This window comes from Sarcophilus harrisii, chromosome 1, assembly GCF_902635505.1.
Source record: "Sarcophilus harrisii chromosome 1, mSarHar1.11, whole genome shotgun sequence".
Lineage (NCBI taxonomy): Eukaryota > Metazoa > Chordata > Mammalia > Dasyuromorphia > Dasyuridae > Sarcophilus > Sarcophilus harrisii.
Window position 1 is genome coordinate 542317057 of NC_045426.1, and position 72089 is coordinate 542389145.

Sequence of the window (72089 nt, forward strand, 5' to 3'; positions counted from 1 at the left end):
CATTTCCTGGTTAGGAGGATAATGGTTTATCAAAGAAAACTGAAAAGGAATGGGTGGGAGGACAACTGAGAGGCATTTAAAGATAAGAGGGTTTACACATTCCCCTTAACACATTCTCTTGGAATGGTTTTTCCTTTTGTGAGTTAGGTGATTGGTGGTCTTAGATTTTTTACTGAAGTTAGATTCTAGGCTGCAACCAAGGGATATGGAATAATTACTGAAAAACTGGGGAAGTACAGGACTCCATGACCTTTGCTATTTTTATGATCTCTTTGTGAGATCCACAGGTGAATATTGTCGAAACATTGGGAGCTAGGTATTCTGAGGAAAATTCTAAAGACAATATAGATTTAAAAAGCCTGGAAATTTTTCAAATAAACAAAAATCTTTTTATTTTACATTAGTTTTAGAGCAAGAAAATGTTTCAGATAAGATACTTATATACTATCAGGCATTTACTCTCCCAAAAATTTTTTGAAAATATTTTGCAATAGGCGATTATGTAAAATTATCCAGTATATCAGTTCATTATAATTTCCATATACTGAGGACAAATAGAAATATCAAGTTTCAGATGAAAAAATGTTTCTTTTTTTATAAAGCTTTTTATTTTCAAAACATATGCACGGATAATTTGACAACATAGATCCTTGCATAGCCTTGTGTTTCAGTTTTTCTCCTCCTTCCCTCCACCTCCTCCCTAGATTGCAGGCAATCTAGTATGTGTTAAATATGTTAAAATATATGTTAAATCCAATATGTATAAACATTTATACAATTCTCTTGCTGCACAAGAAAAATCAGATAAAGAAAAGTAAACGAGTAAGAAAACAAAATGCAAGCGAACAAAAACAAAAAGGGTGAGAATGTTATATTGTGATCCACATTCAGTTCCCACAGTCCTCTCTCTGGATGTAGATGGCTCTCTTCATCATAAGATCACTGGAACTGACATCAATCATCTCATTGTTGGAAAGTCACATTCATCAGAATTGATCATTGCACAATATTGATGTAAGCATTTCTTTTTTTTTTTAAGCTTTAATGAAGCAAGTTTTTTTAACCACATTTTAAAAACTTAATTTCCCCCCTCTCTTCATTAGTGAACCCTCTCATAACAAAGACAAAAAAATAAGCTTATCAACTGTCAGGATAACAGAATCTGAAAATAACTGCAAGTTTCTGCTCCCATAGTGACTCACTTCTCTATGAAGAGGAGAGGGGTACATTTTTTCATCTTTTCCCACAGACTAAAATTGATGACAGCTATTAAGCTCAATTGCTTTTTAGTGTTGTTTATGTTTATGTCATTATTATGTTGTTTTTCTGGTTCTGCTTATTTTGACCTACCTGTTGACCTTCATAGAGCATCACAGAGTTAGAACTTAGAGGACTTTTAAAAAAACAACTGATACATTTATAGATGACGAAAATAAAATCAAGAGGAATTACTTGCTTAAAGTTTCATGTGTCATAAGTGGCTGAGATAGCACCTGAAGCCAGGTTCTCTGACTCCCAAATCTAGCTTTTTATAACCAAATAAAAAAGTAATTATAGTCATTCTATATTTTGAATTTCTTTTAGTCATTACTTATGATAGCAAAAGAGAATTTTATTACATTTATATTTAGTGAAACTAGAATATTTTGAGTCCCTTCCCCTGATCAAAGAGTAAAAACCACTTTGCTTTCAATTTTTTGCAAGCAACTTTTGCCAGACATTCTTTATATAATTCTCCCAAATCAACTGTTTTTGAGAACACATGAACTTCCATTTTTATAAAAACAAAAGAAAGAAAAGAAAAAGTATTTTAAATGAGATATTTATTGTTGGATTTGATAGAATTATGTTTTAAAAAAGCAGTGTGTTTAGGACTAGTGTTGTAGAACATCTTCAAGAATCTTGTCCAGAGATATAGTCTGGGATCCTGCCAAATATCTTTCCTGCAGCATAGTGGCAGTTTTATTATGTTGCCTTGCCTGTGCCTCATCTGACTTTTATTTTCCTTTTCGAGATTTCTTAATTTTATGTAAACTGAAAGAAATTAGTTTATGAAGTCAATGAAATAGTCTAATTGCGAAAGGGCATTTTCATAATCAGATATCTGATGACAGAAGAAGGCAGACTCAAAAATTCATCAGAAATTCAGATAGACTTTTTTTCCCTTAGGGCAGGGTAGGGGGTGGAAAGTTTATATGCTGAAGATGGGAATTCAATCAGAAATATTTTATTCCAGGAAAAGAAACACTTAGGTTATTAATGAATAAAACATATATTTTTTAAAAGGCTATCCAAGGGGGAACTGAAGTAGTTTGGATATATTTGTGACTAGCCAAGGTTCTACAAAGTACAAGAAAGATTCAGAGTAAATTATAAGAATAGGAAGACTACTGATGAAAGTCTACATGGCAAGCAATCAATGGAGATCCAAAAGAATAGACTAATGGTGTCAGGGATGACTCACAGCTAAGTTCCAAAGACTTAGGGTTGGAAATTGTGAAGCATATCCAGTGAGTATTGGTGTACAATTCAGGGAGTCTAACAAGCATAGACCTGGAAAAAAAGAAAGAACCCAAGCAAAAACAAAATACTTTGCCTAGGGAAGGAATGATTTCTAGTAGAATAATTTAAACAATATTTATTTATTTATTATTATTAATATTATAGCTTTTTATTGACAAAACATACGCATGGGTAATTTTTCGACATTGACCCTTGAAAAACGTTCTGTTCCAACTTTTCCCCTTCTTCCCCTCATCCCGTCCCCTAGATGGCAGGGAGTCTAATACATGTTAAATATGTTGAAGTATATGTTAAATACAATATGTGTATACATATTTATTTATACAGTTATCTTGCTGCACAAGAAAAATCAGATCTAGAAAGAAAGAAAAAAACCTGAGAAGGAAAACAAAAAATGCAAGCAAACAATAACAGAAAGAGTGAAAATGCTATGTTATGTTCCACACTCAGTTCCCTCAGTCCTTTCTCTGGGTGCAGATGGCTCTCTTCATCACTGAATAAGTGGAACTGGTTTGAATCATCTCATTGTTGAAGAGAGCCACGTCCATTTAAATAATATTAACAATAAACATAAGAATGACAACAACAATAAAAGGCATCTCTCTCTTTCTCTCTCTCTCTCTGTGTGAGTCTGTGTGTGTGTGTGTGTGTGTGTACTTTAAGGTTTATAATGGACTTTGAAGAAAGATCAGCATGAATACTAAATGTTGAAATCCCCTTGTATAAAACCTGTCATTGGAAAGAAGAGGAAAACTGTGTTCTAGGTCCTGAGATAATTGACTAATATGTAGAATAAACGTGTGGGGGATCAATCAAGCCATTATTGGTCATCAAGCTAAATCTTCAATTATCAGAATTCCTGCAAAATAATAATAAATAAAGCACAAGAAGCAAAAATTGTTTATAGTGAAAGCTCAGAAAGTGAAACTTAAACAAGATTCCATGTAACAAAATTGTTTTCAATGTTGAATTTTTTTCTCATCAATTCCTTTCTGATAATTGTGCTTTCTATATTTTTTTGACAACAGGAAAGAAGAAGTTCAAATCCAGAAAAGATAATATAAAAAATGTGTTATTTTGTTATTGATATTCTAATCTGAATATTCCCCAAATTATTTTCATTTTATTCTTTGTAATCTCCATTTTATTATTACATGTCAGTTTCAATTGTTGACTCACCAAATTTTCTAGGAATTGGTTTTCCCATGTCCTATATAATTTGACAGATTATTTATTACCTTCCTAATATAGGTTCACCACCTAGTGGTGAAAATAGACCACTATGAGCTACACAGCTGCTAAAAATAGCTAGATTGTATTTTTTTCTCCACTGGTATGGGGAATGTATAGTGCTAAAAAAGGGGATTGTCTTTACACATTCTTTATTCTGACAAAATATTACTTAATTTGTTCATTCATTTACTCAGCAAACATATATTTATATCCTTACCACCTAGAACAAGATCCACTACATTATAGATGCTGAATAAATGATTATTGATTGATTTTTGCTTTTTGTTATATGTTACTTACAAACTGTCAAAAATTAAAATGCTAGTTTTCTTAAAATTAAGCATTTCATAGATCAATTTGTAGCAAAATAAAATTTTAAAAATAAAATTCAATTTGAAAATTTAAAACTTTCTGAATAAACAATAATTTTACATTTAATGGTCAAAATATTATAATTTCAGTATCTAATTACATTATACAACAACAAAATGCAATAGCCTGTATCCATTATGTATGGTAAGGATCCTGAGTATGGTATTACTTTCACTTGTGCTGTACTTTGCTTTTCTATGCTAATCAAATATTTTGCTATTTGACTTGAGACTCTTTATTGGTCCTTTAGCAGACAACTCACTAGACTGTGATTCAGATGTATTTGCAAAATTATTATTACCTGAAATGCACCATTCCAAATGTGGGCTAGCAAGTTGTTCCCAATGAGTGTAGAGTTTTTTTGTTACATTTGTGCTTCTGCCCTATATATAAGGGCTGAGATCTGAACCTACATTTTCTGACTCTTAAGTTCTCTCCTCTTTCTACTATACTGTATAACTTTATTGTGCATGATCATCCCTGTACATAGCTGAAGTCAAATTGCATTAAATGCATTGTATTAAAAAAAAAAACTCGGGAATTGGAAATTAGTTAATTATCAACATGAAAACTCAGTGTTGAATTCCCCTTACATAAGACCTGGCATTAAAAAGGAGAGAAAAATTGTATTCTCAGCTCTGAAATGATTTACTAATGCATAGAGCAAAAATCACACATTTGGATAGGGTCGATTAAAAAAATTATGCTTATATGATGAAAGAATTTCGTTATCCCCAAAAATGAAAAAGAAGAGATAGGGAGATAAAAATAAAAATATTTGATAATTGAAAACTATTTATAATCATTTACAAAAGTGAAAAATTTTTTTAAAAAGAGGCAAAATGACCTGGGAGTCAGTATACAACAACATCAGGATTTGGATAGGGTGGAAAATTTTGATACTGTGTACTTCAAAGGAGAAAACTTAAGGCAGGGAAGTCAACTGCAATCTTAGTCTGAATTTTGAGTCCGTTAACTTTCTTTCAGGAGATACAAAGAATTACAAAACCACTAAAAAAAATGGTTAGTCATTATGTTGATCAGAATTCTTAAATCTTTCAAGGTGTTTGTTTTTGTAATCTTGCCATTATTGTATAAATTATTTCCTAATTCTTCTTACTTCAAGCAAAACTTTGCTTGTTTTTTAAAAATTTCTTTGAAATCATCATTTTAATCATTTTCATGGCACAATGATGTTCTCTTACACGTATGCCATAATTTGTGCATCTAGTCTTTAATGACCATCCCTTTAAAACACTGCAGTTTTTAGATCCCTCCCAAAACATATTGAGTGATTGTACAGGAGCCCTCACCCCCTGAACTCTCTTGGAATATCTGTAGACATATGTAGGTTTTTCAGTTGATTAGAGCTTTCCTGTTATAGTGCTGAGTATCTCTGTTTATGAGTATTCCTGTGAAGAATTATGGCAAACTTTTGGCCTGTTGACCTGCATTCAAGCTGGCTTTCCTGATAGAATTTCTGTCCTAATACTCACAGGATTTTGACTCTTTTCTCTCCCTAGTTCTGAGCTTACTGTTTCTTTTTGGATTTCTTGCTCACTATCTGATCTGGTGTCCTTTTTATATATTTGCTAGAGCATATGTGGATAATCTGAGTTCCTCCATGATCTTTTTTTTTCACCATCTTAACAAGAAGACACTGTGTATGGGACATTTCTCATGAAGAAAATATTACTGATATAAAACCATGTAACTTTTGAGTAATCTATATTATTTAAGTCTCAAGCCCTGGTTTTGTTTTTCAATACACATGTCATTGTCTTTTTATGTTCCCATCTCTATAATAAAATAACTAAGGATAAAGCATTTGATATGAGTTAGTTTATAGCAGTGGTATCAAACATAAATAGAAATGGAACTCTGCAGGGCACATATCAACTTAGAAAACCACAAATTAACTATCTCTATTGTATTATATTTTTATTTATTTTCTTAAACATTTATTACCCAATCTAATCTACTTTCAGTCATATTAGGTAGTTTTGCAGGCTTCAAGTTTAACACCTTTGAGGATCAAGTTCTGCAAAAAATTTCTCTAACCCATTATTCTGTAAAATAAGTATTGATGCAAAAGATTCCCTTATCTTTATAGAGAACTTTTTCCTATATCATGAGTACTGCAAAATGAGATACCCAAGTGCTCCATGAAATAAAGTTTCTTATTACTTTTGTTCCCACAGCAGAAAAAAAATCTGTAGTCTTCTTTGCTTTTCAAGGAATTCTCTTATCCTGCTTTTTATTAAACTGCAACTTCTCTTTCTCTTCTTTTTATTATTATGATCCCATTTATACTAATGTGACTCACTGCTTTTCATGTCCTTTCCCCCAAAAGTGGTAGAATTGGTTTTATTAAGTTTTTTTTTTTACTAAAATGTGGGTGAGTAGCAGAAATAGAAAGGATTTGGGGAGGTTAGAGAAGCAGCTGGCAGATGGTGAGATTGATGCTTATCTTGGATACTTTTTGGCCTTTTTATGGAAGGGTTGGAAGGAATGAAATTCAGTCTAAGACAGATTGGTTAACAGAGAGTTGAGGTAAGTTTTCCTTTACTTTTGAAAGGCAAATAACCTAGCTCTGCTCTTACTAGAAAATCACTTAAACTTAAACTTTCTCATTCTTAGTTTCTTATCAATAAAATAAAGAGGAAGGGTTGGACTACATGACTTCTAAGAACTTCACCTCTAAAGTTATGACCCCATCATCTTCTGATATAAAGTTTTGATCCCATCATCTTCTGATCTTAAAAATACATCAATTTGCTGGTCTTATGTGAAGTACCCATATACAATTAGAGTACCCACAGATATAGCTAGAAGTTTTAGGAATTGGGACTAGATCTATGATTTCATTGCTAATGAATTAGGAAACTTCTTCAGTACCTCTGAAACTTATGATTTTAGGGAATTGCCAGAACACTGAGAATTTAAGTGACTTGCCCAGAGTCATACAGTTAATTTGTCAGAAGTGGGACTTGAAGCCCAGGGTTCCTGTCTCTTCCTTCTTTGTCCACCACTCCCCTACTATCATTACAGAAAGGAATATGCAAAGTATAAAACACTCTAGAGGAAAAAGGTGATAGGAAATAAGCTATATCTTCTCAGAATGTAGTGAAAAGCAGAAGAGGAAGAAATAACCTGGCCAACAATCAAAAATTTCTGCAGATTTCTTTAATTGCTGGTGCTTATAAAAGATAAAACTTTGATGTTTCAGTCTGATATATAAGGCTCTTTTGACAAAGTTCATGAGGTCCATTTTGAGTTGAATGTCATACTCAATGCTAAAATTCTGGTGTCTTTTCAATAATAGGAATTCAAATAAAGGAATTTCCTTTTTTTCCCCTCCCTATTAAAAAAAATAATAGTAGATACCAAGGATACCATCTTCCCTTGTTGAATCATTCTTCTGGTCCTGAATTGGGATTTTGTATTAGAGCTAAACTTTGAGCAGTAGGGCTTTTTGTTTTGATCCAGATACTACTTTCTCTGGTTGTTAAATGCTTTGTTGTGCAAGAATCTCAAGGACAGCTCAGGCCATAGACTTAAAAATTTTTTTGGCATTAACAGTCTGATCTAAGGTAAAGTCTGATTTCTGTCTTTCTGACATAAGAGTTGCAAGTTTTTGATCCCTGTTTTTGGCCTGGCAGACGTAACTATAGATAAGCTTCTGGTTAGAGGTCCAGTAGAATGTTACTGACTTCAGCCCTATCAACTATCTGGAAAGCTCTTCAGATTCAGTGAGAACTACAGGTTCACAATTGATCTGAGTTCCTTACCTTGTTTGCTCAAGCACAGGTGCCTGCTGGGATCTGTGGGCAGAATCCAGATGTGGGTCATTGCCACATCAAAGCTTAGACTCCTTGACTTGATACAGAGTTACAAGCTCCTCCAGGACATGGATAATGTTGTAATTACAAAATTTCAAATATGATGATATCCAAAAAAAGAAAATCAAAGTTACTAAGGTCAGAGGAGTAAAGGAGAAATACAGATATAAGTTTCTAGAGGAAAAAGTTTCCAGAATGATGGAAGATAACTAGATAGCATGATGAGGAGATAGCAGGAGAATGGCAAGAAGCCCTGCCTCCTGACAAGATGAGAGAAAGGGCTACATAGCAGATTGTAAATACAAAATCCTTTAAACAATGCCTTCAGAACTTTGGATGGCTCTTTCATGAAGAATCTACAGTATAATTTGGTCAAAAACCAATGCATGCTCAGAAAGCTTGGATGGGGCTGTTTATCTGATCTGGCAAGAAAAAAATGCCTAAAGTGATGATATCCCTGATTCATTCAAATATTAAACTCTATATGTTATGATGCACCATAATTTAATGCCAACTAGGTACCAACATGGGCAGCTCCTGGATAGAGCTCTGGGGGAGTCAGTAAGACCTGAGTTCAAATCCTGCCTCAGATATTTTCTAACTGGATGACCCTGGGCAAGTCTTGTAACCTTGTTTGGCTCAGTTTCTTCCAGCAAAAATGAGCTGGAGAAGGAAATCACAAGCAAACCACACTTGTGTCTTTGCCAAGCAAACCCCAAATATGGTTATGAAAAGTTAGACACAACTGAAAGTAATTGAATTACAACAATATGTACCAACATAGAAAGTATGCATTCTTGGAATATTCAGGGCAGATGGCCTTTTTATCAAAAAAGTCATTTTCATTTTTCTACTCCACCATTTAGACATATTGGTCTACTTGCTGTCCCTCACACAGAATCCTTCAAGTCCCTTTGTGTGTGTGTGTGTGTGTGTGTGTGTGTGTGTGTGTGTATGAACTATTATTTGTTTTGTTTTGTTTATCTATGATGCCCTCCTTTCTAATTTAGGTTAGAATATCTAGCATATCAAAAATTTCAAGTGCCTCTTTATGCTGAAAGACTTTCCTGTTTCTCTCTCCTGCTACTGCCTTCTGCTCTGAAATTAGCTTTTATCTGTGTAATGCATATCTTGTATAAACCCATTTCATTTCTGTATTGTCTGTTCTAGTGAAATGCAAACTCTGTGAAAGCAGAAACTGTTGTTGTTTGTTTGTATGTCCAGTGCTTAACACAGTGCAAACCAGATTTAGCATTTTATAAGTATTCACTAAATGCTTCAGTAATTGATAAGGTCACCAGCGTTTTTTAATTGACCTGTTTGAGGTTTTATAGCTTCTAGCTCTTTAGCCAGGTATTGCTTTTTAAGGTCAGAGAACATTGCCTACTTCCACAGTAGCCTAAGACAGCTCTCAGTTGAGTTCAGACCTCAGTAAATACTTTTAGAATTGAATTGAATAGAATAAGCAGTCACCGGACTGCTATTTTTTGAACTTTACTCAATCCTTTTGCCCTTTTAAAAAATGTCAGACAATCAAAAGTCTCAGGATTATAGGCTGTGTCCTAGTTATAGAACTTAGCCATTTAGTTGGAAGACATGAGGCATTTCTAGTGTGCCACCAGAATGCAGAGTAGAAGCATCTAAAGAAGAATAAATGAGAGAAACCAACTGCAAACTGAAGAAATCCCCTGATAAAAAGAGTAATTTCATATTCATGTAAAGACTGAGGTAAATGTTTAAGAAAGTCAAGCTGGTTCACCCATTCCCAGATCCCATGCTATGACTGCAAAGGTCAGAACTGGTATCATTGTCTGACATAGGAAGTTCATTATATTTCCTCCAAACTCCATGAAACACCAATTGTATTTTATATCTTAGAACCTGACTTATACAGAAATGCTCTCTTTCTTATAATAGCACAAGGTCACATGCTACAAAAGCCTTTACAATTCACAGGGGAGATTCCTGTGAGGAGCGATGCCATCCCAGATTAAAAGCAGTGTTCCCAATGAAATTTTACTTTGCTTTTCTCCCTTCCCCCATCACCCCTGTGTTCATTGTGAAGATTGTTTTTACTGTGATAATTCAGAATAAGTTCAAACCTTTAACCCTTTTTTTTCTTGCCATCCATTTCTCTGCCTATTAACTCCCCGAGAGTCATATACATAAACTTGCTTGAAATCAGATGTCATTTAACTGAATTTCTACTATATAATCTTACAAGGGACTTTAACTCTAGATTTCAATATTTTTATAAAGGAAATGTACTAGATAACAGTCTGTCAATAATAACAATAATTTCCATTAATGACATGCTTTTCTGTGCTACCTAAATACAATGCCCCATGGCTAATGTTAAAAGTAGAGTTTGTGAGGGTAATTGTCCCACCAAGTAAAGACATATTTTGCCTTAACATTATCCTCACTTTGATGGATACCTGGATGTCATCTGCCAAGGTATAAAGTATGCTTCTCAAGCCAAATAATGAGATTGTGGTGCTAAGGTTTTGTCATTAATGAACATGAAATAGCATAGTATACTGATGTTAAGCCTTAGAGTATTACCATGGAGAAAAGAGTACAGACCATCTGTGATAAAACAAAATGATTTAGAAAGGAAGATTATGTGTTTTTCAGTGTTTATACCAGGCACATGAGTTCTAGCTGGAAATGAGACTCTTAGGATTATTTTATTACAGTAGAATCAGAATGTTTAAATGAGTCTTTAGCACCTCTGGTCTAAGGATTTATTAGGAAAGCTAATGAAATGTTAGCTCCTAATAGATTAGAGGGAAAGGAACTTTGTCTTGAGTAATTGGAGCAGCACTTTCTAGATGCCTGCTTTAGGTTCCCTAGATACTAGATCTTTTCTGTGCTCCATGGCCAGAACCATAGTGAAATTCTATGCTATAATTATGCAGTTATTTCATCAAACAAACCATTTGCACTTCAATTTTATTTTTAATTGTATTTTTATTTTTCTCTTTTAAAAGTCTTATTTTAAAATATTTCAAAATCATTTCTGACAGAAAATGAATGTCCCAATCTATAACATAGACTTTGTACTGTAGAAAAGGAAAAAAAAACAACGTAAGTAGAAACATGTGATATTTTTAATGTTTTGGGTAATATATATAGCTTCCTACTTGCTCCTTGCTTTTCTTCTGGGATGAGGGAAATTTCTCTCATTATTTGTTCTATGGTTTCATCATGGATTTTTTTGTTTTTGTTTTTATCCCTAAGATTTAAATGTCAATTTTTGTTTATTGGTTATGTGTGTATTGGCTATTTGTATACACAAATAGTATTTCTAGTATTGTATTTCTGTCCTGTTCATTCTGTTAATTTCACTTTGTTTTGATTTTAAATATTTGACCAATGTTAAATCATCCTTGCATGATTTGTCAAGATGTGATCCACTAAAGGTCACTACCTATCATTCCATATCTCTTCTTTCTTTTATGGCTAAATTCCTTGAATTCATCTTCAATTATTACCTACACGGTCTTTCCTTTTTTTAATTATTGTAAGTTTATTTATTTTTAATACACATTGCTTTGTGAATCATGTTGGAGAGAAAAATTGGAACAAAATGGGAAAAACCATGGAAGAGATTAAAAAAAAAAACAGAAAAAAGAAGTGAACATAGCATAACATGTGTTGATTTACGTTCAATCTCGTTAAGTCTTTTTTTGGGTTCAGATGTTCTGACCAAAGCCTATTATAATTGCTTGGGATTACTGAATTATTGAGAAGAACCAAGCTTTTCATATTTGAGCATTGCACATTCTTGCTATTATTGTTTACAATGTATTCCTGGTTCTGCTTTTCTGCTTGTTTCACTCAGCATCAGTTCACATAAATATTTCCAGGCCTTTTTTGTTCGTTACTTTAATAGAACAATAATATTCCATTACCTTCACTTACCACAGCATGTTTAGACATTCCCTAATTGGTGGGCATCCACGCCTTTCCCAGTTCTTTGCTATCACAAAAAGAGATGTTACAAAAGTTTTTACACATATGGGTCCTTTTTCCTCCTTTATAATTTGCTTGGGATACACACCCAGTATACACTGCTAGCTAAAAGGGTAGGCCCAGTTTTACACCCTTTGAGTATAGTTCCAGATTGCTCTCCAGAATGATTGGATCAGCTCACAATTCCACTAATAATGCATTAGTGTCCCAGTTTTCCCACATACCCTCCAACATTTATCATTATCTTTTCCTGTCATCTTAGCCAATCTGAGAGGTGTGAGATGATCCCTCAGAGTTGTCTTAATTTGCATTTCTCTAATCAATAGTAATTTAGGGGATTTTTTCATATAACTATAAATGGCTTAAATTTTATCATCTGAAAATTCTCTGTTCATATCCTTTGAGCATTTATCAATTGGGGAGTGATGTGTATTCTTATAAATTTGACACAGTTTGTCATATATTTTAAAAACCCTAAAAAAAAATTTAAAAAATGAAACCTTTATCAGAAATACTGGCTGTAAAGATTTTTTTCCAGCTTTGTACTTCCCTTTTAATCTTGTTTCTATTAGTTATTTTGTGCAATTTTTTTTTAAATTTAATGTAATCAGTTGTCCATTTTGTCTTTCATAATGTTCTCTAGTTCTTCTTTAGTCATAAATTTCTCCCTTCTCCAAAAATCTAATAGGTAAATTATCACTTATTCTCGTAATTTGTTTATAGTATCACCCTTTAAGCCCAAATCATGTATCTATTTTGACCTTATTTTAGTATGGGATGTGAAATGTAAGTGTATGCCAAGTTTCTGATATATTATTTTGTAGTTTTCCCAGATATTTTTGTCAAACAGTGTGTTCTTATTCCAGAAGTTGGAGTTGGGGAATTTATCAAATACTAGATTGTTTGGGGCTTTATTGTATTGTATGTATCTAATCTATCCCACTGATCCACCACTCTATTTCTTAGCCAGCACCAAATGGTTTTGATTACTACTGCTCTAAAATATAGTTTTAGGTTTGATTCTGCTAAGTCCCCATCCTTTGTATTTTATTTCATTAATTCCCTTGATATTTCTGACTTTTTGGTGTTTCAGATGAATTTTGTGTTATTTTTTTCTTGTTTTGTAAAATAATGTTTTGACAGTTTGATTGATATGGCACTGAACAAGTAGACCAATTTAGGCAGAATTGTCATTTTTACTATCTTAACTCAGCCTGGCCATGAACAATCGGTATTTTTCCAATTGTTTAGATCTGATATTATTTGTGTGACAAGTGTTTTGTAATTGTGTTCATATAATTGGCAGGTAGACCTCCCCCCCCAAGTATTTTATTTTGTCTACAGTAATTTTAAGTGGAATTTCCCTTTCTATCTCTTGCTGATAGACTTTGTCAATAATATATAGAAATGCTGATGATTTGTGTTGGTTCGTTTTATAACATTCCACTTTTCTAAAGCTGTGAATTGTTTCCAGTAGGTTTTTGAATGATTTTTTTTTTAGGATTCTCTAAGTATGTCATCATATCATCTGCAAAGAGTGATAGTATTATTTCCTTATTGTCTATTCTTTTTGTTTTTCTTTTCTTATTGCTAAAGCCAACATTTCTAGTATAATGTCGAACAATAGTGGGGATAATGGGCATCCTTGTTTCACCCCTTACCTTAATGGGAATGCAGCCAGCTTCTCTCCATTATAAATAATACTTGCTATAGGTTTTAGATAAATACTGCTTATTATTTTAAGGAAAGCTCCCTTTATTCTTATGCTCTCTAGTGTTTTTAGGAATTGTTCGGAATTGTTGTTGTATTTTGTCAAATGCTTTTTCTGCATTTATGGTGAATATCATATAATTTGGATTGCTTTTTTAAAAAACACACTCCTCCCAGTGCTTTAACTTCTATCAACTCTTTCCCCCTTCTCTTACCTTTTCCCTTACTTTATCTGCTCTCCCTTCTTTTCTGAATATGGCATGTTATTGAAATGGAATAGATTAGATACATACAACACAATAAGGCCCAAATTGTTATTGAAATGGTTATCAATCATGGTAATCACTTTCCTGGCATTGAACCAGTGCTGCATTCCTTGTTTAAATCCCACTTGGTCAAAGTGTATTATTCTGCTGATAAGTTGCTGTTATCTCTTTGCTAATATTTTATTTAAAATTTTTGCTTCAATATTCATTAGGGAGATCAGTCTATAATTTTCTTTCTCTGTTTTGGCACTTCCTGGTTTAGGTGTCAGTGCCATATTTGTGTCATAGAAGTAATTTGGCAGTACTCCTTAAATCTTTAGCTATTTTTCCAAATAGTTTACATAGTATTGGAATTAATTTTTCTTTAAATGTTTGACAGAATTCACTTGTGACTCTATCTGACCCTGGAGATTTTTTCTTAGGGAGTTCATTAATGACTCATTCAATTTCTTTTTCTAAAATGGGCTTATTAATTTGGAACTATGCTCAAAATGTTATCAAATTGTGCATACCCTTTGATCCAGCAGTGTTTCTACTGGGATTATATCCCAAGGAGATCTTAAAGGAAGGAAAGGGACCCACACATGCAAAAATGTTTGTGGCAGCCCTCTTTGTAGTGGCAAGAAACTGGAAACTGAGTGAATGCCCATCAATTGGAGAATGGCTGAATAAATTATGGTATATGAACGTTATGGAATATTATTGTTTTGTAAGAAATGACCAGCAGGATGATTTCAGAGAGGCTTGGAGAGACCTACATGAACTGATGCTAAGTGAAATGAGCAGAACCAGGAGATCATTATTCATGACAACACTAAGACTACACAACGATCAATTCTGATGGACATGGCTCTTTTCAACAATAAGATGATTCAAACCAATTCCACTTGCTCAATGATGAAGAGAGCCATCTATACCTAGAGAGAGAACCAGGGGAACAGAGTGTGGACCACAACATAGCATTCTCACTATTTTTGTTGTTATTTGCTTGCATTTTGTTTTCTTTCTCAGTTTTTCTTTTTCTTCCTTCTTGTTCTGATTTTTCTTGTTCAGCAAGATAACTATATAAATATGTATACGTATGTTGGATTTAACACGTATTTTAACATATTTAACGTGTATCAGACTACCTGCCAGCTAGGGGAGAGAGTAGGGAGAAGGAGGGGAAAATTTGGAACAAAAGTTTTGCAAGGGTCAAGGTTGAAAAAAATACCCATGCATATGTTTTGTAAATAAAAAGCTTTAATAAAAATAAAAAGAAAGAAAACCAATAGATAAATAAATTAATTAAATGGGCTTATTTAAGTATTTTATTTCCTCTTCTGTTAACCTGGCCAATTTATATTTTTATAAATATTTATCCTTTTTGGTTAGATTGTCAAGCTTGCTGCCATAAAGTTGAGCAAAATAACTCCTAATTGGTGTTAAGTTCACTCATTTCATTTTTGATGCTGGTGATTGGCTTTTTTCCTTTCTTTTTTCTGATCAAATTAACCAATGTTTTATCTATCTTGCTAGTTTTTTTAAATAAAGCCAACTTTTAGTTTTATTTATTAGTTTTCTTAGTTTCTATTTTGTTAATTTCCCCTTTGTATTTTAAGATTTCTTATTTGGTATTTAATTGGGGATTTTTTAATTTGTTCTTTTTTTAGCTTTTTCAATTGCATGCCAAATTCATTGATCTCCTCTTTCTCTATTTTATTTATAAAGCAATTTAGAAATATAAAATTTCACCTAAGAATTGCTTTGGCTATATCCCATAGGTTCTGGTATTTTGTCCTATTATTGTCATTTCCTTGGACGAAATTATGGATTGTTCTGTGATTTGCTGTTTGACTCACAACTTCTTTAGAATTAGATTATTTAATTTCTCATTGGTTTTTAGTCTATCTTTCCCTGACCCTTTATTGAATATAATTTCTATTGCACTGTGTGTGGTCTGGAAAGGAAGCATTTACTATTTCTGCTTTTTTTTTTTTGCATTGGATTATGAGGTTTTATGCCCTAATAATTGGTCAGTTCTTGTGTAGGTGCCATGTACTTCTGAGAGAAAAGGTGTGTTCCTTTCTGTATCTATTCAGTTTTCTCCAAAAGTCTATCATATTTAGGTTTTCTAGGATCCTATTAACCTCTTTAGTTTCTTTATAATTTATTTTATGATTAGATTTGTCTGATTCTGAGAAGGGAAGGTTGCGGTCCCCCACTAGAATAGTTTTGCTACATATTTCTTCCTGTAACTGGCTTAAAATCTTCTCTAAAAATTTGCCTGCTCCACCACGTGGTGTATACACATTTAGTATCATTACTATTTCAGTATTTACTGCACCCTTTATCAAAAAGTATTTCTCTCGTTATCTTTTTAAATAAGATCTGTTTTTACTTTTGCTTTTTCTGAGACCAAGATTGCTATCCCTGCTTTTTTTTTTTTTTTTTTTTTTTTTTTTTACATCAACTGAAGAACAATACATTCTATTCCAGTTTTTTTTACTTTTATTCTCTGGGTCAAATGTATTTCTTGAAGACAATATATTGTAGGATTCTGTTTTTAATACACTCTGCTATTTGCTTCTGTTTTGTGAGAGAGTTCATCCCATTCACATTAACAGTTATGATTACCAGTTCTGTATTTCCTTTCATCCTATTTTCTCTTCTGTATATACTTTTGTTCTCTTTCTACTGTTCTTAGTCCTGTGTTTTTTTTTATCTACCCCCACTCACTACCTTATCTCCTATCACTCCTTACCCTTCTCTTAGTATTTTTTTTTAAACCCACTCCTCCCAGTACTTTATCTTCTATCAACTCTTTCCCCCTTTTCTTACCTTTTCCCTTACTGTATCTGCTCTCCCTTCTTTTTTGAATATGGCATTCAGGCTTTCCAATACTTTATTGTAGAAGCTTCCAGATCCTGGGTAATCCTGATTGCTGCTCCTTGATATTTGAATTATTTATGTTTGGCAGTTTCCAATATTTTTTCCTTGAGATTATAGTTTTGGAATTTCACAACTACATTCCTTGGGATTTTCCTTGTGAGATCTCTTTCCAGTGGTAATTAATGGTTTCTCCCAGTGAGTATTTCCCCCTGTATTTCTAGAATATTGGGGCAGTTTTCCTTAATGATCTCTTGTAGAATGCTATCTAGGCTTTTATTTTTGGTTTTGACTTCAGGTAGGCTAATAATTTTTAAATTTTCTCTTATAGACCTATTTTTCAGATCTACTGTTTTTTTCACATTTTCTTACATTTTTTTCATTCTTTTTAGTTTGTTGGACTGATTCTTGCTCTCACAAAGTTATTAACTTTCATTTTCCCTGCTCTAGTTTCTTTCTTTTTTTCTTTCTGCTGAGGCAATTGGGGTTAAGTGACTTGGCCAGAGTCACACAGCTAGTAAGTATTAAGTGTCTGAGGCTGAATTTGAATTTAGTCCTCCTGACTTCAGGGCCAGGGCTCTATCTACTGTGCCATCTAGCTGCCCCTTCTGTTCTAGTTTTTAATGTGTGATTTTCTTCAGTTCTCTTTTGTATCTCTTTTTCCATTTGCTTTATTCTACTATTTAAGTAGTTCTTTTTTTCAGACAGTTTGTTCCTTTGTTTTCTAAACTTTTGTCTCTCTCATGAAAACCTCTCATTTCCTTTCTATTTTTTTTTCTTTCCTTTTGAAGTCTTTTATGAGGATTTCCAAGAAATCTTTTTGGGCTTAAGACCAATTTATTTCACTCTTTGAAATTTCTTCTGTGTACATTATGTCCTCCTCTGAGTTTGTGTTTTGGTTTATCCTGTCACCATAGTAGCTTTTTATGGTCAAAGTTCTTGTCTGTTTCTTGGTCATTTTCTTTCCTTTTCATTTTGTATTTCCTCTTTTTTATTTTTAAGGTGGAGTTCTGCTCCTGGGTAAAAGTAGTACTGTTCCAAGCCTCCTGTGGAGCTCTGAGCCTTGGCTTTAAGTACAGGAGCCCCTTGTGTTTGTAGAGGGTAGCTTTGGTTACTTTGTTCAGGAAAGAGACTGTTTTCCCAGAGTTTGCCTTCTGAGTTGGGACTGGAAGCTGCCCCACATATTTGCTCCTCTCCTGAATCAGTACTGAGGGTCTTAGTTGCTAAAGTCTATCTAACCTGGACTGAACTCTTTTCATCCCAGTGAGACTTTGGTTTCATGTGGTTTTCAAGGGAAACTGGGAGAGCTTGAGCAGCTTCCTTATTTTACTCCACCATCTTGGCTCTATCCACAGAGCTCTACATTTTACACTTGGAATACTAACGGCAGTTTCTTATATTTTATACACATACTATCTTGTAAAACATATTTCTATATTTGTCACAGTTTGAAAGAAAAACATATAAAAGAGGAAAAAAACAAGAAAAATAATGCAAGTGAAAAAATGCTTCAATCTGCAGATTTCATCAGTTCTTTATCTGAATATGGATAGCAATTTCTTTTGTAGGTCCTTTGGACCTACATTGTGTTGATCATTATTGAACTGAGTAATTCATAATTGATCATCAAACAATGTAGCTGATATTATATACAATGTTTTCCTAGTTCTGCTCATTTCTTTTTGCATAAGTTCATGCATGTTCCTCTAGGTTTTTCTAAAATTTACCTCTTCATCATTTCTTGTTGCACAATAGTATTCCTTGACATTCATATACCAAGCTTTCAGCCATTCTCCAACTAATGGCAATTCTTTCAGCCTCCAAGTCTTTACAAAGGGAATTGCTATGAATATTTTTGTACATATAGAAACTTTCTCCCTTTTAATGGTCTCTGGTATTTGGACCTACATGTGATATTGATGGTTTAAAAGGATATAGAATGCTTGATTGCCCTATGAGCAGAGTTCCAAATTTTTCTCCAGAATATTTGGATCAGTTCATAACTCCACAAAAAGTGCATTTGGGTCCCAATTTTCCTATATCCTTTCCAACTTTTATCATATTAGCCAATCTGATAGGTATGTGGTGGTATCTCAGAGTTGTTTTAATTTACATTTTTCTAATCAAAAGTGATTTAAAACACTTCTATTCCCATAGACAGCTTTTATTTCTTCATCTGAAAACTTCCTGTTCATATCTTTTGACTGTTTATCATGTAGGGAATGTTTTGTATTCTTATAAATTTGACTCCATTCTCAAATATTTTTGAGAAATGAAGCCTATCCTTTTAATCTTGATTGCACTGGTTTTGGTTTTACAAATGTCTTAATTGAATGTGATCAAAATAATCTATTTTGCATTTTTAATGCTCTCTACCTCTTTGTTGGTCATGAATTCTTTCCCTCCCCATAGATCTAACAAGTAGACTATTCCTTGCTTTTCTAATTTGATTATTGTGTCACTCTTTGTCTAACTCATGCACCTGTTTTGATCTTATCTTGCTATATAGTGTCAGGTATTAGTCTATACCTATATCTATAGGTCTTTACTTATGCCTAAATTAAAGCCCAGCAGTTTTGTTAAATAGTGAGTTCTTAACTCGGAAGCTGGGGTCTTTCAGTTCATCAAACAATGTTTTATTATGGTCATGGACCACTGTATTTTGTGTTCTAAATCTATTCCATTGATCCATCACTCAATTTCTAAAGCAGTGCTGCTGATTACAGCTTTATAATATAGTTTTAGAACTGGTATTGCTAAGTCATCTTCCATTAGATTTTTGTTTCATTAATCCCTGTGATATTCTTGACTTTTTGTCCTTCCAATGAATTTTTTGTTACTTTTTCCTAGCTCTATGAGATTATTTTTGGCATGGTTAGTATGGTACTGAATAAATAAATTGGGTTAGGCAGAACAGTAATTTTTTTCTGTTAGTTTTGCCTACTTACAAGCAATTGATATTTTCCCAACTATTTGTGTGTATGTATATATGCATACATATATATGTGCAGTTTCTTTCCTTATATCTTTTAATTAGGTCTATTTTTGCTTCTACTTTGTATGAGATCAGGTTTGCTTACACTGATTTTCTTTTTGAACCATAATAGATTCTATGTCAGTCCCTTACCTTTACTCCATGTGTCTCTCTCTGCTTCAAGTATGTTTCTGGTAAATAATATTTTGTAGGATTCTATTTTTTTGATCCACTCTGCCATCCAATTTTATTTTGTGGGAGAGTTCATCCCATTAACATTCACAGTTATAATTACTACCTGTTTATTTCCTTCTTTCCTATTCTCTCTCCTATTTGTTCTCTTTTTCCTTTTACCCTTTCCCTCACCATTAGTATTTTGCTTCTGTCTACTACCTCCTTTCATCCACCCCCTCTTCTATCAAATCCCATCTTCCCTCTTTACTTGTTCTCTTACCCTCCCATTTCCCTGTCAGATAAGATGGATTTCTACATTCAATTTATTTTGTATATTATTCCCTTCTTGAGCCAATAGTGATGAGAGTAAAGTTCAAGTGATGCTCCTGACATTTTCCTCTCCTGTAATAGATCTTTTGTGCCTCTTTGTGTGAAATTATTTGTACCATTCTGCCTCTTCCTTTCTTCTGCACACAGTATTTATTCTAAATTCTCTATCATTTTGTTGTCAGATTTGTTTTTTTTCTTTTATGAACTCCAATTTTGATTATGTTCTTTGGATTCTTTGACATTTTTACTTTTTTGCTGTTCTTCTGAAGTTGTTCCCTTATCAATTCAGAGGATTTTATAAAATTTTCTAATTTTACTTTATTTAGAGGATTTTTGATTCATTTTTTGTTGCCAAGTAATTATTCATAGATGTCTCTCATCTTCAATTGTTTTATTTCTCTTTCTCAGTCACTTTTTTCCTCTGTATATCATTCATTCTGTTTGTTTTTCTAACATTCTTCATGACAAAATGCTTTTTGCCACCCATTTTTTTCCCTTTTCTAGGTTCAGAATTCTTGTTTTCTCTGTTCTTTTAAGTATACTGGTAGATTTAGAACATTTCCATATTTTCTTTTTAAGACTGATGAATTTCTCTATTCTCCCCAGAGGTTAGAATGACCCTATGGATGACTGCCATCTAGAGACTTTTTTAGGCTGCTGTTGATTTCCTTATTCCTTGACTTTTTCAATCCTACCTTCCTAGTCCCCTCTCTACTACTAAGTTTCTGAAGTACTTAAGACAACTCTGGAGGCTGATCACAAAGGAGGTTTCTTGAAGATGTTAAAGCGAAATTCTGAGAAGTTTTTGCATTTTTTATTCTACCACTATTCAAATAATGAGAAAGATTAATTTCTTTACTGAAGAATTTTGTGGGTAATTCTCCCCTATTATGTCAAATACCATCATATATATTTGATGGAAAAAAGACTAGGAATAACCTGAAGAGACTGCTGTGTATTCTCAAAGAATTCAGCAAACATCTTAGATTTTTAAGAGACACTTCCATTTATATGAAAGATTGTTTCAAACCACTAATAAAAAGTTATATGAAAATCAAAATAACTTTGAAGTTTCACCTAACACTCATCAAATTAACAAAGATGACAAAGGATGGGCAAAATAAGGGGGTGTATGGATGATGGAAAGACTGACATACTGATACAAATATTGGAGAAGCTGTAAATTCATATAACAATACTTGAAAACAAATTACCTAAAGAGATTACCTAAAATGTCCAGACTCAGAAATCATATGCGTATATGTGATTCCAAGGAAGTCATAATAAAAAGAAATATTCATACATATCTAGATACTTGGCAAAATGGCAACATTTTGTATAATAGAAAAGTCTTGGAAATAAAATCAATATCTATTAATTGAAAATTTGTGAAAGAGTGTGATAATGAAGATAATCAAATACTCTTGAAACATTAAACCAAAAACAATGAATATGAAAAATGTAATGCATGGGAAGACTTTTATAAATTAATACAAAGCAAAATAAGCAGAACCAGGAAAAATAATAGACACATAGACATAAGCAATATAAAAAGAAAGAATAACAACAACAACAAAAACAAAAAAAAAACTACTTGTAGCACAATTACAATGCCTGAGCTTGATTCCAAAGAAGGGATATGGGAATGTACTTCACTCCCTTTGGCATTGAGTATGAAACACTGGATTCAATGTCAAATTTGTCCGTTAGTCTTACTGAACTTTATTTATTATTTTCCCTTTTAAATAATTCTTTATGATAACAGAAGGATATATTGGGAAATGAGAAGGAGGCAAAAAAAAAAGGATAAGGATCATATTTTTCTTGAATCAAGAAGGACAAAACAAAAAGGAGTTATAAGGAGCTGCTACCCCAAATTCTTAAAATAATAGAGAATATTTGGCTGTCCTTGATTAATTCAAGTTACCTGGTTTAGATGAAATTTATCTTCAGATATCAAAAGGATAGGCTATGTTGAGTCCATTAAGCAACAGATGAAAGATGGGAAAAACCAAGAGGGTGTTGTAAAATTATTAAAGGGTAAAAGTGACTATCTTCAAAAAAAATTAAGAAAACTTAGTCTACAGGATATTGATTCCTAGGGAACTTCTAGGACAAATTGTAAAGGACATAATTAATGAAAGTACACTAAAGAAACCAACAAAGTTTCATCAAGATCAGATCTTATCAGAGTAGTTTTAATTCTTTATTGATGGATTGCTAATATGATAAATCTCATCTTTCACTGAACTAGCTTCTCCTTCCATAGATCCTCTATGGATTATCTGTATAGAGATTTTCCTCTGATTCACTAAGCCTAGGGAAGTCGCTTCAATAAGAATGGGAAAGAAATAATGTCTTCTCTTTATTATTTTTCTCCAGAAACTCAAAGGGAGTGATTGAAAAGTTATGATATTTCTACATTTAATTTAATTAAAATATAATGTTACTAAGTTAAAGTAGTAGTGTTGACATTCAGTTTCATTTATAATAAATCATTTAATTATTAAAAAGTTATATCAAATTTAAATAGCTTTTGTCTTTTATGTTAATCAACAAATATTAATAATATCAATATTAATATGTTGAGATCCCCTAAATCTTTTGATTGTAAAACAGGTTACCACTGATCTATTTCTTTAAAGTTAAACAGTGGTACACAGTTTGTCTGTTGTCATAAAAAAATTGTAGTTCTCAGTTTCAGTATTCTGTATTTTTTCCTTTAGCAAAAGTTAATATTTGGTATAAAATGAAGAGGAAAGGGTAGAACTGGAATGTCCAGAATTAGATGGGAATGAATGCAACTGTCCAAATGAAGTCCACAGCCAGAAGATGTATAATTTGATCAGAGAAGGCAGCATGACCTAAAAGAAGGTGATCTCAATTCTTTGAAAATACTAAAATGTTTATGCATTTGTGTCCTTTGGCTGCATAGGGGGAGAACTGGAAAGTCTATATGAAATCTGTCCAAAAATGGATACTAACAAATATTCTAGACATGTTAAAGAGAATGAAAAAACCAATGAGTTGACTGGACAACTAAAAAGAAACTCTAAGAAATCAACAAATTAAACATTCCAGCATAATTCTAAAATAATTCTCCCATCCTCTCCTCTAGACAGCAAGTAATCTAATATATGTTAAACATGCGCAATTCATTTATACATATTTTCACAATTATTATGCTATGCAAGAAAAATCAGATCAAAAAGGAAAAAAAAGAGAGAAAGAAAATAAAATACAATCAAATAATAACCAAAAAGTGAAAGTTCTATGTTGTGATCCACACTCAGTCCCCACAGCCCTCTTTCTGAGTGCAGATGGTTCTCTTCATCACAAGACCATTGGAACTGGCCTGAATCACCTCACTGTTGAAAAGAGCCATGTCTGTCATAATTAATCATCTTGCTGTTGCTATGTAATGATCTCCTGATTCTGTTCACTTCACTTAGCATCAGTTCAGGTCAGTCTCTCCAGACCTTTCCAATAGGCCATTTCTTATAGAACAATAATATTCCAACATTCATATACCATAATTTATTTAGCCATTCTTCAATTGATGCGTATCCACTCAGTTTCTAGTTTCTTGCCACTAAAAAAAGGCTACTACAAACATTTATGGACATGTGTATCCTTTTCCCTTTTTTATGATTTCTTTGGGATCCAGGCCCAATAGAGACATTGCTAGATCAAAAGATATGCACAATTTAATACCCTTTGAGCATAGTTCCAAAATGCCCCCCAGAATTCACAACTCTACCAATAATATATTATTGTGCCAATTTTCCCACATTCCCTCCAATATTCATCATTTCCGGTCTTCTTAACCAATCTAAGAGATGTATAGTGGTATCTCAGTGTTGTCTTAATTGCCATTTCTCTGATAAAAAAGTGATTTATAGCATCATCAAAAATATTTTTAAAAGAAAAAATAAAATCTTTTCCTTAATAGAACCAAATATATTATCTTAAACAAAAACTAGAATTCTGAAGGCAACATTATGTTCTTAATTTCTCCTTCCAATCAGAATCTAGGTGTCATCCTCAACACTATCTCCACTTCTCCAAATTTCCAATGTTTCCAAAGCCCATCAATCTTACTTTTGCAACATCGTTTCTCCTCTGACACTGCTAGCACACTCAGTCCTTCATCATGTTCCCCTTGGACTATCCTAATCGTCTTTTCTTGGCTCTGCCTCAGTTTCTCCCAAGGAGGAAACTGACTTCCTTTCTGTCTTCTAACAAGACATCAGATCTCTCAGGTCTTAGAATTTTTTCTTACTCTTCACCATTCAAAGTATTGAATGCCTAGAATATCCTCCCTCCCTATATCTGCTTCCTGGCTTCTCTGATTTTCTTTAATTAAAATTTTTTTTTAATTTTTACAGGAAGTCTTTCCCTTAGTAAATGTTTTTGACTGACTGTAACTGTTCCAGTTATATGGAGGATGAAGGGTGTGTGTGTGTGTGTGTGTGTGTGTGTGTGTGTTGGGCTGAGAGACTTAAAACAAGGAGGCCTTGTCCAATTGAGAAGTAAGCCTGAACTAGAGAGCTACTTGTATGACTATAAGGGAGAAAAGAGACATTGAAGATACTATGGAAGTTAGAAAATCTTGCTGATTGATACTTTCAGGAGAGGAAAGAAATGGGAGTAAAGAAGGATGATATCAATGTTGTCAATTGCAGTGCCTGTCAATTGCAATTCCCAGAAGTAGGAATGCTTGGAATAGAGACATTTGTTTGTTTTATCTTTGGGTGGAGAGAGAGACTTGAAAAAAGGGAGCAAGTTCTGTTTTGAACCTAAAGAGTTTGAAATGACTATTGAGTGTCCGATTCTACAGGATTATAGCTCTGAAGAACTTTAAGGGATATTATCTGTGATCAATATATGAATCTGAGAGTGATCTGTATTGAAGTGGGAAGTGATGTAATCACTGTGAGAGAGTATAGAAAGACGAGAGGAGAAAGCTCAAGGCAACATCTTGGAATAGGCCCATAGTTGCTAAATAGATCATAAATAATGATCTTGTAGAGGGTGTTGAGAAAGGGACATCACATAGATAAGAGAATCAGGAGAGATCAATATGGCAAAAATCAGAGGATAGTACAGAGGAGGAGAAAATAGATAGTGTTAAAGCTGCAGAGAAGTCCAAAAGAATAAACACAGAGAATTTGGATTTGGAAATTAGTAACTCATTGTTCACTTTGAAGAGAGAAGTTTCAGGAGAGAGATGAAATCAAAAGCCAGATTTCAAGGTCCTGAGAAATGGTTAAATAGGGGTGAAAATGGAGACAGCAACTATAGACAGCCTTTATCTAGTGGTTTGTCTGGGTAAGGGAAGAGAGATATAATATGATTCTTTGTGATTTTGGCATGGCCAAATCAATATTTTTGAAGGATAGAATAGATTTTGGCATGTTTACAGGCAGCAAATGAACTAGTAGAGAAAGTGTTTAAATATTAAGAACAAAAAAGAGATGATTATTAGAGTATTGTACTGGAGAAGATCAGAAATATAACAAAGTTGTATTTGAAGGGAGTTGGCCTTGTGTAGTAGGTTTTGTAGAGTTCAAAAAATAGGAATACAAGTTGGAATTGATATTTTCTTGTTTACCTTTTTTCTGGAAGTGAGAAAATCTTATCATAAGATTTTATTTTTAAATTTTCCAATGCAATAGGTAGGGTAGGAGAAATGGAAAACAAACTCATTCTGTTTTTAATAGAGAGTTGGAGGCAAGAGATACAAAAAGAAATTCCTTTCAAAATAACTGTTGATAGTATAAAATATTTGGGAATCTATCTGCCAAGGGAAAGTCAGGAACTATATGAACACAACTACAAAACACTTTCTATACAAACAAAGTCAGATCTAATCAGTTGAAAAATCATCAAGTGCTCATGGGTAGGCTGAGAGAATTTAATAAAAATGACAATATTACCTAAATTAATCTACTTATTTCATGCCTAAATTAATCTATTTAATCTTACTTATTAATTATTTAAATTAATCTACTCCCAAGAAATTATTTTACAGACCTAGAAAAAATAATAATGAAGTTCATCTGGAAGAACAAAAGATCAAGAATTTCAAGGTAATTAATTTTAAAAAATGTCAGTGAAGATGGCCTAGCTGTGCCAGACCTAAAACTATATTATAAAGCAGCAATTATCAAAAACATTTGGTATTGGTTAAGAAATACAGTACTTGATCACTGGAATAGGTTAGGATCACAGCACAAAACAGTCAATAACTATAGCAATCTAGTATTTGACAAACCACAAACCCCCAGCTTTTGGGATAAGAATTTACTATTCAACAAAAACTGCTGGGAAAATTGGAAATTAGTATGGAAAAATTAGGAATTGACCCACACCTAACACCACATATCAAGATAAGGTCAAAATGGGTTCATGATTTAGACATGAAGCAAATTAGAAGAACATAGGATAGTTTACCTTTCATATCTGTGGACGAGGGAGGAATTTGTGTCCAAAGAAGAACTGGAACTCATAACTGAACACCAAATAGATAATTTTGATTATGTTAAATTAAAAACTTTTTTACAAACAAAGCTAATGCAGAAAATATCAAAAGGAAAACAATAATTTGGGAAATCATTTTTACATTAAAAGGTTCTGATAACGACCTCATTTCTAAAATACATAGAGAATTGATTCAAATTTATAAGAATTCAAGCCATTCTCCAAATGATAAATGGTTAAAGAATATGAACAGACAATTTGCAGATGAAGAAACTGAAAATTTCTAGTCATATGAAAAGGTGCTCTAAATCACTACTGATCAGAGAAATGCAAATTAAGACAACTCTAAGGTACTACTACACAACTTTCAAATTGGCTCATATGACAGGAAAAGATAATGATGAATGTTGGAGGGGATGTGGGAAAACTGGAACACTAATACATTATTGGTGGAACTGTGAATGGATCCAGCCTTTGTGGAGAGCAATTTGGAACTATGTTCAAAAAGTTATCAAACTGTGCATATCCTTTGACCCAGAAGTGTTTCAATTGGGCCTATATCCCAAAGAGCTATTAGAGAAAGGAAAGGCACCTGTATGTGCAAAAATGTTTGTGGCAGCCCTGTTTGTAGTGTCTAGAAACTGGAAACTGAGTGGATGCCCATCAGTTATAGAATGGCTGAATAAGTTATGGTATATGAATGTTATGGAACATTATTTTTGTAATAGAAATGATCAGGAGGATGATTTTAGAGAGGCTTGGAGACTTACATGAATTGATGAAATGAGCAGATCCAGAGATCATTGTCCACAGCATATCAATATTTTATGATGATCAATTCTGATCAATGTGACTCTTTCCAACAGTGAGATCATTGATGCCAGTTCCAATGATCTTGTGATGAATATATCCTTCTACACCCAGAGAAGGGACTGTGGGAACTGAATATGCATTACACATAACATTCTCATTCTTTGTGTTGTTGTTCACTTGCATTCTGTTTTCTTATTTACTTTCTTTTTTTGATCTTATTTTTCTTACCAGCAAGAGAATTGTACAAATATGTTTACACATATTGCATTTAACATATATTTTAACATGTTTAACATATATTGGATTCCTTGCCATCTAGAATAAGAGGGAAGGGGGGAGGGGAACATCTGAAACACAAGGCTATGCAGGACTCAATGTGCATATATTTTGAAAATAAAGAGCCTTAAAAATTAAAAAAAATTAAAAAGATAATCATATGACTTTTGTTAGTTTTGTTATTAATAAGTCAATTATACTAATAGTTTTTCTTATATTGAACCAGCCCTCCATTCTTGGTATAAATCCTACTTGATCATGGTTTATTATTCTGGGGATAACTTGCTGTAATATCTTTGCTAATGTTTTATTTAAGATTTTTGAATCAATATTCATTAGGGAAATTATTCTATAATTATTGAGTGACTTGCTCAGGGTCACACAGCTAATGTCTGAGACCAGATTTGAACTCATGAAGATGTGTATTCTTAAATCCAGGCCTAGCACTCTAACCATTGTGCCACTTAACTGCCCAAGAAATATGATATTTGAGACCAACTCTCATGGTATTTGTCATTGCTGGGAGGAAAAAGAATATCATCTTGAAATTTTTATTTATTTTCTACATTTCATCTGTTAGTTGTTCTGCTTCCCATTTTATCCTTAAATGCCTTTGGGATTATCTAGTTTCTTTGGGTCTTTTACCAAACATTTTATTAACTTGTTTTCCCCATTATGAATCTTACTGTTTTGTTAGGCAATATTATCTACAATCTTAAAGCATCCCCTTCTGTAAGAATTTACAAATGAGTTTATATTTGAAATCAATGTTGCTCAAAGCTACCCTATCTCTACATTTGGCAAAGAGATCAAATATTTGCTGGCTGAAGCGGTTTCTAGGTTCCTTTATCTTTGCATTTTGGCAACTAAGTTACACAAGTTGAACTTCATTAGGAAATGATATTATATGCAGATGCATGTTTTTGTTCAACTATTTCATTATTTATTTTCCAACATTGGCAGTTTATTTGTCATACTGGATTATCTCACATACATGTAATCTTTTTTTTCTTTTGTGTTCTTTCCTCTAGTTTGGCATTGATTCTCCCTGCCCCTATTAAGCTAATGGTTTGAATGCTTACCAACAAGTAGCTATACACTGAATGACAACCCAATATTGGAAAAGTTTCCAGTCTGTTAAATATAATGTTCATTTTTAAAATGATACTATTTGGTACTTACTATATCAAGAGCTTCCTGACACTCTGAAGAAAGTGTTTAGGAAGTTTAGAAATGAGGCCTATGTACAGTGTGGATAACTTTGACCTTATTTTTCTTAATTCCTGAGCCATCTATATTTTGTCTTCCTTCTCTACGCTTGCCTTTTTGTTGAAGTCCTTAAGAATCTCTTGAAATGTTTGTAGAATGTCTCCTCATTCTTACAATTGATGCTTGCACATAAATTTCAAATATCTCTGGTGGTTATTTTGGCAAATTTGTTTCATGAGCACTATAAGAAGAAATGATATTGTCTGTTATCCTCAAATGCATCTTGAAAGTAGTTCCAAAAAGGTCAAGAATTTCAAGGATTAATGAAATTAAAAGCAAATGATGATGGCCTAGCTATGCCAGACCTAAAACTATATTATAAAGCAGTGGTCATGAAAATCATTTGGTACTAGCTAAGAAATAGAGTAGTTGATTAGTGATATAGGTTAGGTTCATAGGACAAAACAGTTGATGACCATAGTAATCTAGTGTTTGACAAACTCAAAGACCCCAGCTTTTGGGATAAGAATTCATTATTTGATAAAAACTGTTTGTAAAATTAGAAACTAGTATAGCAGAAACTAGGCATTGACCCACACCTAATACCATATACCAAGATAAGGTCAAAAGGAGTTCATGATCTGGACATAAAGAATGATATTATAAACAAATTAGAAGAACATAGGATAGTTTACCTCTCAGATCTGTGGAGGAGGAAGGAATTTGTAACTACAGAAGAACTAAAGATTATTATTGATCACAAAATAGATAATTTTGATTATACTTAGTTAAAAGGTTTTTGTACAAACAAAACTAATGCAGACAAGATTAGAAGGGAAGCAATAAACTTAGAAAAAATTACATTCAAAGGTTCTGATGAAGGCTGCATTTCTAAAATATATAGAGAATTGACAAAAATTTATAAGAATTCAAGCCATTCTCCAATTGATAAATGGTCAAAGAATATGAACAGATATTTTCAGATGAAGAAATTGAAACTATTTCTAGTCATATGAAAAGGTGCTCTAAATCATTATTGATCAGAGAAGTGCAAATTAAGACAACTCTGAGATACCACTACACACCTCTCAGATTGTAAGATGACAGGAAAAAATAATGACAAATGTTGGAGGTGATGTAGGAAAAGTGGGACACGAATACATCGTTGGAGGAACTGTGAATGGATCCAGCCATTCTGGAGAGCAGTTTAGAACTATGCTCAGAAAGTTATCAAACTGTGCATACCCTTTGACCCAGCAGTGTTTCTACTTATATCCCAAAGAGATCTTAAAGTAGGAAAAAGGACCCACATGTGCAAAAATGTTTGTGGCAGCCCTTTTTGTAGTGGCAAGAAACTGGAAAATGAATAGATGCCCATCAATTGAAGAATGGCTGAATAAATTATGATATATGAATGTTATGGAATATTATTGTTCTGTAAGAAATGACCAGCAGGATCATTTGAGAGAGGAGTGGAGAGACTTACATGAACTGATGCTAAATGAAATGAACAGAACCAGGAGATCATCTTACATGGCAACAACAAGATAAGACCATGATCAATTCTGATGGACGTGGCTCCCTTCAACAATGAGATGATTCAAACTAGCTCTAATTGTTTAGTAATGAAGAGAACCATCTATACCCTGGGAGAGGACTGTGGGAACTGAATGTGATTCACAACATAGCATTTTCACTCTTTGTTGCTGCTTGCTTGAATTGTATTTTGCTTTTTTTTAACTGGTTTGATTTCATTCTTTTGCAGCACAATAATTGTATAAATATTTATGCATATGTTAGATTTTATATATATATTTCTACCATGTTTAACCATGGTTAATTAACCATGTTCTACCAACCATATATTGGACTACTTGCCATCTAGGGGAACATGTGGGAAAAGGGAGGCAAAATTGGAGCACAAGGTTTTGCAAGAGCTAATGTTGAAGAATTGTCCACTTATATGTTTTGAAAAATAAAACACTTTAAATAAAAAAAAAAAGAAATGCAGTGTGAAGTAAGCAGAGCCAGAAGAACCATTTATACAGTAATAATGTTATAAAGATGATTAACTTCGAAAGATTAAAGAACTGTAATCAATGCAATGATGAATCACAATTTGAAAGTTTCTGATGATGTTTGTTGCTCACCTTCTGACAGAGGGGTGATGGATTCTGGGTACAGAATGGAACATATTTTTGAATATAAGTAATATAGACATTCTTTTAAACATGCAAATCTGTTACAAAGGCTTTTTTTTTTCTTTTTCATTTTTCCCAAAGCAAAGAGTTTGGTTAGTTAGGAGGAGGAGAAGATAAATTTAGGTTAGTTGAAATAATAAAATAATTTTTAAAGTAAAAAAAATATATATATATAGTTTTGTCCCTTGTTTGGTTTGCCCTTATAAGGAGAATCATGGAATCATCCTTTTATTTCCTTTTGTCTTCTGATTTCATTTATAGTGAGAAGGTCAAGATTGATATGATTCCATTTCTCAGGTGATCATCATGGAAGCATCTCACCTTAAGAATATCAATACTTAATGGTTCTAAATAGTATAGAAATAATTTTTAATTTCTTTTTTTCCTATTCCTATCCATCTGTTGCTGCTACTGTAAAAATAAAGTGGGGACCATTTTGTATTTTTCTTTGTTTTTTGGACTATTAAACCCAAGCAATTCATAACCAAGTGACCAGACTGTTGGTGACCCGTATTTATGTTCCATGCTAGTCTGATGCTTCTAAAGCTTACATAATCTTTTGCTGGCACTGTATTCTAAGTTTTCCAGATGAAACTATTGCTGGGACATGAACTCTGCTGACAAAGCCTGAAAGAACCCAGGATTATCTCCAAGTCATAATGAGGAGTAGGATGTTTCTGGAAGAAATTTACTCTTTTGAAAAAATATTTTATTTTCAATTCATAGAAGAAAACAAACATTTCCATATCACAGTACAATAAAAAATATTGCACATTAAAATGTAAGTCTACAATGTACAACTTGCTATTCCCTTTAAATATATAATAGTTATCATGTATTCTTTACCCCCTTTTTTCCTCTCTCCTCCTTACCCTAGAGATGGCTACCAATAGACACAAATAGGCATACATATGTATTATTATTCTGTACATATTTCTATTTATCAATTCTTTATCTGGATGCAAAAAGAGTCTCTCTTCCTGTATCTTTTCTTTTTAATTTGTGCATTTATAATAGTTAAGATGACTCAGTCACTCAAAGCCGTCCTTAAAACAATATTGCTGTTACTGTATACAATGTTCTTCTGGTTCTATTCATTTTACTCTTCATCACTTCATTCATATCTTTCCTTGGCCTCCCAGGATTATTTCACTCATCATTTCTTATAGCATAGTAGTACTCCATAACAAATATAATACCACAATTTTCAATCATTCTCCTATTGATTAAGATCCTTGTAATTTCAGTTCTCCACCACAAAGAGAGCTGGTATAAACATCCTGTTCTCATTTAGAGTAATAATAACTTCTGAATTTCCTTCCATCTTAGTTTTACCCACTTTTTTTTCTCAGCCACTCTTTTTATTCTATCCCTGATACCTTATCTTCTACCCCCCACTTCACCAACCCTTCCAAGAGTTCCTCCATTTTCTTTTCCACCCCAAATCTCAATCCACACACCACTCAAAGTCCCTCCCTTACTCTCTCATTTCTCTACATGTTCAGATTTCTATACTCTTCCAGATACACACATTGTTTTCTCTTCAACCTAGATGAGAGTAAGGAAATTTAGTCTTAATAGAATGAAACATGTCCTAACAGTCAGGGATACCCAACTATGAGCTATCTTATGAGGCACTGGACTCCCTCTTATAGGATGCCTTTGAGCCAAGGTGGGAGGACCATTTTTCAGTTTCTAAACCCCACATGTATATACATATATAATATATATATATACACACATATATATGTGGGTATATCTCTATCTTTATCTCTATCTATCTACATACCTGTCACCTTAAGCTTAAAGATGCCATGTTTTGCAGTCATAATTTATCTTTCAGATTTTCTTTCTCCCTATTTTCCATTTGTAAAAGGTTTGGCAATGCATCCAATGCTACATGTGTTGTCCTCTTTCTTACTTTATTCTGTACAGGCTTTTGTTGATTGCTTCGAACTCTGATGGGGGTACATCTAGGAGGGCCAAAATGGTGCAGGAATAGGTTGTCTGGGTCAAAGAAAGCCAACACAACCCACATAATGAGTTTGTATTCCACAGACTAATAAAAATTATGCACCCAAATATTTCTGTTCTCTGTAACACAGAGAGTCAATTTAGTGGAAACACTGATTGAAATTCTTCAGTCTACTACTTAAACACATTCTTTCCTGCTCAGTCCTTTGTGGAGACTGATACCAGCTGGTCTTTACTCTCTGTGGAAAAGGTCTGCATATACTTGAAGACAGTTATTAAATCTCACCCATTTTTTCTCCAGATGGAATCATTCAGGGTCCTTTGACCTTTCCTCTTATTTCTAGTCCTTAATTCATCTTTGTTGTGTTTTACTAAATATGCCTCATCTCCCTTAGCTTCTAGAATCCAGAATTGGAAACAGCTCCAGTAAGGATCTGGCCAAAGCTTTATTAAAAGGAGAAAATAGCTTTTTGCTATTTATATGTTCCAGCACCAAGTTAGCATTTAAATCTAAGGTGGCTCAAGGACCTTATTGTTACTCACTATGGCCTTTAGATCTTTTTCAAAGATCTAACATTTCAAAGGTACAAACATTTTAAGCTCCTACTATATTAAAAGGACTATATCTGAGGTAGCTAGTAATGCAGCAGATAGAGTGTTAGGCTTGGAATGAAGGAAAGGAGGGAGGAAGAAGGGAAGAGAAAGGAGGAAGAAAGGGGGAAAAAAGAGAGGGTGAGATTCTTAAGGAGCTTATCATTTTACTGGGATAGTGGGAATAGAGAGATATGATATGGGCAGAGATAAGTATAATTTGAGATAGTAGATGGAAGTATAGAAGAGATCTTAACAACATACTTTAGGTATTTCTAGGAGTGAAACAAACTCTTTTCAACTGGAGCTTTAAGTAGGGTCAGGGAAGACTTCTCAGAGAACATTTTACCTGAGCTGAAATTTAAAAGAAGATTAAATGGGGGATGCAGGCATGAGCATGGGAATGGTCTGGGAAAAGTACATATATGCAATAACCCAGTCAGTAATCAATCAGTAAGCTCTTATTTAGTGTTTAATACATACTAGGTAGAAAACAGGCAAATATGTAAGCGTATAAAAGATACATACAAAGTAGATACATAATAAGCTTAGAGGGAAAGAGTAACAGATGGAAAGACTTGTGATACCTTCCTTAAGAAAGTCACATTTAAAATTAGTCTTGAAAGGAACTGGGTCTCTCAAGTTTGGAAATCAAGTAGAAGAACATTTCAGACATGTTGCAAAAGAATGAAAAGGCATAGACATGGGAAATGTAGCATCCAATAGCAAGTAGGTCAGTATGACTAGATTTTACGATGCATGAAGGGAAGTAATGTATAAATACTCTAAAAAGGCAGGAAGGGGTCGAGTTGTGAAAACCTTTACAATCAAACAGAAAAGCTTATATTTGATGCCATAGGTAAGTGGAAGACTTAATAGAGTTCTTTAAGTGAGAGGATGATACAAACATACCCTCTGCTTTAGAAAAAATAATTCTAACAACTGTGAAGAGGAAACATGAGAATGGGAAGAGACCTGAGTCAAGGAGATCAACTAGGAGTCTATTCCAATATTCAGGTGAAAAGAAATGAATTAAGTGATACTTGTGAAGGGAGAGAGATGGGGAGATATAGAAAATATTGTGAAGATAGAAGAGATAAGATCCAGAAAAAGATTGAATATGTGGGTGGTAAGAGTGAGGAATCAAGGATGACATTGAGGTTGCAAGTCTGAGTGACTGGGAGGATTAATAGAATTGAGAAAGTTGGGAAGAGAGTAGGGTTTTGAGCACTATTTTGGCAATGTATGAACAAGAGAGTGACATGCATAGTCACCAATGTGCTTAAGGAAGACAATTTGGAAACTGCACATTCCTTGTCCTTTCCCATTCTGAATAGCTTATTCATCTTCTTCAAACACCGCTCTTTAGTGGTCAACAATAAGACCCTAATTCCAATGCAATATTTAATCTATAAACATAGACAGCAGTCACTGAATTACTCCTTCAGATTACTTAGGTGATTTAAAATCCTTTTCCTAAAAAGCGATAACTATTTAATAAAACTCAGTGCCTTCTGTAATATTAAGAAGTATATCTTCTAATTCCAAAGCCAGAATACAAATGAGAAATAATCCTTTTAATATCTCATATACAGTAAATTCTCAACTTTTGAGTGGTCCTAGAAACTAACAGAGAAGTTAAAAAAAAAAAAAAGGAAATGTTGATACATTGAACGTATGGGAAATAGGTTGTTAGGTTTACCAAAAACTATCATCTTTCATTAGCAATTGATGAAAATATAGCTTTTTGCATGTGATTGTTTATAACAAAACATTAATTATGTTAATATACACTTTTCCTAACATAATAGCCAAGAAATAATCCAAAAATGTAAGGAAGAGGTATATGAATAAGGCACTTCCTTTCATTATCTTTAGACCTTACTAATAAGCAATTCAGTACATGAAGAGGAATACTATCATGATACATATCTACTTAATACATATCTAAGAAAATGAGTAGGGTTTTGGGGCTAATTTCTATTACCTTTCTTTCCATCTCAGTCCATAATTCTTTTGATCTGGAGATGACTTAAGCCTTGTGTATCTTGGGTTTTCATATGTATTGGTGCCATTGTAATTTTCCATTCTTCTTACAAATTATTTTCCTCCTCACACATTACTCACTTTGGAGAATTCTTCCTATCATTCCTCTTCACTACACACACTGCCTCTGTTTTGCACCTAAAACCTGATGGGACAGGGAGAGTCAGGAGCAGCGAAGTCAAAAGAATAAGTTAAAAAAAAATGGAAAAGAGGTAACACCTGCCATCTCTAATCCCCTTTTGCTTCTGTGGTTGAACTGTTACCTGATAAAAATCACATACCTCAAGACTCAGCACCTGGTCCAAGCTTGTAAGTGCAGGAAGACTTGGCCAGCCTTGTATGTTCTCTGCAATTGGGATAAGAGTCTACAGGGATACTCTAACTAGCAGCAGGGAATGGGAGGATGACTCCAATGACTGCAGAGGGCACGTTTTGCCTCTCTTTCCCTCTACTGTGCATACCTGTGAATGCATGTAGTTGCCAATGGGAAAGTGAAAATGAGGTTCCTAACAAAATCACATTAATGTTTGACGTTCCAAAACTTAAATGCCCAAATGTTAAGGATTAACTGTATTTTCTCCTGCCAATTTATATACACACACACACACAAAAAAAAAAACCTCTCTTTAAATATGGCGCTTCCTCTCATTATCTTTAGACCATACAAAATTAGACCAATATGCCAGTTGAGCACATATCTTGATAGATATCTACTTAATACATATGTATATAAGAAAATTTGTGTTTTCTGGTGAATTTTCCCTATTTTTCTTTCCATTCCAGTACAGAATTCTCCTGATTTGGAGATGACTAAGGCTCACATATCTTGGATTTTCAAGTGCGTTGATGCCATTGTACCTTTCCATTCTTCTTACAGATTTCTTTCCTCACACATTACTTACTTTGGAGAATTCTTCCTATAATTCCCCTTCACTACACATACTGCCTATGTTTTATATCTAAATCTGTCACTTACAATCTAGCTTCCACCTTGTGGCCCTGAACTCCTGATTGGTCATATTTCTCTGTCTTCAACCTGAACCAAATCCAGAACATTAGGTCTGGCTATCTGATCATCTTCATGATATGATGCAGTGTTTTTTTGTTTTGTTTTTGTGATAATCAATTCTTTTTTATAGCTTTTTATTGACAGAACATATGCATAGGTAATTTTTCAACATTGTCCCTTGCAATCACTTCTGTTCCAACTTTCCCCTTCCTTCCCTCCACCTCCTCCCCTGGATGGCAGGCAGTCCCTTAGATGTTAAACATGTTAAAGTATATCTTAAATACAATATATGTATACATATTTATACAGTTCTCTTGTTGCACAAGAAAAATCGGATTTAGAAAGGTTAAAAATAACCTGGGAAGAAAACAAAAAATGCAAACAGTCCACATTCATTTCCCAATGTTCTTTCTCTGGGTGCAGCTGGTTCTGTTCATCACTGATCAATTGGAACTGAATTGGATCTTCTCATTGGTGAAGATATCTACTTCCATCAGAATTGATCCTCATATAGTATTGTTGTTGAAGTATATAATGATCTCCTGGTCCTGCTCATTTCACACAGCATCAGTTCATGTAAATCTCTCCAGGCCTCTCTGAAATCTTCCTGCTGATCATTTCTTACAGAATAATAATATTCCATAGCATTCATATACCACAATTTACTCAGCCATTCTCCAATTGATGGGCATCCATTCAGTTTCCAGTTTCTAGCCACTACAAAAAAAGATTGCCACAAACATGTTTGCACATGTGGGTCCATTTCCCTTCTTTAAGATCTATTTGGGATATAAGCCCAGTAGTAACACTGCTGGATCAAAGGGTATGTACAGTTTGGTAACTTTTTGAGCATAGTTCCAAATTGCTCTCCAGAATGGTTGGATCCATTCACAACTCCAACAATGATGCAGTGTTTTTAAATGCCTCCTAACCTCCATCCCTGTCTCCAATTACTAGTCTAGGTCTGGAGAAAGTAATCTAATCAATACTATCATTTCTAGAAAAGATGTGAAAAACAAATGTCCTGTCACTTGACTCACCATCACTTCTTAAACAAAAATAACCCTTCTTGGCTACCACTCTATTATGTGTTTTCTCTTTTTCTATTGGATTTTAAGCTGATTAGGTACTGGGGATATTGTGTTCTATTGTTCTGCTTACAATTGTACCTTAGCCTATGGAATGCAAAAATTTCATACAAAATATTTATTTTTAAAAAAGTATTCATTAATTAATTCCATCCCCTCTTGATTTCACCCATTCTGGTCTATATTTTTTCCTCACACTTGATCTTCTATGTCCTGTCTTAGTGCCTTTGTTCTTTTCCTCTTGCTTGACATACTGTTCCTCTTCATCTCTGACTCTTAAAAATCCTAATTTCCTTTAAGACCCAGTTCAAATACGAATACCTTCTCCTTGAAGGTTATTTTGTACATATCATATGTTATGTACCTCCAAATAAACATATGAACTCTACATAAAGAATGTAAGCTCTTTGAAACCCAAGACTTTGTGTTATCAGTGCATAGTCCCATGCCTAACACAACACATTACTGGCCTTTTTTTGAGCTGATCTATAGGGACTGGGTTTGGGGTCAAATCTGTTATTTTATTAGTAGGAAAACCTCCTTGGTAAAAAGAAAAAAGAAAAAAAACAAGTAAAAATAAATTTAAAAACATTTATCAAGGGAGCTCCCCACTTTGTCTAGAGCATATAATCTTAGAGAATTGCTTAGATAACTGAGAATTAAATGACTTGCTCAGGACTGCCAAGTCAAAATGCCTCAGAGACAGGTCTTACATACTTTTCTTTCTGGCTTCAAATCTAGTTCTCTATCTATCTAATGCTACATTGCCTCTGGCACATAGTGCATTTTTAATAAATGTTTGCATTATTATTAATTGATGATAAGAGAAAATAAAGATAGCCCTCAGAATATTGGGGAACTTCTGAGAAGGCAAGGATGAGTAGACATATAAGAGTTATCAGCTGCTTTGCTGGGAAAAATCAAAATTAGCTAGTTCATAGATCCCCCTGAGGGTTTAACAATACATCTTAGATATGTCTAAATTGTTTTTGTTTTTTTCTCCAAAATCTAAATATAGTTTCTATATTCCTGCCTTCTCAGATGAGGCAGTTTATTGGATTGTGTAGGGTGTAAAGGTTTAGAAAACAAGATGGAAATGCTTACTACTTCTGCTTCTTCTCTTCCTCCTCTCCCAGGGACCACACTCTTAATTTAATGGATTTCGTCTAACTGAAGGAGACTTGCTTCCAGAGGTTTCATATTAGAGGAACACTTGCCCTTTCTCACTAATAGTTTTTACTAGAAAAATTCTTATATGTCTATACATAGCTATCTTATTCTGAATATTCAAGGGATGATGGGTTGGGAAACGAATATATTCAGTTGATGAGACATTCCCAAATTTTCTCAGTTTATGGTTCTATTAGTATTTCAGTAATTTTTGCATAACACTCCTAGACTAAAAGAAATACCCAACAGTTCCATTTACAAAGCAATTATGTCCAAACAACTTAAGTATTTATGTTCTAATGACTTAATAACTACTTGAAAAAATAATAATACATATGAATTGCAAGAAAAAAAACTTTTCATTTTATTCCCAAATAACCACAATTAGTTATTAATGAGCCACATATTGGATGTTGTGTAACTTTTAAAATCTTGGAATCAGTTTGGACATTGCCACAATTAATTTTCATAAGGTACTTGCTTTTTATTAGAGCAATGACCAAAAAACTAACTTTATAAAGATATGATATTGAAAATAAGAATATTCAAGAAACTACTGGCATAGTTGAAAATATATGTAAACAAAAACAGTCAAGAGTATCTCTGAAAAGAATGTAGAGAGGTCCACTTTAGAAATTGTGAATTACCTTGGACTAGAAGTCACATGCTGTTTAACAGATGTCAAATATCACTGTGTTTTCCTTAAAAACTTAAAATATTACCCTGTAACAGTATGAGTTTGCCATGGCATACTGAGATGCTGCACACACAGTTCAGAAAGAACAGAATTAGAATTGCTATAGCTAATTGAGATAAGTAATTAGTGTTTCCTTTGTTATTTATTTGATAACCAAGTTAAATTTTATATACTAATGTCAAGTAAATCTTAGCAGAAAAATTAGAGTTCATTGCTTCTTTATTTTCCAGATAACTGTGAGCAAATGCCTTAGCCTCTCTGTATGTTTGGTTTTCATTTGTAAAATTGAGGATGGCATTTTTTTTTCTATTTACCTCGCAAGGGATTCTGAGAAGATAAATCAGTTATTAGATGTGATGGGTTTTGAGTATCTTTTTCATTATACTCTATTGCACATTAGAATTCACAAGCCTAGAATTTCAGAGGCAGATTCCATCTTCTAATCCATCCAGATCAGGATATTCTGATTAGAGCTCCAAGGGGCTAGTTTTAGATAGGTTATGAGTTAAAGATTACAGGTTACAGTTTACAGGGATCAGATACAGATAGAATACATGAGGTCATCCTTTCAGAATAGGGATTCTCTATTTTCCTTCCTAGTAGCCTCCCTAAGGGACTCATTAAGGATTTATCCGCTACTGATGTATTTGGAAGTTGATTTTTATTTTAAACTTGATCGTGATCTTGGACCAATCATTTAATCTCACCAAGCTGCTATTTCTTCATTTGTGTAAAAAAGATTATACATTTAGCTTCTGATATCTCCTCCATATTTATATCTATGATTCCCTCAGCAGACAGAATTCATAATCAATATAAAAACATTTGAATTTTGATCTCTTGAAGAAGATTCTGTGTGTGTGTGTGTGAACTAGTATTTTTATATCAAAAGGAAGATCATCTATATTTACAAGATTTATTCTTTGGTAGTTATGTACTTCCTCCAAAGAAAATGACTGAGTCTATAATTAAAACTAGGTGCTTTTGAAAATAAATACTTCTAAACCATAGAACTGAAATATTGAAGAGATCTTCAAGAAGATCTTAACATAAGACCTCTTTTTTGACAGACTGGGAATCTGAGGCCTGAAGAGATTAACTGGATTGCTCATGCTTAAATGTGTATTAAATAGCAGAAGTGTAATTTAAACACGTTGTGTCTAAAAATTCAGCATATTTTCCAGTACACTCTATTGACCATCACAGGACAATTAAGGAATTAGAGTTTGATTGAATAAGGGACCATGGTGTTGATTTGATACTGATGAGGAGGAGGATTGATAAGATGCTATTTTGGTGTTTTATTCATACAGACCTTATAGTTTTTTATAACACAATCACATAACATTATTCCATTCTCCTTATAAGAATTGATCCTTGTAGTCAAGATTAGGAAATGTAATCATTCTGTCCAGTTTCATCTTGATTAAATATGTTAGTGACTAATATAATTTAAAAAAAGGATGTAATTAAAGAGTTCCATCTTTACTCCTCTGATATTCAGTACCTCAAATTCCATTTTATTGACTACAGAGAGAGCCTATCTCCTCTTAAGAAGGGGGAAAATGAACATTTTTCCAAAGAGCATGGAACCTTTAAAGAAGAAAGTTAAATGAATGTCTTCCAGCTAGAAGAGGACCTGATAGGAATCTCTACACTTCTCTAAAGCTAAAAGCTATGTGGAGCTGAAGTACATATTGTGAGTTTATCACTGGTAATCTGGCAGCCTCAAGAATGAGAAGAAGCATTGTAAGAGCTCAAGCCTGGAGGGGCACACTGGCCTTGTTTGGGAGCAGCAGGGTAAACCATATATATACTTTTGTAAAAGGCAAAGATGCTTTCAAAATCATTGCAGAGCTAGGAGAAAGAAATTTACAAAGACAACAGGGTGAATACAAAAAATGCAATTATCTTTTATTCATTCATATTCCATTTGGTAAAAGAAAAATTATATGCTGTTAGGCTTTGTACCCTTTAAAAAACACTGAGAAATCAATCAATCAAATAAATTAGGTACTTTGGAATTTTACATGTGATGCCAAGATACTCCACAGGGATTGCTTATGTATTCAGATTTAGGGTATGTTTTTGGGAGGAGAGGGCTAAAATATATTGCATTAAAGAAAAACATTTTTAAATAATTTACTGAACTAAAATATTGTAAGAACTGTTGACAGATACTTAAAAACAATACAGGCAAGGGCTTTAGTTGAAAAGGGGAAAAAAGAAAAACAAAAGTTGGATCCATTAAATTTCAAAAGCAGAGTCAGGACTATAGTGAAATCTTCCAAAATCCATTGGTGGCCTTGGTGTATAGTATGTGGAGAGTCTTTGGCAAATGCACTCTAATTTTTTTGATCCATATTGTTTGGAAGAGAAAGGGAGGAATCCATTAAGGGAAGTCAATCACTCCTCCCAAGGCAGTTCTCAAATGCTTGGCAGTGCTGGAACTAGTTCCCCTCTGAATCCCAGGACACATGTATCATAAACTCAGCTCCTAATGTGACATGTTGTGCCTGTGAATATGTGTGTGTGTGTGCATATGAATATGAGTGAGGAAAGGAGAAGAAGAAAATTTGGAGGAAGAAAGCGTTGCCAGAAAGATACTTCCATTTGAATACTGATCGGTATGAGTAGACTTTTGCATTCTTTGTTTCTAATTGTATGCATCTCACCACATATCAGATTGTGAATTCCTTGAGCAAAGGGACTATGTTTTTGCCTTTTTTTGAGTTCCTAACACTTAGCACATTGATTGGCACATAGTAAGCATGTAATAAATGCTTATTGACCAAATGACAATTGTGTCTTTTGGCTTACATACAATTGTCATTTGGTCAATAAGCATTTATGTAAAGTATTTTACATTACTTTCTCTTTGGGGGAAAAATTTATAATAAAAATATTGCATATGTGGGCTTTCATTTGTGTTTGGTCTTGACTATAATTTTATTGATGTAGGGAATAACCTATGTGTAAATATTTTCTATTCAAAATTAGAAATTCTTAATCTTTGAATGTGTGTTATGAACCTTTTTGGAAGTCTATGAACTCTTTGGAATTATTTTCAGAATAATGTTTTTAAATGCACAAAATGAAATACATATGATTTACAAAGAAAATCCATTATGTTGAATTATTTATCACTAACCTCTCTCCATATTTATGTGTGTATATGTGAGTATATTTCTACAAATATACACAAACATGTATATGCATATATATGTATATACACATACACATATACAAATATATTTAAAGTTCATAGACCTCAGTCTAAGTCTGAGAGATTTTCCTGGGCACCGAGAAGTTTAAATGGCATTCCATGATTGCAAAGACAGTATATATCAGAGAGATGAAATGAATCAAGGTCTCCCTGACTCCAGTACTGGCCCTATGATTTCTCTATGTAATCCAGTTACTGAGTACAATTGATTAAACCCAACATTTCATTTCCCAATTATGTCAGAGAACAGAATTGGTTGTTCATGATATAGCAAATACCTTATCCATGTCTCAATTACTCATTGAAATCATCTGAACATCAGTATCATCTTACTTGGCAAAATGTCACATAGTGGTTGGAAGGTAGTTAGTAAGGACAGTATGCTAGGCTATAGCATTAGGATATTAATGCTAATCACATTTTTTTTTATTTTCAAGCATCTTTCATTTGGCAATCTCAAAAGTCTTTACAAATGCCTTCTGGTAGAAAACAGACTCAACTTTATAACTCTAGGTGGAAAGGCCACCTTTAGTCTGTCATATCTTGACTTATATGAAGAGTCAGACCATTTAGAGTTCAATCTGGGCCAAGAATTGGGTGGCAATAGAAACGGTAGAGGAAAGATACTGAGTGAAGGGGAAGGAATGAAGAGGAACATGGGAGTGGTTCAAAGTTGGATGAAGTCATTCAAAGTAATTTCAGAGAGAGGGTGGAGAACCAAATAGAAGGTTAAGGGAGGGCCTTCTCTAGATGACTTGAGCTAAGCTTTGAAAAGGCCATTGAATTTAGCTGGTAAAAGATCATTGATAACCTTAAATTTCAAAGCTGAATTTCATGTAAATGTTGGGGTTGGAAGCCAGATTGCATGGGACTGAGAAGTCAAATGTGAGTGCAGGTGAGGAAATGGAAGCTTCAGTTTAGATAACTCTTTCTAGGAGTTTTTCTGTAAAAAGGGAGAAAAGAAATTAGATGCTAGGCTGAGGGACCAGATTATTAAAGAAAAAGTTTCTTCAGGATGAGAGAAAGCTAGGGCATGTTTGCAGATAGTAGACAAGAAGTCCCTGGATAAAGAGAAATTGAAGGTATAAAAAAAGATATGATATGATAGAGGAACCAATCTCCCAGAGAAGACAAAAGAGTAAGAGATCAAGATCACAAATAAAGAGATTTGTTTTGGCACAAGGAAAAAACTACCCTTCTCTCAGAAAGTGAAGGAAAGGAAGTTAGAATAAAGAATGAGAAAAAGAGGTTTTGAATCTATTGGCTATTAGCATCAATTAAGTGCCTAATATTTGTCAGACACCATATTAAGCACTGAGAATACAATGAAAGGTTGAAAAAAATAGTTCTGCTTTCAACGAACTCACTGTCTAATGGGTAGAAATAGTATGCAAACAAGTATGTGCAAACAAGATCTATACAGGATAAATTGGAGATAATCAATAGAAGGAAGGCATTAATACTAAGGAAAATCTGATAAATTTTCCTGTAAAAGATGGGATTTTATCTGATATTTTAAGGAAGGCAGTGTGGTCAGGAGATGGAGATGAGGAAAAGAATTTCAGACAATGGGGCTGAGAGATGGGAGAGTCAGGGAAAATACCCAGAATCAGGAGATGGACTATTTTGTTCTAATAAAGCAAAGACTGATATAATGAGAGAGAAGATGTAGCTCATGACAAATGGCTTCTATTTTCTTAGTGAAGTGGAAAGCAAAATCCTTTACTGAGATAGAAAAGGAAGGAGATGGTTTAGGAGTTGAAGGAGAAAGGAGAAAGTTTGGAATAGGCACTATGTAAAATGTGTTAGAGAATTCCTCAAAAAAGAATTTTTTCACTTAAACCTGTCTCCTTTCTCACTTGAAAGTTTCTATTAATGGTACTGCCATTTACTAAATTTACCACATTTAAAATGTTGTTTTTATCTGACCTTTCTTCCTCCCATAACTTGCATAATTCAGAGAGTAATCAGTTACTCTCTCTCAATTCTATCTCTATAGTATCACCCTCCTTCTCTTTGGTCTCATGCAAGCACCCTAATACAGATCCTTATTCCTATCTCTCTGTATTATTGCTACACTCTTCTCCAAAGTCTTCTCTCTTTCACTGTCTCCTTTCAATCTACCCTTCATCGAGCTGCCAAAATAATTACCTTTACTCTTGAATATGGATATCTTAATTAAGAACTCAAAGACTAGATATCACTTGTTTCTTACTGCTATGATTTTGAGGATAAGTTCAAAGCCTCTGCAGTCTGATACCATTCTCTCTTTCTAGCTTTGTTTTTTAATTTTTCCCCACAATGTTCTTCATATTCCAGCAAAACTAAAATCTCTTCTGACTCTCAAATGATTCCTAACCTTTCTTATCCTCATGCTTTTTCTTGTGACTTCCAATTTGGTATGCCTTCCCTCCATTTCTTTGCCCATTTTTTTTTTTTACAAACCCACTCCAGTGTTACCCTTAATGAGAAGCATCCCATTATTCAATTTTTCCTGCAATGAATTTTCCCTTCTCAAACAACAGATAGCATTTTATTTCATTTCTCTCCTGAGTTAAATTGTGTGTTATTATATATGATAGTTACTTGTGTTTGTTTATTCCTTATCCCTCTCTTAGGCTGTCAAGAGTTATCAAGAAAGTAATGTTGTCTCACTTAAACTTTGATGTTTTCCCCTCCACCTTACGAGAAGAATCGTCACATTGTAGATTCTCAGAACATTATTTTTTAAATTATACCCATTCTTATCTTGGCTTATTGTTATATTTCTCTTCTGAAGCACAGAGCTGGAGGGGGAAAGGTTGAAATACAGATGTCAAGATGACTGATAAGTAATGATACTTAACATAGAAGTTAATCTAGAAGTAAGAAAATGATAATAGTTAATATTTACCTACCACTTTTCAAGATGGTAAAGTTTCTATTCTCTGAACAGATAAAGAAACAAATGCAAATTGATCAAATAGCTAGTGTCTCATATGAAGTTTAAATCTCTGTCCTCTTCGTTCCAAAATCAGCATCTAGCCATACATTACACAAGGCTATAGAAATTGTGTGGAAGCACTAGACAATGGCTTCTCAACATTATATCTCAACCTTTCTGAGAATGAAGGTAGAGTTTTAGAATTAGGCCAGTAGTGGCTGTGGTGGTCCTGGGAAAAGAGTTAAGTAGACTGGAAAAGACTAAGTTGGGACTGGGCTATTCTGGAATCTGAATCTGAGTTTTAAAATGTCAACAAGTTGTTCTGGTAGCATCTGTCAGAATAGTTCAGGGATCTAAGGAGATGGTTAGGCATGAAACTTGACATACAACCTATTCATTCTCAAATAGATGTAAGATTTATTCCTTGCAAACCAGTAAATTATCTGAAGTAAGAGACACAATAAAGTTCTTGGCTTTCACTAATAATCCTGTAAAGAGAAAAAAAGGGGAGGGGAAGAGAGAAGCTAAAATGTCAATAAGGGTATAATTCAGCAGATTGAAAATATTAACAACAGAGTACTCTATATGTCATTAAGTAAGTAGTCATAGAATCATAGATCTAATGCTACAAGAGATCTTAAAAGTCCTATAGTCCATGACTTCTCTTCCCTCCTGTCCTCATGCTCCATTTTATAGATAATAACAGCTAATATGTCTAGAGTCTTGTGAGTTTACAAAACACTTTTCTTTGACTCAGATTTTATCCTCACAAAAAACCCTGGGAGATAGTTGCTTTTATTACTCCCATTTTATAATTAATGAATAATGAGAAAACTGAGACTCTGTGACTTGCTCACTGTGACATGGATCTTTCATTATGCATCAGAGGTCAAATTTGTAAACAAGTCCATAGGATTTTCTGTCACACCACCCTGTTAGTGAAAAATTGGTAAAACGATAAATTCTGGGGAGCCAAAATTTGCTGATTCCTTTATTAGGTGATTCCCCTATATATAATTTATATTTATATCAATGTAGCTAATCAGTTAATCATTTTAGTCCATCAACAAGAATTTTTAAACACAGTATATACTAGGCACTGTGTTAGCCTCAACTCTAGACTATAAAGAAAGACAAAAACAGCTTCTGCCTTTAACAAGCTCACATTCAAATGTTGGAAACAACATGTAAAAAAAAAGCTCTAAAGGAGGGAAGCACTAGTCAACTCCATTGCTCAAGAGTAGCTCATCTAAAAGTTTGTTCCATTTCTTGGTTGTGCCTTTAGGCTACTAAGGACCAATTATTGGCATTTCAGTATCTTTCCAAACAGAAAGGTAAACAGCTGAGTCCCTTATGATTATTCTTTCACATTTATCTTTTTATGTTACCCTTGAATATTGTATTTGAATGTCAAATCCCTTAGAGGGATTATACTAAAGTTCTGTTGTGCAAGGTACTCTTGATTGTAATCTTAGCTTTTTTTGCCTTCTGGAATATCATATTTCAAGTCCTTCACTGTAATGTGAAAGTGCCTAGATCTTGTGTGATGCTGCTATTCCATTATAATTTAATAGTTTCTGGCTGCTTGCAATATTTTTCCTTGTACTGGTCATTCTAGAATATGGCTATCATATTCCTGGGAGTTTTCATTTTTTTATCTTCTGCTCTGTATCTAAGCTATTGGGGCAATATTCCTTTAAAATTTCTTGAAAAGTAACATCTAGGTTTTTTCTTAGGTAGTCAAATAACTTTTAAGTCATCTTGCTTCAACTATTTTCCAGGTCAATTCTTTTTCTGTTGAGATCTTTCATATTTTTTCCCTATTTTTCCATACTTTTGACATTGTTTTATTGTTTCTTGATGACACATGGAATCATTGGCTTTCATTTGCCTAATTTTAACTTTTAATTAATTATTTTCTCCATTGAGGTTTTATACCTCCTTTCCCATTTATCCAATTTTCCTTTTTACAGAGTTCTTTTCTTCAGTGAATTCTTATGTCTCTTTTTACTTGTGGACAAACTCTTGTTTTTAAGATATTATTTTCTTCTGTATTTTGTGACTCTTTTACCGAGTTATTAATTCTCTTTTCATCATTTTCTTATATCACTTTCATTTCTTTACCCATTTTTTTCTCTACCACTAGTCTCTCTTAAAAATTCTCCTAGGAATTCTTGTTGGGCTTGGCATGAGCATTTGATTTTGAGGCTTTGCTTGTAGTTGGTTTTATATTGTTGTCTTCTTCTGAGCTTAAGTCTTGGTCTTTCCTGTGATCATGGTAACTATTAATGTTCAAGTTCTTTTTTGTTGTTGTTCACTCATTTTCACCCTGTTTCTTGACTTTGAACTTTGTGCTAAAGATAGACTTTGTTCACCTGGGTGTGGTGATGCACTGCCTGAACCTTCAGACTTTTTCATGATGCCGTTTTCAGATCTAATTCTGGTGGTGGTGGTGGTGGGGGGGGGAGTTGCAAGTTTTCAGGGCTTCCATAGTAATATGAACTATGAAGATGTATAGTCACTGCTCTCTTGGTCTGTGATCTGATCTTTATTTAGGAAGGGCCCTTGCTCCCCTGCAAACACAAATAGTAACCCTTCTCTTAACCCTGAAACTGGGACCAGGTTGCCTGCTCTCCTGCAGTCACAAACATCAGAACTCCTCTCTACCATGGACTTGAGACCAAAGACCCTGCTTCCTTATGGCATATCCATCTGTTATCTCTCCCTTTCAATGCATTACTGATACTTCTCCTTTCTAGTCACCTACAAACACTTTTCTCCACCCTAGAATCACCAGTCAGTATCAGCAGACACCAATGTCAGCAATGTGTCCCCTGTAATCCCTTTCTGACCAATTATTGTCCCTCTTAACATCTCTGGTCTGAGAGCTACTGAAGCTGCTGCAGTTACTATTACAGAAGCCTATAAAGTCCATGTCTGGTGCTTTTGTCCTTCTCTAGGCTTGCTCCCATCCCAGTATTATAGATATCTCTTGCTAACTTTTTAAGTTGTCTTGGTCTGGAAAATCTCTCACTATGTCCTTTTGTTGGCTCTTTTTCTCCAAAATTTTATTTCTTCAGTTATTTTAAAGCTGTTTGGAGGAGAATGTTGGGAAAGTTCGGTGGGGTTGCTACTCAACTCTCCCATGTCCCATCCAGAAATGTTTTGTAATATAATGTTTTGCATCAACTAATCTCTAAAATGATTTCATGCTACTTCTAGCAACCCTAGATTAGCCACAGGTAGTAGTATTAGATGGGAAGTAAGACTTGTAGTTGCAATGGTCAGCAATTTGATGACAGTCAGGATGTTTACATCCTTCAAGTCTATTTTTATTTTGATATTGCTTATAATTAAAGAGAACTTAGAAAATTCAAAGCACAGGTTGATGTTTCAGTTTTTTCCCACAACAAAGTCATAGAAAAGGAATTAGCATCCAGCAGCAATGACCTGGTACCTAGGTGAAACTAACTCATATCTCTGAAATGTGTAGATGTGGCCTTCCAAGAAAGTGGGAGGACAGTACAACATATTCAGGAAAAAGGAATCCCTGAGAGACCAATCCATAGGAAAAACCTAAAATAATAATTTTCATTATTTCAGCCATACATATTGGAAAACTGATTAGATCTATCAAATAAAAGGGACAGATGTGCCACAGAGTTATGGGACACCTAAGAGAATTTGTTAAAATGCATTATATTTTAAATGTTATATATCATAGTTATCTGCCCATTTTGTCTCTTCCAGTACTAATTTGGATGGAGCACTGATCTCACTCACTGATGAAAATTGTGAGTCATCCACAAAGTCTTATTCTGTGCAAACCTGGTCCAACCCTTCTAAAAATTCCTCATTAAAGGATCCACCTATGGTTCTAAAGATCTTTCAATGCTTCTTTTAAAATTTGATTAAAACCAATGCAGCCATTGGGATGTTCAGTTATCATCTCTTCCTTATGATGCATGTCTTGGCTTTTTCCTTTCCAGTCATACTAATCCTTGATGAGATGTGTCATTCCATTTTTCATTTGCAGGTCATCATTGGGAACGTGGCACATCAACCATGGAACTCTCTATTGACTTGTGGATCTCCTGCTATTGGTGATTTATTGTGAGATGTTAAAAATTCTACAATTCCTAGACATGAATTATCTCTGTGACAATATTGACAATGGACAAGGGAAAGGAACCTATTTGCATAAAAGTATAACAGCTCTTTTTGTGGTGACAAAGAATTGGAACTGATGGGCTGCTTATCAATTGTTGAGTAGCTAAATAAATTGTGGCATCTCAGAGTATAGGAATATTATTGTGCTATAAAAAATGACCAGCAGACAGACGTCAGAGAAACCTGGAAATATTCATATGAATTGATCCAAAGTAAAATGAGTAGAACTAGGAGAACATTGTTCCCAGTAAGAGCAACTGACTGATGATCAGCTGTGAATCAGTTAGCTATTCTCGGAAATACAATGATACAAGACACTACCAAAGGACTCATGAGGAAAATTGCTATCAACATCTGGAGAAAGAACTGATAAGCATAGTATTTTTACTGGCTTCATTTTTTTCATGTTTTTTTTCTTTTGTTTTCTTTCAAAGCAATACTAATATGGAAATGTGTTTTACATGATTGTATATATAAAAATAAAGGAAGTAAGCAGAAAATTTAGAACTAATTTTTTTAAATGAATGTTAAAAAGTGTCTTTACATGTAACTAAGGAAAATTAAATATTACTAAAACTTTTATTAAGGGGAAGGATCATTGAGACAATGAGAATCATTGAAACAATAAATTATATTTCACCAGCATTTTCTCTTCAAAGTTAACTCATTAATGTATTTATAATATTTATATATTTACAAGTGCTATCCCAGTATCCTGGAAATAACTAGGAATATGGTCTAGGGTCTAAACCTCACTTTTCTACTATTTTACACATTCTACTATTTTACATATTCTACTATTTACATATTCCTAGTTATTTCCACAAAAGCAGATTTGCATGCAAAGAAGGTGAGAGGGAAATCTTGGAGGGAAACTGGTGTTATAAGCAAGGGGTAGAGACCAAGTTAAAGAGGGTGATTCAGAGGTCATATCAAAGTTTCTTCTCTAAGGGACTGTTTTCAACAAGTTACATAAGGATTTTCACTAGAAGTAGTCCCAGGGAATTTTCAGTGTGCTTGACACTTGGGTCCCAAAATAAGAAAATTTTGCCTTCTATGATCTCCTGGATCTTCCAACTTACAAAAGAATTTGATGGTGCTTTTCAGGGATAAGGATACTGCAGGGGTCCTCAAACTATGGCCTGCGGGCCAGATGTGGCAGCTGAGGACGATTATCCCCCTCACCCAGGGCTATGAAATTTCTTTATTTAAAGGCCCACAAAACAAAGTTTTTGTTTTTACTATAGTCCGACCCTCCAACAGTCTGAGGGAGAGTGAACTGGCCCCCTATTTAAAAAGTTTGAGGATCCCTGAATGAGTTCCTGGAGACCTTTAGAGGGAGAGTTAGGAGGAGTGAAGCAGGCTCATATAATGGCTAATGGTCCAAGAAAAGGGAGGACTGAGAAAGGGAGAGGTCAGGAAGAAGTTCACATGCAAATCTAACCTTCTTATAGGTTTTGTATCTCCTTAAATTAATGGAATTATATGAAATATGTTGTATGTCTATAACATATAGTGAATATATAATATGTTATAATTAGTAATATATAAAATATTATTTTTTCCAGGCCTATATATCTCTTCTCACTTCCTGCACATGTTTTCCCACCTCCTTCTCTCCACTTCTTATCACAGTACTTGACTATATGGGGATTTTTAGAGGTAAACTAGTAGGCCTGGGCTAATATATCTTGAATAGAATGTTGAGAAGGGGATCAAAGAAACATTTCCAAATTTAGATGTAATGGCAGCTTAATTTGGGGCATTTTTTTTCAATTATCCTGGAGAATAAACCCCAAATCAGAGAATTTGAATCTAAAGCACTAGCTTTTTCCCTATCACCATGCAGTTCTCATTGAAATATGTAGATGCGGTAAAGAGGGTCACATATGGTAAGAAATGGGTTGAAGAAAGACTAGAGCCATAAAAAGAAGAGAAATAACCTTAAAAAAGACAACTTTATGCACAGTTCTCTCATTCTATAACTATAACGGTTAAAAGCCTCATGCATGCAAAACTTTGGATTCTGAAGAAGAGCTCTGAGAGAATTTGATGGGTTTGGGAGAGGATGATATCTGAGAAATTCACTATTCTCCAAAAGATTATTCTTCATTGTTAATGCCAGGAAAACAAGCTCTAAAGAATTCAGTTATTCCCTCATTCAAACAAATACAGTGAAATTGCAGAAATCTTTATTTTTCCACCCACTTGGTTCCTTTTGAGTGCTTCATTAATTTTTATCTGAAAAGGGGTGGATTTCTGCCTTAAATACTCATTTAATATATGAGTCCACACGCAAAAAAATCTAGAAAAAAGATTCTCAAATATCTGAAGAATATTTTAAACCAAGAATGATTTTTGTGGAAGAACAGAAAAGAATGGAAAAAAGCAAACCTATTTCATGAATGATGTTTTTAAGTTAATTGGATTGATTGGTTAGTTATAAATGCCAGAGAATGTTTGAAAGATAAATTTGCTAAATAAAACCTGCTTACAACTTCAGAATTTTTTATGTGTATAGGACAGATCTGACATGTTGCCTAGATTTCTGCAATTAGGGACTTTTTCCTTTGCATCCCCAAGTCTTCAAAATATAGATAACTCTAGACATTGTATAAGAACATAATCAGAAAATATTTTAGTAAGGATCTAAAAGAGAAATAAGAGTTAAATGCATTTAAACAAGGAAAGATGGCATTAGAAGGATCAAAAAAAGTGGTCTGGAATTGGGAGAGGCGAGGCCATCAAAAACAAAATTTGCTGGATACAAGGATTTTTTAAGGCATTTATGTAAATTCTCCTTGTGATTGATCTATCTGTTGTGCTTACTTTATTTCTTATATGGATTTATAGCTCAGTTATTTGATGGTATTCTATACCAGGATTCGTTAGTGCGATTCTGACTATTGTCAAAATGACTTTTGGATATTCCAAAGTAGAATCTCTGGCCATTCATGCATTTTAAGTATATCTATTGATTTTAATATATTCTAAGGAGGGAAGATAAATTTTAAAATGTAGTTGCTTGAATCTATTTTTAACATCCTCTTTCTTACCATTTATATATATTCTTTTATAATCTATATTCTTACAGGCGAGTATATGTATGTGTGCATTTCTCTTTACATACCAGAAAGTGACTATGCTTTCCACATGGAGACATTATCAAGACTGTATCTTGTACAATCTTCAGGATTCTAGTTTTTACCCTTCTAGTGCCCTTTATAGGCTTACTTATTAAATATCTTTCATCAGGTCTGCCAGGTTCCCTGGGCCAGATTCAACCCAGTTGGAAAGGTAAACAGGGTTATTCTTCTGGACCCAGATGACCTTCCTTTGGAGACAGCCTGGAGTTCCAACACCCCACCTTGTTTTTCTGGGCACTGGCCAAAAGCTTGCCTACAGTTTTAAACTTGGGGCTTTTCCTCTTCTGGCAACATAACTGCTTTGCTGCCAGCTAAATGACCAGTCATACTTTCAGGAGCAAAACACTGAACAGAAACAGCCAAGCCTGTCACACTGTATAAGTATTTGCGGCTCAGTCCCATGACATCTGGCTAAGATATTTACAGAGTCAGTATTGGACTCAGTGAATCTGTGTATCACATCTGGAGTCTAGACTTAGTGACTCTATGGGTTGGGCAAGGAACCTCCCTAACACCTCCTTCTCCTCTCTCTGTCTTTCTCACTCTCTCCCTTTTTTATTTTGCCAATTTTTTTCTTCTTTTTGCCTCTTACCCATAGTTCCTCTTTCCTTTTTTTCCCTCATGTTTTTTGTCTTCCCTAAACCATTTTCCCCTTATGTCTTTCCATATATTCCTGACAAGTCTTTTTTTAATATATGAAAAAGCAGCATAGCTTCAGAGCTCTGAACCAATGACTTAGGAATCCTGGATTCCAGTCCTAATTTGGGAAAGGCATTTGGACTCTCTTGGCCTTAGTTTACTCATCTGTAAAATAAGATGGATGGACCTAGTAGCTTTTGTGGGCTCTTTTGGCTCAGCATCTATGATCATTGGATGCTTTGAAATGCTCATCTTTGTGCTGATGTGGAAACCAAATAGGGGAGAGCAAAATCAAATCTTACGTTTCTTCCCAGACCTTCTCTAACATTCTGGACTACAGAACCAGGTGCTTCTTGTTATTCCTGTAACTGGAAAAGCATAATCAATCTTCCCAGGTCTTTTCCCCACATGTTGGTAGGCACATCATCAGCAGGGAGAGAAGGGTAAGAACAACCATCAAAAGTAAAAACTCAAGATTTATTAAGCAGTTTGCTAACCATTAGCTGAATTGGACATGGATGATAAACAGTTATTTCATTTAACAGATGATGGGGACCAAAAATAGAAACAGGTCATTTTATGATGATTTTACCAAGCAAGAGATATGACTCAATCTCACTAACATTACTATGAACTAATATGTAATGTCTGGGCTAGCTTTCTGAGGTCCTTTGGACGGACCTTGGTCTCAGCAGGATAGACACCAGGAAAATGGTCAAGAATAGAATCTAGATTCTTTATTCTGACCCATCTTAGTCTGGGAGGCAGGAGAGCCACCAGGAGAATGGTCAAAGATAGAATGTCTGTGGCTGACTCTGTCCTCAGTTTAAATACCCTATTATAATTACATTAACTGTAGAACTATTACATCACCATGCTAAGTATTAAGTATATGTAAACTAGATAACCATTGTCTCATCAATTCCACTGAGTTAACACCTTGTTTCAACTATTCTTCCTTCAAGTAGACTTCTCTAAAGTTCTGCCTTCTATACTAACTTTTACTAAATATTTATAATGGCTCTACTTTGGAGATATCAGAGGATCAAAAAATTAAAGCTAGGTGGAAACTCAGATGCCAATGACCTTGGTTCCCAGATTTTAAAATGACTTCTCTGATGTCCATAGAGTAAATGACTGAGCTAGACTTCCCATTTAGGTCCTCTGACTCCAAAGACAATATTTTTTAGGATACTATAAATTGCCAATAATTCTGTAAAGAGGAGTCTTAGGTGGCTTGCTGTTTCATACTTGTTTGTAGATTTTGAGTTTGGTCAGAAAGTTAGCAAGGAAAAGAAATAGGCTTTTAACCTCAGTCTCTTGACTCCAAATTTAGCTTGCTCTATACTGCCTTTTTCTAAACATGGCAGTACTTTATTTTCTTGAAGTATGATAAAACTACTCTTTATTAAAGAACAGTCATGATATTGGAAACCACAATTCTTTCCAGACTTCCAAACATCTCACTGACCTTAGAGAAGTTATCTGGTATATGTAGCCTTGCAGCTACAGTGAGAAGCTTTTTAGGTGAAAAGTTGCACATGCCATACAGAAAGGTCAATAATGTTGATGTCTTTAAAGTCAGACAATGTAGTTGAGATGGATGTTCAAAAAAATGTCAGCAGGCAATTGGAAATGATGATGGAAGATCTCTTAAGATAGTAATCTTGAATTTTTAGTAAGCAATATCTAAAGAAAATTCAATCCTGAATAAAAGAGCTTATAGATTTCTATGAATTCTGTCAAGGATAATATGTAGTATGTCCCCATTCCCCCCAAAAAAGATGACTCCATTATCCTCTTAGAATTTTAGGCATACCCCTGATGGATTGGGGTCTATTCTCTAATTTTGTCAGCTTGAACCCCCATTGTGATGTGGTCTCTCCACTATTAGCTATTAGTGACTGGATTTCCAATTTAGAAAAACCAACATCTATTACCTTTAAAAAAAAAAGTTTATTAATTGTTTTATTTTTTCTGGTTTTACATTTACTTTTTAAATACACATTTAAATTTAAATATACATTTCTTTATGAATCATGTGGGAAAAGAAAAATCAGAACCAAAAGAAAAAATCATGAGAAAAGAAAAAATAAAAATTAACATAGCATGTATGTATTTATATTTAATCTTCATCGTTCTCTTTCTGGATACAGATGGTGTTTTTTATCCAAAGTTTATTGAGAATGTCTTGGAACACTGAACTACTGAGAAAAATCAAGTCTTTCATAATTGGTCATCACACAATCTTACTGTTACTGTGTACAATCTATTCCTGGTTCTGCTTGTTTTTCTCAGCATCAGTTCATGTAAATCTTTCCAGGCCTTTCTAAAATCATCTTTTCATTACTTTTTATAGTATGAAAATATTCCATTATCTTCACATACCACAATTTATTCAGCCATTTCCCAATTGATGGGTATCAACTCATTTTCCAATTCTTTGCCACCACCAAGATTTTTACATAGGTGGGTCCTTTTCCCTCTCTTATAATTTTCTTAGGATACAGATCCAGTAGTGGCACTATTGGGTTTATGGCCCTTTGGCCATAGTTCCAAATTGCTGTCCAGAATGGTTGGATCAGTTCACAACTCCATGAACTATGCATCAGTCCTAATTTTCCCCCATTCCCTACAACATTTATCATTTTTTCATTAATTCTTTTGATATTCTTGCTCTTTTGTTCTTTTAGATGAATTTTGTTATTATTTTTTCTTCCTCTATAAAATATTTTTGATAGTTTGATTGGTACTGCATTGATAGACCAATTTAGGTACAATTCTCATATTTATATTAGCTCAGCCTACCCATGAACAATTGATATTTTTCCAATTGTTGAAATCTGACTTTATTTGTGTGAGAAGTGTTTTATAATTGGGTTCATGTAATTCATGGATTTGTCTTCGCAGGTAGACACCCAAATCTCAGCTGAGGGATAATAGATTCTGTTCCAGCCTTTTTCCTGTAATCTAAATGTATCACTCTGCTTTAAATGAGTTTCTCATAAACAACAAATTGTAGAATTCCGACTTTTAATCCCGTCTGCTATCTGCTTCCGTTTTATGGGAGAGATGATCCCATTCACATTCACAGATAAAATTACTAACTCTGTATTTCCTGCCATCTTGTTTACCCCCCAATTAAATTTTTCCTTTCCCCTTACCCCTTTCCCTCCTTTCCAGTATTTTATCTCTGATCACTCTTCAAATAACAGTCCCCTTTTGCAGCCCCTTCCCTTTAACAGCCCCTCCCCCTTTCTTCTTCTACTTCTGTTCTTCATTCTATTAGCCTTCTCCTTTCCTTTTCCCTTTCCCTCCTACTTCCCTATAAGGTGAAACAAGCTTCTTTGTGAAGATAAATGTGTCTGATATCCTCGCTTTGAGCCAAATGTTATGAGAGTAAGATTTGGACAATGCTCATCCCCCTCCCTTCTTTCCCTCAACTGCAATAGGTGTTTTTTGCCTCCTCATGAGATATAATTTATCTCATTTTAACTTCATTTTCCTCTTCTTCTAGTAGAATCACCTTTCCTCCTCTAGCTTCTTTTTTAATCATCACAATAAAATCAAATTTTACTTGTGCCCTCTAAGTAGACTCCTAATTGAGATACAGATTTCAAGAGTTAAACATATCATCTTCTCATATAAGCTTTTTAAGTTCTAAAAGAAAGTTAGTTTTTCTTTTCTGTTTATCTTTTTTTTCCTTCTCTTGAGTTCCGTATTTGAAGATCAAATTTTCTTTTCAGCTTTGGTTTTTTCATCAGAAATAGATGAAATCCACCTGTTTCATTGAATGTCCATTTTTTTCCCCTGAAAGATTATGCTCAATTTTGCTGTATTTTTGATTCTTGGCTTCAATCCAAGTTCCTTTACCTTTCAGAATATTAGATTCCATGACCTTTGCTCCTTTAAAGTGGAAGCTGTTAGGTCCTGAGTAATCCTGATTGTAACTCCTCAATATTTCAATTGTTTCCTTCTGGCTGCTTGCAATTATTTTCTAGTTGATTTGATAATTCTGAAATTCTGCTATGATATTCCTTGGAGTTTTCATTTTGGGGTCTCTTTCAGGAGGTGATCAGTGAATTCTGGTTCTAGATATCTGAACAGTTTCCCTTGATGGTTTCCTGAAAGATTACGTCTAGGCTCTTTTCCCCACCATGGTTTTTAGGAAGTCCAATCATTCTTAGATTGTCTCTCCTAGATTTATTTTCCACATCAGTTGTTTTTCCATTGAGGTATTTTACATTTTCTTCTATTTTTTTGGTTTTATTTGACTAATTCTTGAAGTCTTGTTGAGTCATTCACTACCATTTGTTCAATTCTAATTTTTAGTGAATTATTTTCTTCAGTTAGCTTTTTTATCTCCTTCTGCATTTGTCCAACTGTGGTGTTTTGTTCATTGAATTTTTTCCATTTCACAAATTCTGTTTTTCAATGAATTGGTTTTTTTTCATATCTATTTTGTAAAGAGTTAAATTCTTTTTACATTTCATCAATCTATTTCTAAGGTATTTTCTTCAGATAATTTCTGTTTTTCCTTTTCCATAGACTCTTGCAAAGATCTCATTTCCTTTCCCCATTTTTCTTCTAACTCTCTTTTAAGATCTTTTTTGAATTCTTTCAAGAGAGCCTTGGGAAATGGGGACCAACTCATATCATTCTTTGGGGCTTCCTTTGGAGCTGGCTTGCCTTTAGGATCTTCAGGATTTGAGGTCTATTCTTCTCTTTCTCCATATAAGATGTTTATGATCATAGCTTGCTTTCTTTTTTTGCTCATTTTTTTACAGATTGAGATCTGCTCTTAAGGCAAAGGGGTAAGAGCCCCTTTAGTTTGTCCTGGAGCCAGTGAGGCAGAGTGATTTCAGGTGCTGTGTAGGCATGGTCAAGTCCCATTTTTCTGGAGTTCTGGTGTTCAGAGGCTCACAATTTATCTTTTGTATTTGTTTTGTGTGTCTCAGAGCAAATCTCCTAAACCACTGGCTTGTAACCAGGGCAGAGCAGTCTAAGAGCCTCATGTAGATTCTAAATGCTCTGCATCCTCATCCCCAGATCCTTGCCCCAGACTCCCTGCACTGAGGTCTGGGCTCTGTAGCCTCTCCCCCTGCCTGATTGAAACAGACCTTTTCTGAAGTTCTTCCAAAGTATCTACTTCTGGAAATTTGCACTCCAAATATCTGTGGCTTCTCTCACTCCAAAACCAGTTTGGAGGCTTAATCTGCTGTTAATTTGAGGGAAGCTCAGAGGAACTCAAATAGAAATGTGTCTACTCTCTGCCATCTTGGCTCTCTCTTCTATTAGCTTTTGCAAGAAAATATCTACTTCAAAGGTCTAGAAAGAATTGAGATAAAACATCCCTACTCAATAGTTCAGGATTACACTGTCCTCAGGGTAATTAAATGGTGCAGTGTATAAAGCATCATGCTTGGTGTGATGAGAATCTGATTTCAAATGTAGTCTCAGATATTTATTAGCTGTAAGACCCTAGACAAATCACTTAACCCTGTTTGCCTCAGTTTCCTTATCTGTAAGATGAGCTGGAGAAGGAAATGCAAATCATTCCAGTATTTTTGCCAAAAACACCCCAAATGGGGTCAGAAAGAATAGGATGTGACTAAAAAAAGAAAAACAGAACAACAGAACTCTCCTGACTTGGACCTATATTTCATAGGGTCCCCTAGCCCATCCCCCAGTCTCTAGGAGCTATTTGATTACTGTAGATTGACAGTGGTTTATGCTGTTTCAGATCTGTAGGGGAGCATTTTGTGGGTGTGAAAGTTTTAAGAGGATAGAAAATAGAATTGATAACAAAAACTCGATTTTCACCTTGGCTTCAGAGCCACAACTATGACTGGGTGATTTGTTTTTCTATTAAATAGAATACAAAGGCTCATCTCCCACTGGTTGAAAAGGTACAAAAGTTCAGTTCAGTCCCCCAAGGCTTCCGCTCTTTGGCAGACAGGGAACAGACAGCAGGCTCTTGGTTCCCATGGCATTGCCCCAGGTCCTGGGCTCTTGTTTCCACTGATTTTGCATTCATTAGCACCTTTTGCATTTGCCTGCTCCTACTGACCAGCTCTCTATCCCTTCTTCTCTTTGCCTTGCTCATGGTCTGACCACATCAGAATGCCCAGCATGTCTTCCTTTCACAGTGGGAACAGCAACGCCCTAGCATCATGGGCCTGCATATCATGTACATATTACTGAAAAATACAGAGGCTTGAAAATGCCCTTCTATTGCTGGATGGCTTGAAAAATATAAGCTATATCACACTGGTGGCAGCATGAGGGGAATCTTAAAAGTCAACAACAACAGCAGCAGCAGCAGCATAAAACAATCTCTCAATGCCACTGACATTTCTCTGTAATGAAACAGCCCTGAGAAAGTCCCTGTCTCACAGACAAGGACAGCTGGGTGCTAGATGAGTCGTCCAGAGGTTCTAGTAGTTAAGAATTAAGTTATGGAGGCATGGAGGAGCCCCTACAAAGCACATGAAAGATGTCAACCCTTTGCTGATGATTCTAACATAAGAAGTTTCCCTCAGTTTTACTCAATTTATAAAGCAACTCTCCCATACGATTTCCTATCTATTTTTTCCTATCTACTGTCTAGTTATTCCTATTATCCTATAGAAGGCAATATGAAAGGTCCATGGTAGTGAGTGCTGGCAGGCTGCAATATATAACCAACAACACAATTAGGAATCCCAAAGAAAAGCAATGTCATTAACAAATTTTATGATAGAAAGAGAAGATTTGTCAATCAGGTGATAGGAGAAAAGGATGACAGATGGATGGCTGGGATGTTCCACTGATAGCCTGATGATGACCAAAGATAAAAAAATAAATATCTCTAACACATTGGGGAAACTTCAATTTTTGGGAGGGCACAAAAGGAGTTCCACAGGATGGACAAGCACAGATGAATTATAATCTGAATCGTTAGGGGAACTCATTTAGTGGTCAGATCACAGATCCATTTGTTTATTTTATATACTTAATCAAGGCCAACAAATATGCTATTTAATAATTTTACTGAAATGAGTTGTAATAAGCCATTTGACAAGTGATTGTAAAAAAAGCCATTTAAAATGACTTACAGAAGTCATTTAAAACAGATTCATTCTTTTTTTTTTGGTATGTATGTTTGTATGTATTTTTAAAAAGGTGAAGTAGACAATTAGGTGCTATAGTGGAAAAACTACTGACCCTAGAGTCAGGAGGATCTGCAGTCAAATGTGACTTCAAACACTTAACACTTACTGTGTGACACTGAGCAAATTGCTTAACCCCAATTGCCTCAACAAAAAAAAATCAAAGACCTCATTAATAAAAAAAAAAAAAAAAAAAAACACAAAACTAGCCAACTACATGGCCCGGTGGAGAGAATATTAGACCTGGAGTTAGGAAGATTTCTCTTCCTTAGTTCAAATTTGGCCTGAAACACTTACTAGCTATGTGATCTTGGGCAAATTAGATAATCCTGGTTATCTCACTTCATCTGTAAAATGAGGGAAAAATGAAATGGCAAACCACTCTAGTATCTATCTTTGCCAAGAAAACCCCAAATGGGGTCACAGAGAATGAAATGTAACAAATCAATAACATCAACAATAAATGTTTTTAAAAATGTGGACATGATAAAATGTAAGGTCTTTCTAGTCAAGTACTGTTTTTTATTTTCTATGTATCCCCAATTCCTGAAACTAGTAGACTTTTAATAAAATGTTTGCTAATTGGTATCCAATATAAATATTATATTTAGCATACATTAGTATAGATAGTATATTATTACTAATGATTACCAATATTTCCAGGCTTAATTAACAAATGCCAGTGTAATGGAGCATGTAGCATGCCCTGATTTTCTAAAATGGAGACACACTTTGTCCCCCACCATGTGAGCGGGTGTAGCCTCCTTTGACTGACTGTGAATAGGCTGCAGCCTTCCAGTGGGGGAGATGAGAGGTAGCTTTCTGCTGCGGCTCTTGCCGGCAGAATGCTCTTTTCTGCTGTATCTAGAAGATGAAGATCCCAGTTCAACTACCACAGATAAGATCAATGATTGGGACCATTCTTCAGGGAGAGTAGAGACTTCCTTTATCCCACTCTCCATCTTTGACCTGGTTGTGAGAAACGGACTCCACTAGGGTTTGCTTCAGCTCTGTTCCTTTTATCCTTCTCAGGCTTCGTTGCTGGGGGTGTAGCTTCACCTGACCAGAAACTCAAGCCAGAAGGGCTTTGGAACAATGAGCCACAGAAACCTGCTGGCAAGGAGGCCAGGAGAAGCCAGGGCTTCTAGGACTTGATCGAGAAGGAGGCTTTGGACTTAGACTCCAGATTGAGGAACCTGTATAAACTCTGAACCTAGTCCTCTTCCCCTCTCCAGAGACTAAGGTGCTGAACATTGATGGATTTGGGTAGGACGGGAGGATATCATGCCTCACATTTTGGGGGAATAAATTATATATTTGTCATTATACTTTTGAAGTAAATTTTTCTTTGTTAAACCTAATTTGACTTTTAGTGGCTAAATGAAACTGCAGCGTAGGGGACACCACCCACCCCCTCATCCATCCACAGAGAGAGAGAGAGAGACAGAGACAGAGAGAAACACAGAGACAGAGAAAGACAGACAGACAGAGAGACAGAGAGGAAACAGAAACAGTGACAGAGAGACACACAGAGAGACAGAGAGAGACATACACAGAAACAGAGAGAGACACAGAGAGAGACAGAAACAGGGACAGAGAGACAGAGACAGAAAGAGAGAGACAGAGACAGGGACAGAGTGACAGAGAGATAGAGACAGAGACAGAAAGAGAGAGAGACAGAAACAGACAGAGAGAGAAACGCACAGAGACTGAAATAGAGACAGAGAAAGACAGAGAGACAGAAACAGAAACAGAGAGACATACACACAGAGACAGAGACAAACACACAAAGAGACAGAGGCAGAGAGACACAGAGAGACAGAGACATACAGAGAGAGAGAAAGAGAGAGGGAGAGAGAGAGAGAGAGAGAGAGAGAGAGAGAGAGAGAGATATGGAGGCAGAGAAACAGAGAGAAATAAAGAAGAGATAGGCAAAAAGACAGAAAGACAGAAAGACAGATTAGGGACTCAATGAGGCTTAGAGAGATTGTAATGTAGTAATAAATAACAGTTCTCTATAAGCATATGCGCTGGATGGATACTTATGTGTACATGTGTGTCTGTGTGTATATTATGCATATGTATCTATATCATCAATGTTTAGCATAGTACTTGGCTCATAGTAAATGCTTAATAAATGTCTATTTTTTAAATTAATTTTGTTTTAAGGAGAAAAAAGAGAGAAAAGGAGAGAAAGGAAAAAATATATATCTTTGTAATTGATGGCCATTCATTAAAGATTTTCTGCTTTATTTTCCTCCTTTTAACACTAATCACCACATTCCATAATTTGCAAGCTTTGTACTAGCAGGTAAAGTATGGAGTTACTCTGTGTGTGTGTGTGTGTTTGTGTGTGTTCTGGATATGGGATTGGGGTTGGGTAGAGTGCTTTACCATACTTTCATTTTCCTTGATTTCCCAAGTGGTTCCTATGAGCCAAGAAAAGTGAGAAAACTCCCTCCATGTACACACACACACACACACACACACACACACACCCTTGTACATATATATGTATATAACTGTATATATATATATATACATATATATAAATAAAGAGATTATAAAAATAAACTGTATCTTGAAGGCCACGCCCATTGGTCTCTGGCTCTTAAAAAAGTGAATATAGAAACAAGAAGAAGATCATACCAGGTACAACCAGTAAACATATTTCTTACTCTCCACAGAAATTGAAGTGTGATGAAATATCTCCCCATCAGAGAAGAGCAAACACAAATATTCAACCTTCTCTGCTTAAGAAGTTCCTAAGAGAAAGGGATTTTTAAAAATGAATATGGCAAGATTGAACAGAATGTAAACATACTCATAATTACGTAACACTGTGTAAGTGACACTTGTTTTAATGCAGCCTGTGCATATAATGATCTAGGTTCTTCCCAAAGCCACTGGAGATAATTGTATCTTGACCCAGATCTGGCATCTATTGAGTTTATGGATGTCAGTTATGGAAGCTTACCTAGAAGCCAAAATATTTTTATTAATATAATATATGATGATAATTCTTACCCCCTTCATTTTATTGATGAGAAAACTTTGGCCCAGAGAGAGGTTAAGTGACTTCTCTTAGGCTGAACAGATAATAAGCATCAGAAATGCACACAGATTGCCCCATGGTGGATCCAACCTGGGAGTGCAAGTTGGGAAGTCCCGAGAGGGAATTACCAAGCATACATTATTTATAAGATACATTAACATACATAACAACCATTTAAATTTGATATTGCAGACATTACTATCTCTGTTTCAGAGGAAGACACTTCAAGTCAGATAACTTACATAATCTGTTCATAGTTACACAGCTAGTAAGTATTAGACGTAGATTTTGAACTCAGAGCCCAGAGTTCTTTCTACTATGCCATAACACCTTTCAGCAAGGAACTTTCTTCTGCCAAGGTAACTTGGAGCCTTAGAGAATTCCCTAGGATTGTGAAAGATTTGCTCTGGTCACAGAGTTGGTATGGATCAGTAGCAGAACTTGAACATGCATCTTCCTTAATCTGAGCTAGTTCTCTCTTCCACCATGCAATAGTCTCTCAAGTCCATGGAAATTACTTTCTGAAATTCCCAAAGTTCTTAAATATATTGGCTTCTATCTTCTGACATTGACTGAAAGAATTTCTTAGAATAGTGATTCCCCTACATTAAAGATTCAGCATCTGAAGTTTAAAAAAAAGTTTCAGAAATATATGCAGAGCAAATGCTATGACTCAGAAATCAAGAAGCTGTAACATGCCTTCAGCCCAAATTTCAAACTGTCCTTACAAGTTGATAAACCCTAGGAGTTCATTTGCCAATTAGCAAGCAGGAATTACGCAAATAAAATTCCAACTTCCTGCACATTTCTGAAAATCTATAACCTCTCCTTGGAGTCAGTTCATAATCATGCAAATAGCTGCAAATATTAATAACTTCAGACAGGCTGCTCTTTGAAAGGTGTTAGGAAGAAATGAAACCAAAGCAGCAGAAATAAGAGCCTCAGACTTATGTGGAGGGCCTCAGGGCAACAATGAAAGGGACAGAATTTCAATGCAGCAGTGGTAAATCTTAAGGAAATGTCTAGAAACATGTAAAATGTTTTAATGGTTCATAAAAAATAATTAAGGTTCTCAGAAACTCAGCCAAATTGATATTGCTGAAATCCTCCAAGGACACTGGTTGAAATGAACTTTTATATGGAAGAATGTCTTTTGGAGGAGCTGTACATCAGGGTCAGCCTTATGGGTCAGTGGCTCCCCTGTAAAAAAATGACTTAGGGGAACTGAGTCATGGTTCCTGACCAAATATAATAAATAATAACATATATATTTTGTTCTGTTAGTATGGTATAGTTCCTTGTGGTGGGTTTTCACTGTTTGGGAGCTGAATGAGTTAAAGAAACAAAATGGCTAAATGGAGGTAGCATGGGCTTGGAGTAAAGAGGCTTTGGGTTCAAATTCCTCTTTAGATACTTACTACCTTATTATCCCCAGGAATCACATTATCTTGCATGACCTCATCTTTTTCAACTGCAAAATGAATCTTTCTAAAGCCCTTGCAGGATAGTTGCCCATAAATTGGGGAATGGCTGAATAAGTTGTGTTATATGGAGGTAATAGAATATTATTGTTCTATGAAAAATAATGAAGAAGTTGATTTTAGAAAGACCAGGAAAAATTTACATGAACTGATGCTTAGTGAAACAAACACAACCAGGAATACATTGTACCCAATAATAGCAAGAACACGTGATGATCAACTATGAAAGACTTGGTTCTTCTCAGTGGTTCAGTGAGCCAAAGCAATCCCAATAGACTTTGTACAGAAAATGCCAACTGCATCCAGAAAAAGAACTGTATAATTAATACATGCTGTGTTCATTTCTTTTTAATTTTTTTTCTTCTGTGGGTTTTCCCTTTTGTTCTGATTTTTCTCTCCCAACATGATTCATAAAGAAATGTGTATTAAAGATAAAGTCCCTTCCAATACTCCATACATTTTGATCCTAAAAAAAGGAAGGTAGACCACATGAGAATAAGAGATTTTAATTAGAAATGTGGAAGAAGAGCAAAGGCAACTTTGCCTACCTTACAGTTTTCCCAGTGGTCAGTCATGCTCAACAGTTTCATCCTGTGAAGTCATCTCCATTATTCAAATCTTTCTTTCCTTTCAACTTCCCTAATTATGTTGATGATACCATTAATCTCCCAGTTACCCAGGATTGGAACCTGGGAGTTATCTTTGAATCTTCCATCTCTCTCTCTCCCCCTCCCATGACCATAGTTGCCAGGTTTTGTTAACATTTTTTGCCTCCAATACTGTCTCCTTCATTCCCTTCATATAGCCATCACTTAAGTTCTGACCTGTTGCCTGGACCATTGTACTGTAGTACTCAGATGGATCTGAGAAACATTTTGGATGTTTCCTCTGATGGCACAAAGTACAACATATCTAAGCTTAGTGCACCTGAAATGTTTTTTCCATAAGTTCCCATAAGGCATAGACCAAACCTGCTTTGGCTTATCTCACTTTATCCTGTCATCACTTCAGATTTGCCTCCCTGATTCTCTGCCATCTAAGTTGCTTTCTCAAGCTGGAGATGCCTTCATCTTTGTAGTCTTGTCCTTTGGGTTCCTCCTTAGAACCTGTATATAAGCATGTGGCTTATCCAGCCAAGCTTACTTCTGATCTGTTCTTTTCCCTGAACCTAAATATTTTTTGTACCTTGCAACCATACAGCACATTTATCTTCCCAATTATCCTTTTAGCTCTATTTAATGTATTATATTCTACCATTAGAATGTAAGCTCCTTGAGGGTAGGGAACTGTCTTATCTTTTTGTTTCTGTTTGTATTCCTAGTGTTTAGGAGAAAGTGACATGTAGTAAGCAGTTATAAATGCTTTATCAATCACAAGGAAACCAGTGAACCATTTAGGTTTTCTAGCTGTCATCTCTTGTCCTCATCATATGGCCATCTATATTCTTTTCCTATTATGTACTTCATTGATGTCATTTTTTTATTTCTACTCTTCAGAAAACTCTTGTTTCTTATTGATTAGACATTGCATCTTACTTGTATCCATAACTTACTTCACCACCATGTTCTGTGTTACATTTTAGTCAACTCTTCAGTGACTATTGTCTTCTGTAGCCTATGACTATACAACATTTAATAAAATGGCTTCCTAATTGGTCCTCTGCATCTAGTCTCTTTCTTTCCAAATCCATTCTCCACACAACTGCCAAAATAATCTTCCTTTAATACAAACCTGACTATATGATTGCCATCTCAAAAAATCTTCAATGACTCCTATTATCACTAAAATTAACAAGGATTCATTAAGTGCCACTAATTTGTTCAAGATACCATGCTAAGTATTGAGAATACAAAGAAAAGCAAAATCACCCCTGCTCTCAAAGAGCTTACAATTTAATTATAAAAGTACAAATTCTGTAGCTTGGCATTTTTAATATTTAATTCCAGTATGTCTTTTGAATTTTATTTCCTATTCACTGATCCTTATAATCTCCGTTCCAGTCAAACAGGGCCATTAGTCAGTTTTCATTGTCAGCATATTGTCACATACCCTGTAGATAGATGGGGAAGTCTTGTATGGAATATATTACCTCATCTCTGCTCATCCAAATACTTCTCTTCTTTGATAACGCATGACTCCTCCACAAGGAGGTGATTCTAAAAATCTAATTGAAAGTGTTCTATCACATTTTTGTAGAGTACTTTGTTTACATTTTTACTTTTCCCCCATCACCATATACCGCGTAGTATATTCACTATTGTACACATAATTTTCTCCAGTAAACTGTAGGCATAGTATGAAAGATTAATGAGCAACACAAGAAAACAAAGTGGTTCTAAGGGTATTTAATAATGAAACCAGAAAGAAAACAGAAAATAAACAAAAGATAGAAAATACCCACAATATTTTTAAATAATAAATTCATTTTGTCATAAAGAACTGCAGTGATACCACATTTGGATTTTCATATTACAATCCCTAATATACTTAGAGGATGCAGAGAAAACACCTTGGCAAAATCGAGTGTATGCAGAGAAGGTCCATGCTACAGACCAATCTCAAACATTAAAAGAGGCCACTAAATAATGCAGAAGGCTCTCTGCAGGAGTATATATTATTTTAGAAACCTACAAATTAAAATTATATGTCTTTTTGCATTTCATTTATTCTGTTAAATATCCCTCGATTAATATTTTAAACTGAAAGAGATCTATCACAGAGTCCAAATTGAAAAGATATTTTGTAAGAATGATGAGGCCCTCATGATGCTCCTGTTTGGGGATGGCACTGTGCTGCTTGAATCAAATCCTGAAACATGAATGGAGAGCTTCTTGGATGAGATCCATAACCACTCAAAAGAACTTGACCTGTCTGCTAGGGAAAAAAAACAAAAACAAAAGCAAGTGGATGAAGAATTTCTTTTGTCCAGATTATGAAACACAGCTAAATGGATGACTTACAGAGCTCATCCATCAATATGTATACATATAACTAGGTCCTGGTTAGTGCCAATAAAGACTCTCCTAAAGTGCTCTCATTATTCAAATTCACATTGCATAGTTCTATTGGCCTGGAATCAGTTACCACATTTTACATAATTATAATTTCAAATAGTGTACATTTGAATGTATGTGATTACTTCAGGTGACTCATTATTTATACTAATCAGGATCTGCCTTTTTTATACAAACTGAAGCAGACACACATAGAGATATGCATGCATTCATAGAAATATGTACACAATGTGTGCCTAAGAATGTACATATGCATTTCCACATATGTATGTTTGCAATTATACAACTTGTGTTTATGTATGTGTGTGCATATTGCATATAAACATGCACGCATGTAAGCATGCACACACACAGATATACACACACTGGACCCAGAGTCAAGAAGGTATGAGTTCAGATCCAACCTCAGATACTTATTAGCTATGTGACCCTGGGCAAGTTAGGTAACTTCTAATACCTTCAACATGCTCAACTGTGAAATGGAGGAAATAATAATACCTACCTCCCAAAGTTGTTGTAAGGAATGAATGATATAGTATTTGAAAAGCATAGTACCTAAAACATACTAGGCATTATACAAATGCTACCTATTTTATGCATGAATTTATATATATGGAGTCAGACAGAGACATAGAGAGAGAAAGAGAAAGAGAGAGAGAGAGAAAGACAGAAACACAGACAGAGAGAGAGATACAGAGAAACAGAGCTAGAGTGGGTGAGAGATAGAGAGGAAGAGAGAGACAAAGTAAGGGGGAAAGAAAGAGAAAGATACAGAAATGGACAGACAAAGAAACAGTAGAGATGGAGAGAGAGAGAAAGAGAGAGAGAGAGAGAGAGAGAGAGAGAGAGAGAGAGAGAGAGAGAGAAGCAGCCATGGATTGGAAAGAGTTATAATCAAACCATAGTGTGATCAATATAACACCTTACATTTCTCTCCCTTTCCATTTCACTGTGCTTTTTCATATAAATGATCTCTTTTATTCTTCACAGCCCCACTATGAGTAAGGAACCATTTTGCCAATGAGAAATCTGACACAAAATGTGGCTCAATGTATTACCTAACATTGTGCTAAGTGCCTATCCCTAAACTAGAACCCAGATCTTCTAGTATAATAAATATTCCTCTTATCATTGTTTAATATTCTGCTTTGGGAAAGAAATTAGGAGAGAAAATTTAAAGTAAATTTGGTTGGTGAAACATTTGCCACTTTTTTGTTATTCCTTATTATCTCTGGGATCAAAACCAAAATCCTTTTCTTGGCATTTAAAGCCCTTCATAGTCTAGCTCCTTCTTCCCTTCCCAGTTTTCTTATTGTTTTTCCTTCTTCACATTCTCCCATTTCAGTGACATTGGTCTCCTGATTGTTTCACAATACATTCCATCTCTTGGTTCCAGACATTTTCCCTGATTGTCCATGCTTAGAATGTTCTCTCTCCTCAGCTTTGTCTTCTTCCTTCCCTAGTTTCTTTTAAGTCTCAGATAAGATCTCATTTTTTAAAAGAAACCCTTAGGGGAAAAAACTGTCAATATTAGGGTCTTCATTATCTTATTTATTATTTAACTCATGTGTAGCTTGTTTATATACTTATATATGTGCTTTTGCTTGTATTCTCCATTAAAGTATTTTTATTAACCTTTTTATTTTCAAAACACATGCATAGTTTACACATTCATCCATGTAAAACCTTGTATTTTAAATTTTTCCCTCCCTTCTTCTTACCCCCTCCCCTAGACAGCAAGTAATCCAATCTAGATTAAATATGTACAATTCTTCTGTACATATTTCCACAATTATCATGAACAAGAAAAACCAGCTCAAAAAAGGAAAGAATGAAAAAGAAAACTAAATGCAAGCAAACAACAATAAAAAGAGTGAAAATACTATGTTGTGATCTTCACTCAGTTCCCACAGTCCTCTCTCTGGGTGTAAATGGCTCTCTCCATCATGGTGTTCCAAAGTCCTATTGATCAGAGAAATGCAAATTAAGACAACTCTGAGATACCATTATACATCTCTCAGATTGGCTAAAATGACAGGAAAAGATAATAACAAATGTTGGAGGGCATATGGTAAAACTGGGACACTGATACATTGTTGGTGGAACTGTGAACAGATCCAACCATTCTGGAAAGCAATTTGGAACTATGCTCAAAAAGATATCAAACTGTGCATATTCTTTGACCCAGCAGTGTTTCCACTGAACTTATATCCCAAAGAGATCTTAAAGTAGGGAAAAATGTTTGTGGAAGCTCTTTTTCTAGTGGCAAGAAAACTGGAAACTGAGTGGATGCCCATCAATTAATTGGAGAATGGCTGAATAAATTATGAATAAAATATGAATATTATTGTTCTATAAGAAATGGCCATCAGGATGATTTCAAAGAGTTCTGAAGAGACTTACATGAACTGATGCTAAATGAAATGAGTAGAACCAGGAGATCATAATACACAGCAATAACAATACTATACAACAATCAATTTTGATGAATGTAACTCTCATCAACAATGAGATGGATTAAAGCAATTCCAATTGTTCAGTGATGAAGAGAGCCATCTATACCCAGAGAGAGGACCATGGGATCTGAGTGTGGACCACAACATAGCATTTTCACTCTTTCTGTTGTTTGCTTGCATTTTTTTTTCAGTTTTTTCCTTCCTTTTTCATCTGATTTTTTCTTTTATATCAAGATCACTGTATAACTATGCACACATAAATTGGATTTAACATATATTTTAAGAAATTTAACATATATTAGACGAACTGCCATCTAAGGGAGGGAGAGTGAGGAAGGAGGGGATAATTTGGAACAGAAGACTTTGAAAAGGTCAATGTTGAAAAATTACCCATGCATATGTTTTATAAATAAAAAGCTTTAATTAATAAAAATATTAAACAAAGATATGCACATAAACTATGAGTTCCTTGAAGACAGGGACTGTCTTTTGGCTTTTTTTGGTAATATCCAGTGCTTAGCATCATATGTGGCACATGCCAGATGTTTACCAAATTTTTATTTACTGACCTCCTGATGTGATATAAACTCACAGAAAATATACCTTCATTTATTATTCTTAGCTGATTATTCTTCCTTTCTCAGAGGAAAAAAATGAGTACAAAATAATCTGATTTTCTGCCTTTATTAATATTTATTACTAATCAAAAAAGTGTACTGTATATGTATATACATGTGTATAAAATATATGTGCACATGTATATGTGTATGTGTATGTTATATATGTAAATTTGCATAAAATATATTTGGGCAGCTAGGTGGATAGAGCACTGAGCTTGAAATCAGGAAGACTCCTCTTCCTCTTCATGAGTTCAAATCTGGCCTCAAATACTTAATAGCTATGTGAACTTTGGCAAGTCACTTAACTCTGCTTATTTCAGTTTCCTCTTCTGTGAAATGAGCTGGAGAAAGAAATGATAAACCTCTTTATTATCATTGTCC